The sequence below is a fragment of the Elaeis guineensis genome, chromosome 1 (genome assembly GCF_000442705.2).
Source record: "Elaeis guineensis isolate ETL-2024a chromosome 1, EG11, whole genome shotgun sequence".
Classification (NCBI taxonomy): domain Eukaryota; kingdom Viridiplantae; phylum Streptophyta; class Magnoliopsida; order Arecales; family Arecaceae; genus Elaeis; species Elaeis guineensis.
The window spans coordinates 144270981-144331928 of NC_025993.2; the positions used below are offsets into that span (position 1 = coordinate 144270981).

Consider the following 60948-nt stretch of genomic DNA (forward strand, 5'->3'; position numbering starts at 1 on the left):
TTCCAACCCACTCCTGAGAACAAGGCTTGTAGCATGTTGGACCACTGATTCATGTCAGGCTTGATATTTCAGAAAGTAATTGTTATTATAATAGGTGAAAAAAATTAATCAATAAAAGTAAACAAAAAGAATTGCAAGGGAAGAAGCCCGCATGGATTTCCTGTCGGATTTAGAAGGAAGCTTTTTGGAGCTTTGAAACCTAATGTTTCTTTCCATGAAAGTTCTCTATTGGAACTTCTCCATTCTCTACTGTGAAAGTCGTTCCTACTTTTTCCTCTCATCATTATATACAACCACCCAATACCTACCCCTCAATAAAGGGAGAGATTTTCCTTTTCTACAAACTTACAGCAGATTCCGAAGAAAATTTAGTACCAAGATCCAAGAATGATGCATGAGAAAGCTATGAAAATACTGCATCTCACAGAAGGGGTGAAATATCTTTAGTAATAGTTTCTCTATTACAAACGGCCCTTTTGTTCCTATCCATCTCTAGATTATTATATACTATTAAGCTAAGTGAATGCACGGATGCGAATTATTTTTCAACACTACAAAATATATAAACATTCAGCCTATCAAATTGGGTGTCAAGAGACATGCTACCTCACTATATTAAAAACGATATTTTTGATGCTCTGAAGACATGCCAACAAAAAGGCATGTCACCATCTTCTCAAACTAACATGCTTTAGGAATTTCAATTCACGATAAATAGTGAAATCCTAAGTAAGTAGTATTATGATATTTAGGTTTCTTTAAAAGCGTTTCCTATCTGCTCTTAAAAGGGTAATATTTTCCAAGTGTTTCTGAATAATAAGTCATATTCATATACAATTAATGTGCTCAGTTAAGTTAAAGTTCTATTATTTGCTGTTCTGTCATATACTAAATTGGTGTAGCAATTGGATTCTCTCTCGAAAGAATAAACTACAAGATGAACTTCTGTGGCTTAGAAATTCTATATTATTTTGATAGAGATGCTCCCTTAAGTTATTGGGAATTAACATATCTCTATTTTCATATTTGAATTAATTGGGCTCTAACAATTTCAAGGGTCTCGAACAAAATTAGTAAATAGTTATCTACATAAGACATGATCCACCCAGGTGAGCTAGTTGGTACCATAATTTATCCTATTGATACATATGTTTATTTCTGTTGGGATATACCGACCAACCCCTCTACGCCGACTTACCCTCGGATCTGTCCGACCGATGCCCGACTCTACCGATTGGACCGATCGACGGCTCTGACAATGACTGCCGGCAATGGCTTTCAACGATATCCGATCGAAGATATGTCGGCCGAACAGACTCATACTATTCCCGACCGGCCAAGCGGCCGAGCCCAAATCACCGACCCACCGTCGGAGGTGGCAGCCGATGCCCGACTTCTGCTAGGCACCAGACCAGCCGATGGTGTCCCTGGGTCACCCGACGTCTCGGCAGCCGAATACCGACATATGTCGGCCAGCCCACCCAAACGCCGTACGACCGCTATGGGCAGTTGTCCTGTCAAAGACATACGGCATGGCCGCCCTGGAGCGTTGTCCTGTCAAGGACATAGATTGATTCCAGTGACTTGACAGTCCATGACGATTTGACAGCCCGCGGTGATTTGACAGCCCCCGGCGATTTGACAACTCCTCAGTTGTCTGCACCATCAATGATGGGACCATACCGCATTCTACTATAAAACGGAGTAAGACAACAGTATTGATAGGTCCAAAAGTCTCAAGGACTGAGTCTCGAGAAGCGCCTCTTAGCTCTTGAGCTCTCTTTCCCTCTCTTTCGCTGAGCCCCTGATTTTTCGTCTGTTGCCTAATCTCCTCTCTGACTTGACTGTCGGAGGGTCCCCGCCGGAGGCATCTCCGGTCTGTGAGGATTTTTCTTGCAGGTGCGCGACACCGGCGATCGGATGATGGAGGGATTGGCCGCAACAGATTTTGGCACGCCAGGTAGGGGTACTCGACAGAGGTAAGCCAGCGGGCTCCGCAGGGCTTGAAAAACCTCTCGAAATGATGAAAATCAGAGCTCAGCGATCGAGAGCTATCGGGTCGGCGAGGCGCTCTTCCCGTCGGGAAGAGGCCCCTCCTTCACCGTCCATGGCGGAGCCCAGCTCTCCGCACCCGATGGTAACCACGGAGGCGAAGATCGTGGCGATCGTGCGGCAAATGACCGTTTTGACAGACGCGGTTAAAAATCTCCAACAGCAACTGACTCAGTTGCCGCAACCGTCGGTGGAACAACTGGTGGTGCACTCTATGCCGTCCAGAAGCAGCCGCCGACGTCCGCGTCAACTTTCATCTCCTCCTCAGGAGCAGCCGTCTCAGCACTCCCACCGAGAAGGGGCGAGGCGGCCACGGTGCGACACCCACCGGTCTCGGCATCCTTCTCCTTCCCAGCTGGAGCGGGCGAGGAAGGAGAAGCGACCGTGGACACCATCCGTCTCACTCTCAAGCTCGTCGGGAGGTTCGACCCCCAGGATTTTGCAACACCGACGGTTGGACGACTACGAACGTAGGTTCGAAGAAATCGACCGTCGGCTTGCCCAACTCCAGGTGGATGGTCAGAAATCCTCGAACGACGTCGACTTCCGCACCACCCAATCTCTCTTCCGATTTGTCCTCGACGAACCGATCCCTAATCGGTTCAAGATGCCTCACGTGGAGCCTTACGACGGCTCCACCGACCCAGTTGATTATCTGAAGAGCTACAAGGCTCTCATGACAATTCAAGGGGCAACCGATGCCCTCCTTTACATCGGCTTCCCCGCCACGCTCCGTAAAGCTGTCAGGGCCTGGTACTCCAGCCTCCGCTCAGGGAGTATCCATTCCTTCGGGTAGTTCGAGCATTCTTTCGTGGCCCACTTCAGCACCAGCCAGAAGTCGCCACGAACCTCGGATAGTCTTTTCTCCCTCGATCAGGGAGAAAACGAGACGCTCCGATATTTTGTGGTCCAATTCAATGCGGCCACACTTGAGATCCGGGACCTTAACGAAGACATGGCTATCTCGACCATGAAGAGGGGGCTAAGGGGGTCCCGATTCACATACTCCTTGGACAAGACCCTCCTCCAGACGTATGCCGAATTGCTGGAGCGCACATACAAATACATGCGCACGGACGAAGGAGCTTCCGACCGACGCCTGACCGAAGGCGCGGGCCAAAAGGAGAAGCGGAAGAAGAATCGGGCTGCTGCTGAACCCAGCAGGCCCTCGACTGATAAACAGATCTCGCCCCGACGATGGAGCCTGAGATCGCCCTGACACCGGAGTCCGAGACCGATGCATCACAGGTATGACTCCTACACTCCTCTCTTTGCTCCTCGTGTACAGATTCTGATGGAGATCGAAGGAGCGAAATACCTGTGACGGCCCCCGCCTCTGAAGGCAAAGGGCCTCGACCGGAGAAGATACTGTCGGTTCCATCGAGGCCACGATCACACCACCGAGCATTGCATCCAAGTTAAGGATGAAATAGAGGCCCTCATATGACGAGGGTATCTCGAGAAGTACCGAAGGGACCCGCTGGCTCGGTCCTTTCCGGACCGACAACCCCAACCGACTGAAGAGGCAGCGAATAATCAGCCTACGGCTGGGGTCATCAACATGATCTCCCGATGATCGAATCGGAGAACGACTGCTGAAGAGGAGTCGACGAAAAGGCCACGCCAGGATAATGTAATCATCTTCACAGATGAGGATGCTCAGAGAATCCAAACTCCCCATGATGACGCTGTTGTTGTCTCAGCGATGATAGCGAACTATGATGTAAAAAAGATTCTTGTAGATAATGGAAGCTCAACTAATGTTTTGTTTTACTCGATCTTTTTTCGAATGCGACTGTCGACCGACCAACTCAGGAGAGTCTCTACGCCCCTAGTGGGTTTTGCCGGAGAAGCCGTCGCGACGGAAGGAGAAATCACTCTTCCCGTGATAGCTGGGATCAAACCAAGACAAAGCACCATCCACATGACATTCACGGTCATCCAAATACCTTCGGCCTACAATGCCATACTTGGAAGATCCGGACTAAACGCCCTCAAGGCGATAGTCTCAACATACCACTTGCTGGTCCGGTTTCCGACTAAAAATGGAGCCAGAGAAATGCGCGGAGATCAACAACTTGCCCGACAGTGCTCCCAAATCTCTACTCAAAGCAATGAATCAAAGGACTCTCTGACAGTCGACAAGCTGGACCAGCGGGAAGAGGAGGAGCGGGGTGAACCGGCTGAACAACTGATTTCCATCTTGATGACAAAGAACCCTGAACAGGTCGTCTGGGTCGGGTCGCAGTTGTCCGACCCGGAGCGACGGTAGCTGATAGAGCTGTTGAAAGCTAACGCCGACGTATTCGTCTGGTCTGCAGCGGATATGTCCAGCATACCTCCAGAAATAATGATTCACCGACTCAACATCGCCCCTGGCGCGAAGCCGGTGAGATAGAAGAAACGGACTTTCGCCCCTGAAAGACAGAAGGCCATCGACAAGGAAGTGGACAAGCTACTCGAGGCAGGCTTCATCAGAGAAACCACGTATCCCGACTGCTTTGCAAATGTCGTCATGGTGAAGAAAGCCAACGGAAAGTGGAGGATCTGTATCGACTACACCGATTTGAATCGGGCCTGCTCGAAGGATAGCTTCTCCTTGCCGAAGATTGACTAACTGGTGGATGCGACGTCCGGTTATAGACTGCTCAGCTTCATGGATGCCTTCGCCGGGTATAACCAGATCCGGATGACGTCCGAGGATGAAGAGCATACGACCTTCGTGACCACCAAGGGCCTCTACTGCTACAAAATGATGCCCTTCGATCTGAAGAATACCGGGGCCACCTACCAACACCTCGTCAATAAGGTCTTCAAAGATCAAATCGCGTGAAACATGGAGGTGTACGTGGACGACATACTGGTGAAGAGCGCACAGGCTTCAGATCATGCCCAAGACTTGGAAGAAACCTTTCACACTCTTCGGCGACATTGGATGAAGCTAAATCCGACTAAGTGTGCCTTCGGGTAGCTTCAAAGAAATTCTTCGGGTTTTTCATTTCTCAACGTGGAATCAAGGCCAACCCCAAGAAGATAAAGACGATCATCGACATGCGGCATTCGAACATCAAAAAAGAGATGCAGCAGCTCAATGGAAAGATCATCACGCTCAGCCGATTCATCTTTCGGTCGGTTGAGAGATGTCTCCCGTTCTTCAAAACCCTGAGGCAGACAAAGGACTTCTCTTGGCCGAATGAGTGCCGGCAAGCCTTTGAGGATTTGAAGAAGTACCTGGCTTCTCCGCCCCTACTTGCAAAGTCAGAGGTCGGAGAAACATTGTGCCTTTATTTGGCCACCACCCCGGAGGCTGTTAGTTCGGTGCTCGTCCGGGAGAACGAGAGCCGAACTCACTAGCCCGTATATTATACCAGCAAAGTGCTCCGTGGGGCTGAAACTCGGTACTCGAGGGTGGAGAAGATGATATTTGCCTTAGTTACATCCGCGCAACGACTTCGTCCGTATTTTCAAGCACACGCCATCGTGATTTTCACCAACCAGCCCCTGAAGATGATCCTCCACCGCCCCGACACATCAGAACGACTGACGAAATGGGCGGTGAGGCTAAGTGAGTTTGACATCCAGTATCGACCACGACCAGCTTTGAAAGCCCAAGTCCTGATCGATTTTATTGCGAAATGCCCAACAGCCAACCAAATATCGGAAGACGGAAGCTCCAAAGAAGCTGCGACCTCTGAGTTTGACCCCGGGTCAACCTGAGTGTTACATATAGATAGAGCTTCCAATGCCCAAGGGAGCGGGGCCGGGTTCTTGCTCACCAACTCGGAGGGGGTGGTTACTGAGTACGCCCTCTGATTCAACTTCTAAGCTTCCAATAATCAAGTCGAGTATGAAGCGCTTCTCACTGGCTTGAGAGTGGTGAAGGAGCTCGGGATCGACAGCCTCAGAGTCTTCTCTGACTCCCAGCTGATTGTGGGGCAAGTCAAAGGCGAATTCGAAGCGCGGGACCTGACCATGGCGCAATATCTCCATAAGGTGAGAGATCTCATGGCACACCTCAAGTATTTCGAGATCTCCCACATTCTCAGGTCGGAGAATGCTTGGGCCGACGTACTCTCCAGGCTTGCGACATCTGCCTATGGTACTTTGGGCTAGACACTTGTAGAGAGTCTCGAGCAACCGAGCATCGATAGGGCTGAGGAGGTACTACAACTGACGACCGAGCCAAGCTGGATGGATCCGATAGTTCAGTATCTAACCGATGGAACCAGCCCCGAAGATCTCGCGGAAGCCAAGCGACTCCGGTGGGCGGCCTCTCAGTATGTAATGATGGACGGATGACTCTACAAAAGGTCGTTCTCTCTTCCCTTGCTATGGTACCTGGGACCGATGGATGCAGACTACGCACTCAGGGAGGTGCATGAAGAGATCTGTGGGAGTCACCCGAGGGACAAATCCTTGGCCTACAAAGTCTTACGGCAGGATTATTACTGGCCTACCATGAGGAAAGACGCGGCTGACTTGGTTCGGAGGTGTGAGTCGTGTCAGAAGTATGCCAACTTGCAACACTGGCCCGCCAACCAACTGACTTCCATTGTCGCCCCATGGCCCTTCGCCCAATGGGGGATCGATATATTCAGCCCTTTCCCTCCGACGTCTGGCCAAAGAAAGTTTATAGTTGTCGCGATCGACTACTTCACCAAGTGGGTGGAGGCCGAACCTCTGACGCAAATCACCGAGCGTAAGATGGAAGACTTTATCCAGAAGTCCATCATCTTTAGGTTCAGACTACCGCACACCATCATCACCGACAATGGGTGATAGTTCGACAACAATGATTTCAGGGAGTTTTGTGCGAGATTTCATATTACGCACAGGCTGACCTTGGTCGGCCACCCACAGTCCAACGGAGAAGTCGAAGTTACCAACCGAACCATTCTGCATGGGTTGAAGACTCGACTGAATGAAGCCAGAGGCTTCTGGGTCAAAAAATTACATTCGGTCCTGTGGGCACACCGAACAACACCCCGGGCCCCGATCGGAGAATCTCCTTTCAGCTTGGCCTATGGGACGGAGACAATGATCCCACTAGAGATCAGGCTACCATCGATTAAAGTTGAGCAATACTGTGAATCGGGCAACTCCGAGTGTCGGAGAGTTGACTTGGACCTCCTGCCCGAGCTCCGACGCGAGGCTCAACTCCGCATGGCTTCCTACCGATAAAGAGTGGCCCGATACTACAACGCCAAAGTTAGGCCAAAATCTTTCAGACCCGGAGACCTGGTTTTGAGGAAGATGGAAGTCTCGAAGCCTCAGGATCAAGAAAAACTATCCCCAAACTGGGAAGGACCCTACAAGATTACAGACATCTGCAGGCCGGGCGCCTACCGACTTGAAACCCTGGAAGGGACGGCCATTCCCCGGACTTGAAATGCTGACAACCTGAAATTGTATTACTAATGAATCCTGTATGCCCTTCTCGCTCAGAATACAATACAGTTTCAAAAACTCCAGAGTCTACAATGTTGGGCTCCTCGCTGAAGGTCGGCCCGTGTCAGAAATACGAGCCTCGATGTCCCGACTTGGTCCCAGCGTCTCGTTGGGAATCTACGATTTGATCATCGAATCTACAACTCGATCGCTGAATCTATGATCCGATCGCTGAATCTACGACTCGATCGTCGAATTTACGACTCGATCGCCAAATCTACGACTCGATCGCCGACTCTACGCCGAGTCTACATCTCGATCGTCGAATCTACGACTCGATCGCTGACGACACATGACTCTTATGAGAACCGTTCTGTCTACAGTAACGGAAGGCCAGCGCTGGCGATGAAACCTCTCTAAGTTGAAGCTGCACTCCTTCCACAGTCGACTCTCGAGCAATACGGCTGGCTAACTTGCCGACTTAGCTTCGACTAAGAAGGATAAAATGCTAAGACAACCGTGACGTACCCGTCCGACCAAGGTCCGGGCAATGGGTATTCGACTTACTTCATGTCGACTTGGTTACGACCGATCGAAGGATATTCGGTTTGCCACCGTTTATCATGCACCGTGATGTACCCACCCGACCAAGGTCCGAGCAACGGGTATTCGACTTACGACATGCCGACTTGGTTACGATCGGTCGAAGGATATTCGGCTTGCCACCGTTTATCATGCACCGTGACGTACCCACCCAATCAAGGTCCGGGCAATGGGTATTCGACTTACGACACACCGACTTAGTTACGACCGATCGAAAGATATTCGGCTTGCCATCGTTTATCATGCGTCTTGACGTGCATGCCCGACCAAGGGCCGGACAACGGATATTCGACTTGTCATCGTTATCCTATCCGAATACGTCGGACACTACTCGACTATCGGACTATACGAAATGATTGTATCGACGAGCTATGTTCGGTGATCGGCCAACACTCGGCCTGACGTACACGCCCGACCAAGGTCCGGGCGGCGGACACTCGACCTACAATCGGTACAGCTCTCGACCATCGGATCCTACGCTATCTGTATGACGGTTGGGATGCCAGCCTGCGATCGGGGCTTGCGCTGTCCTTGGCACGACGCACGCTACTGACTACCTTGATCGACTACGCTAGACCCTACCGAGCATCCTAGTGGAATATGTCGGAGCTACGACCTATGCACTCGGAAATGGCTCGGACGATCAAACACATTCAACCACATGCAAGAAAAGTGTGAAAAATCTTTGATTTTGTTAAGTCGAAATGACTTACAAAATTAGGCCGAAATTCGGTTACAAAATTGGGACGAACTCCGATTACAAATATCAAAGACAAAATAGATAATAAAAAATACAAAGATAATAGAGCAGGTACTCTGACTATTCATCGAAGTCGACTTCTTGCATCGGATGGAGTTTGGGAGCAACCGGCATGCCCGCTCGGGCCAGGGAGGGATCGGGAGTTGGAGCCGCCTCATCCTCGGCAACTCGTTTCGTCGGCAGTGGGTTGGCCTCCTCCTATGCGGCTTGGTCCTCCGACCTTGGAGGGACGATGCCGCTCAAGTCAAGCTCTGGGTGCAGACTCTGAATCGCATCCCAGGCATCCTCGTACCCCACCCGATAGGAGGCGAAGCCGCTCTCGAGGAGCTCCTCCTGATACTCGTCCGAGCCATGAAAGTCCTCCACCGCCCAACTCAGTGCCTCCTTGGCTGACTCTGCCTCCGCCTTCGCTATGTCGGCGTCGGCTTGGGCGGAGGACAAGTTCTCCTCGACCTTGGCCAGGTTCTCCAGGCTAACGTGAAGCTGTTCGCGCTTGGCCTCAAGCTCCCTGACGCAGTCATCCCGCTCCCGCCGCAGTCGATGAACGGAGCGGATCTTGCGCTGGATCTGCTCGCGAGCCGACTGAAGCTCGACCTCCGAGGTGGCTAGGCTGTTGGTGAGTCGGGAGATTTTCTCCTTGAGCCTAGCCTCACGGTCGACCGACAACTTCAGCTGGTCGACCAGCGTCGCCTTCTCAGCCTCGACGATCTCGACCCTTTTCTTCCAGGCCGTCCAAAAGTCGCCGAACCTCCGATACCCGGCCTCCAGCTCAGACATATTATAGATCAGCTACAGGTAGAAGGCCGGTTGTCAGAAAATTGAACTGATAGAAAACAATAATGAAGAGGAAAGAGGAAGAAGAGGAGCTCATCTGGATCATAGTCGGGTAAAAAGAAGAAAGCATGTCAGTCACCAGTCGACTCTTCATGATCTCTCGGTCGGCCGGGAGAATGGTCGTCTGGCACAACCTCCTGGCCAAATCATGGTTGGCCAGGGCCGACGCTCCTTCGGGAAGTTGAATGCCGGATGATGTGGTGCGGTCGGCCGACCTTGTGTCGTCGCTCGATGCCATTGGAGCCTTCCCTCATTCGGTCGTCCAGGCCCGAAAATCAGAGAGGGACGAGAAGCTCGAGCTCGACTGGGTCCCTCTCGAGGCCGTGACAGCCGCCGCCGCAGGTCGTTAGGGCTCACATGCTTCGGCCCGAACCTCTTCCATGGGTGGGGGAGCCGATGCTCCTTCGGCTGCCCCCTCAGTCGCCCCTTCCTCGGACGACGCTTCGGGTGGCACCGCCGGCACCGACAGGGTGATGATTGGCTCGTAGCCCGACGCACGTTCGGTGTCGGGCTGCGCTGCCGCTGTCGCAATGTCGGTCGGCGATGCTATCTGAGGCCTCTTGGGAGGCCGCGAAGGTCTGACCCCAAGTGTCGGTCTCTTCCTCGCCGCATGTTGTCGAATGTCGGCGTCGGTCAGCCTTACTCTCGACGGCATCCCTGTAATTTCAACAAAGGGTCAGCACAAGTCCAAAGGTGGATGGAAAAGGCAAAGGACGACCGACAGACCGAGATGTACCTAAATGAGAAATCAAACTTAGGCCGGCATCGTACAGAGCTTGCTCGGTGACGAGCTCCCTCTGCTTCGGTACTGACACATCCTTCAGTCGGTGAAAGTCCTCTCGGTCTCCATCCTCCACCTGACTGTTTTCATTTGGTTGAGTCTGAGGGTCACCCCAGCGAGAAAGAAACCCCCAAGGTAACGGAGAGGAAGTAAAGAAGAATTGATTCTTCCACCCGTGGATCGACGATGAAAGACCGATGATGAACGAAAGATCCTTCCAGAGATTGAAGAACCACCACCCTCGGGCTTTCGGGTGGGGTCGAAGGATGAAGAACGCCCGAAAGAGAGAGATATGAGGAAAGGTCGGCAAAAGCCGATACAACAATGCAAAACTGATTATCAACTGGACTGAATTCGACGCCAACTATGCCGGACAAAGCCTGTAGTAATCTAAGACGTTCCGGACGAACTCCGAAATTGAAAAATGAAGACCTGTCTGAAGGTCCTCAACATAAAAGGCCACCTGGCCCGGAGGCGGGTTGTTAACCCGACCCTCAGCCCCAGGGGCGAAGAGCTTGAACTGCTCCGGGATACCGTACTGCTCCCTGAGCCGTTCGACGTTTGCCTCCGAAAGTGAAGAAACCTCCACCTCCGGGATCGACTGAGAATCGTCGGTCGGGTTCCCCGACTGACTTTCTCGAGGAGAGGTCCTAGCCATGACGCTAGCCCCAGAAAAAAGAACAAAGAGAAAAATGGCAAAGGGGGAAGAGTGCAGGAAGACAAGAACAGGCAAAACTTCGAGCAGGGCTTTCAAAGGGAGAGCACGAAGATAACTACCTGGGACTGGAGGACAACTCGACAGAGCCTCAGCGCCAGGAGCAGATTTGCAGTAAAAGCGAAGTTTTGGATGTAAGTGGCCGCGTATATATAAGGCCCTTCAACGATCGGGATGAAAGCGCGTCGGACGAGGGCTTTCTGGATGCCGACACATGGCAGCGCCTGGGTCCTCCCTCGGTCCGATGGTTCGATGCATCTGCCCCCAGATCGAGCCACATCGCCTCTATCTGTGTGAACAGTTTCGGCCCAATAGCTCCCTGACACGTGGCAGAAAAGTCACGTCTCGGGATTCATTAACCGACGGCGGTTCATGTTCCCAAGGAGACGGCGGTTCATGTTCCCAAGGAGACGGTGGTTCGTATTCCCAAGGAGACGACGATCCGCATTCTCAAGGAGATGGCAGTTCATGTTTCCAATGGGACGTCTGACACTGGATCGCTCGTTGGTACGATCGTCAGAGTCGGAGCACGACGTGATGGATGATCACTCCTTTCGCCTGAAGCCGTCGCTCACATGGGAACGCTGGCCAACACGACATCCGACTCAAGAGTGGGGGGGGCAACTGTTGGGATATACCGACCGACCCCTCTACGCCGACTTACCCTCGGACCTGTCCGACCGACGCCCGACTCTACCGATCGGATCGACCGACGGCTCCGACAATGACTACCGACAATGACTTTCGACGATATCCGACCGAAGGTATGTCGGCTGAACAGACTCATACTGTTCCCGACTGGCCAAGCGGCCGAGCCCAAATCACCGACCCACCGTCGAGGGTGGCAGCCGACGTCCGACTTTCGCTAGGCACTAGACCAGCCGATGGTGTTCTTGGGTCATCACCCAACATCTCGGCAGCCGAATACTGACATATAGTCGGCCAACCCACCCAAACGTCGTACGATCGCTATGGGCAGTTGTCCTGTCAAGGACATGCGGCATGACCGTCCTGGGGCGTTGTCCTGTCAAGGACATAGATTGATCCCAGTGACTTGACAGCCCACGACGATTTGACAGCCCGCAGTGATTTGACAGTTCCCGGCGATTTGACAACTCCTCAGTTGTCTGCACCATCAATGATGGGACCATACCGCATTCTACTATAAAATGGGGTAAGGCAACAGTACTGGTAAGTCCAAAAGTCCCAAGGGCTAAGTCTCGAGAAGCGCCTCTAAGCTCTTGATCTCTCTTTCCCTCTCTTCCGTTGAGCTCCTGATTTTCCGTCTGTTGCCTAGTCTCCTCTCTGACTTGACCGTCGAAGGGTCTCCGTCGGAGGCATCTCCGGTCTGTGAGGATTTTTCTTGCAGGTGCGCGACACCGGTGATCGGACGATGGGGAGATTGGCCGCAATAATTTCAATGCCTCCTCACGCTTGTCAAATTTACTAGGGACAGTGCTGGAGGGGTAGTGAAAAAACGTGAGTAGGAATATGGTCTACAGAACTCTATTGTTGTTAGTCACATTTCTTTGCTTTTACCGTGCTGTTTCTTTCTTCTTCTCTTTTATCTTTAATTGTTTCAATGATGTTCCTTGCAACTTCTTACTTCCTCTGTTAAAAATTTATTGAGCAAACCCTACAAAATAAATTTATTGAAACCAATTCATAGACAAGTGCATACCAGCTAAAAAGTGCACTGGATTTTTAATTGGCCGACGTTTTAGATTAATCGAGCATACTCCAGCAACAAGCAAATTGCTTGTCATGGAGAAATTTGGGAGTGGGATTCTGGATTTTCTCATAGTTCATTTAATTCCATGAGCTATCTTATGTCTAATCTGCTGAGGTTGTCTGAAGGGCAGTGTTTTGGTCCGATGTTACGCTATACGAGGATAACAAGCCATGGGTAAACATTCTGAGAGAGAAGATGCTGGAGACATTATAACATCTAATAAATTGGAATCTTTAAGAAAGGAAGAAAGAAAAAGGATGGAATACCATGAAGGTGGTTTAAACTGGTCTAGTCATTCTATTTACGAATAAAGTTTAAGATTTCACACCAACCAAATTAGTAGAATATGATGTAATGATGGGATACTTTGGGATGTATTCCTCAAATGGCATCAGAAACTCTTTGATATAACTAGTTTTAAACCCGAGCATTGCATGCGGGTTCTAGAACTAATTTTTTTATAAAAAATTATTTATTATTTATAAATTAAAAGATATCAATCATCCAGAATGTTAGTTGATTGATATCCTCAACTGTACATGTGAATGGACTTTATGCTTTAATAATATAATATTGATATTTAATATTTTTTATTAAACATTAAAAATTGTTTGGAAGAAGAGTTTGGAAATATAAAATGTTAGTATTGATTGATATTCTCAACTATACATATGAATGAACTTCATGCTTTAATAATATAATGTTGGCATTTAATGTTTTTTCTTAAGTATTAAGAATTGCTTGGAAGAAGAGCTTGAAAACGTGGCCTATGGAATGTTAATTTATCTCCAGGTGGCATGTATAGATAAAAAATGGTTGCTTATATGGGTAGTTCCAATGATTCATAAATTTTATCTCACTTTCTGTTTATATATATATATATATATATATATATATATATATATATATATATATATATATATATATTAAATTTTGTCACCACCTCCCATCGTTGACTACTATTCCTATAGGCAGTTTTTGTTGTATTGCGGGGACTGTTCTGATTTTCCTACTATTAATTTTGGGGCTTTCATTTTATTCCTTTAGGATATTGGCATAGGTAGGAAATGGAGGATATCAGTCAAAACAATCTTGCATCCTTGGATACTTCCCACAAGGATGAGAACTGGCTGAGAAGAGGAAGTGGAGGAGGAATAACTAGGATCACACCTTCAAAAGCAAAGGATATAAATTATGAGCAAAATGGATTTCCATATGATAGATTTCTTTTTTATGAGTTAGAACCAGAAGAATACAAGGTGTATTTCTTCCAAAGGCCTGGCAAAGATGGACTTATTCAAATGGAAAAATCCTTCCAAAGGGCTAAACTAATGTTCACATAGGAGCTTAACTAAATGAAAAGAATGCATGACTTTTTGATGAGATGAAGATAGCAAAGTTGATCTTCTGCTAGAATTTTTTTCCACCTGTTGCTTAATTTTGTCCCTTTCCCCCCACCATGCTTTACTTTAATCATGTGTCCTAGTGATAGGAAAAAGCAGGCCTGGATGGTGATTCTCAACAAAAAGAAAAAAACTTTAACAATGAACTAATAAGGTCCTCCTAAAGCTTATTTTTTTCAATTAAGAGTCAATTTGCCTTTTCAGACCAAATTGCAGACTGCTGAACATGCGTACACCTCTTCATGTCCCACATTTGCGTTTGTCGCCCGCCATGTCGCCATCCATGATATAAAATCAAAAGCTGATGGTATTTGGTGGGCATTTTTCTGGTAGCAACAAACAGAGATCAGGGATGAAAGATTAGTCTGAAGACGCTTTATTCCAAGTTGATTGTGACTCCAGCTTGGTGGATTTAGTAGAGAGAGAAAAGTGGAAGATAAGAGCATTACAGCACGGAAAGGGGTGGCTGCAACCACCGCCTTTGGATTTTATTACCCAGCATTTTGTGATTGGAAGATACGAGGAGGGATGCAGGTGAAAGAGTGGTGTGGATGAGAATAAAGAATAATGGTGGCTTACCTCACACTTCTCTTACCCGAATATCTTAGTGGGATTCCTCTTTCAGCGAATGGATGCACCAAGATATAAGATATATAGCAACCATACAGAATCTTTATCCTATCATCAGATCCAAAATCTTAAGGATAATCATAAGGATCGATATCTATAATTATTATATAGATTTGCAGTGCATCAGAGCTAAATCCATCAAAAGATCAAATCATGAACAAGATCGATCCAAAGGGTGAAGCAGGTTTAGGTTCCTGAGGTATATATGTATGTAAAGTAAAAACCAGATACAGAATTCCGATCAAGTACATCGCAAGGTTGAGGCCTCCATGCACAGTATCCAAGCAGCCCACTGACTGTTCTTCAACCATTGTAAATTCTGGGCTCTTCAGCTATATAAGTCTGCTAGGTTATCGGGAAGCACTAATAGAAGCACAACATGGTAGGAGAACAAACAGGGTTGATCATGGTAGGGAAACCTTAAAAAAGTAAAGCTTCCTTTTTGATGAAATAAATCCCATGAGGTCAGAGCTTCTCAGTGACACTCTCACCTAGAGAATTATTGAAAATCTGGTACTTCTTCACTGAGTTGAATTCCAAACGAAAAGCACTCCAAATAATATTAAATGTATACAGAGACAGTTCCAGAAGATACAGTATCTTCTGGCTTTTGGATACCTGATAATCTTTAACTCAAAGTTTAAAAAAAAATGATAATCTTGGAATTTCTGAAGGATTATAATGCTATATTTTAACCTGCATGAAACTTACAAGCCACTCGAAGCTTAAGTATCAGATGCGTAAATTTGTGTATCTTACTGCTCGGGGTAGAAAAACACCTGACCAAGAGTTTGGCTCCATGCCGAGACGCTCTGAGGCAGTGATATCACATTAAAGCAATACCAATGAAGTCATAAAGAAACCCTGATGAAGATAATGCATTGTATAGTTCCAAAATTTATGCAGGAAATAAATCATGCAACACAATCACCGCCGGAATGCATTGCTTTCATGTGCTGCAGAGCCCCCTTGTGAGTAATAAGCACGGCGACGGACACTCTCTTCAATCGTAGAGCTTCCCCCTTCTTCTGTTCCATAAATGCTCTTTTGGGCAGCATCTAAGAAATTCTTGCCTTGGGAAGAACTTGCCCGCAATGCCTCCTGGGCATCAGACTCAGCTGCTCTCTTCAATCGTTTCCACCTTTGCTCTTCATGAAGCTCCGCATTGAGTTGCATTTCTTGCAGCCGAGCTGCTCTCTCTTCCTCAGACATCTTTGTAACACCCCGACGGTGGTTATAGCCAGGCTCCTCTTGTGGATTCTGGGTATCAGTTAGCTTCGGCTTGCTTTCTATCCCAAGCTCAGAACTACGATGAAGATGCTCAGATTTTGAAAGATCACCCTTTTTGCTCGCTCCCTCATTCTGGTATTTTGAATCTGAATGACCTCTGGATGAATGCTTCTCGTGCTTTAAGTAACTGTGTCGATGACGCTCTGATGTTGAACGATATCTCTTTCTTTTCTCTTCTTCACCGTCACTTGTGTTTTTCAAATCTAAATGAACTCTGTATGTATGTTTATCATGCTTTGAGTTAATATGTCGGTGATGCTCAGATGTTGATTGGTCCCTTTTTCTTCTCTCTACCTCACCTTTGCTACTGACTTCAGAATCAGCATGAATTCTAGATGATCGCTTTTCATGCTTTGACTTGCTGTGTTCTCGCCTTTCAGATGTTGCAGTGTCTCTCTTTCTCGTCTCTTCTTCTCCTTTGCTTGTGTTTTCTGAATCTGAATGAACTTTGGATGAATGCTTCTCCTTCTCAGACTTGCTATGGTGATGCTTGTGTTTTTTCTTTTCTGGTTTTTCCTTCTTTTCATGCTTCTGCTTTTTCTCAGATTCTACCTGCATAATCAAGGGTGAATTTAGTGACATACATGACACATCTATGTCCAAACATCGGGATATTGGCCTACAATATTGTAATCACTTTGACAGCCACTAGGAAGGCAATACATGATTCACACTACCAATTCTAATTCAAGGGTTGGTAGTTTGTTATGCTGTTTGGATTTGCTACCTCATGAAACATGCAATAGTATAACTTCATGTTCCAATTGGTAGATGAATACAAAAGTTCAAATACACCAAAACAATAAAATACACCATGAAAGTAAAGAGGAAGAATGATAATTTTTTATGTTCAACACCTCATTTTGCAGTCAGCCAAAAGAAAAACATAAACATCAGCATAACGATGGAGAGAGACGCATTAGCAAGAAAGCAATGTCTCAGAAAAAGAAAAGCACAAGCAATTGATGAAGATTTAAGCATGAGTAATCTACACCAGATTGTTAACAGTAACTATACAGTGACCATTTAATATTGTGAGAGTAATGGTCTTGTCACATAGGAAAATCCTAGGGTTGATATTATTGTTGAGAATGATGGCTTTTGTACAGATAACTGTCAACGTGCAGGGGCCAGGTGGGGTATTAGAAAAGCTGACAGCCAATCATGAAAACAAGCACATTTTATTACAACATATGCAGAGCACTGCAGACAGAGCTCATGGACATCCATTCAATGTACATGATGCATTAGATCTCCACATTACATCAGCTATTATATGGATGGACTATTCCATTTTGGTGGGAATCCTCAAATGCTTCAGTAGGGCACATATGGAAGTGAGAGTCAAAGCACAAACAACTTCCTGATTCCTGGGTTTAGTACTGAACCAGGTGGTTAAGGAACAACAGATGGTGTAGGCACATCAGCTAAGCAAAAGGGCAATGTAAGGCACAAGGATACCTTTGATGGTAGAGAAGTAACTGAACTAGGTCGTATTCTAGAGTAAATTAGTTGAATGAAACAAGCTGTAGAGCCCCTTTATTATGAAGAAGGCGCAGGATTGCATTATTGCTACTTAGAGAAACAATTTCTCAAAATGGATGAGTATTTTGAAAATTCTCTTTCATAATTGTTTTTATTTTTAAATCTATCATCTAATTGTTAAGCATGCACACATTTTAATGTATATCAAGGGTCTTAGTTTCATCTATTTACTCACATGTTCCTGACCATCTAGAAGAATTCATGTTGGATAAGTACCCATGAATTTGGTTATGTATGATTGTATCCACTAGTCAGACATGTCAATTTCTTAGGTGCTCATCAAATTCTTCAATTGCACTTTGAATAAATAGAGGGAGAATTGGCCTATCCAACAATCAGCTGGACCAGCCACAAAGACTGGCTTTCATAGTTTGAGCTTGGTTAAGTAACTATTAAAATAACTTTGTGAACTTATCATGTTTCCTACACCTCTGAGCTAATTTTATTTCAGATAAGAAACATGTGCAAATATTCTAAAAAAATGAATATACATTATATATATGTAGAGATAGAGATAGAAAGAGTTTAGTTAAAATTATTTTAATCATGCATCCCCATATCTCTTACTTTCACCTATCACTGCATCAGACATTAGATATGTGCCTGTGTCCATGCAAGATGCAATTTGAGTATCTGAGTTGGATTGGTAAGAGTAGTAATGTTTTGTGTTATTGTAAATGGTTCCATGGAAAGCCCCACACTACAGCATTTATAGAAACATGGAGTAAATGGACCAATGACGTACAGATTTCTTGATCATGGCCATCTTGATCGGATTATTCTTTATCCTGGCAAGTGCATCCTGCTCACGTTGTCGGATAAGAAGCAAGGGATCTGAATGGAGTTTTCTCCAAGCATCATTTGCAGACTGAGGCTTATCCTCAAATAAAGCACCAGGAACAGCTGCCTGGGATATTTTAGAAATAAAAGGATTAGAATATTGCAAAACTATTGGAAAAAATACACAAGCACTTGATAGCATTAAAATATCAAGCAGTTCAAAATTCAGGGCAAAAAAGAGTACCAATATAGACAATAAAAACCATACTTCATGCAAAATTAAAAAACAAGGGACCAATGATAATAGGCAGCTCCTCATACTTAAACTTGTGATTCTTAGACTCATGAGCCCATCTTAAAGAATCCATGCTGAACAGAAATATGTTGGACGCACCCACTCATAAAATTGTTTAAATGCAACTTTTACAGATTGGAGGAGAGTTGGACTCCAAATGAGTTTGACCTACCATAAAGATGTTAGAAGTGGGATACTGTTGCATTTACTTGTTAAAGCTTACTAAAGGTTGTAGGCATCAAAATAATTTAAAAAAGCATCATCTTCCCCATAACTTGAGCTAATTTTGGAGTTTGGAGGAGTCAAATGCATTTAGAAACACCTTAATAAATAATTCATTTAGGACAAAAGTTAAAATGTCATACATCAAACCTCTCTCTCCCTCTCACCCTCCCTTCCTCTCTCCCTCTCTTCCCCTTCCAGCCCTCCTCCTTACATCACCTCCTCCACTGCCTGCTTCTGTTGGCAGCAATGATCTTCCAGCAAATTCTCTCAGCCCCCACCTATAACTCCACCACCACACACTTGTCCATTGTAACCCAACCTTTCCTCCTTCCGATCGCCATTTCACTGCCCACCTCAACATCCTTCATACATCTCGACCACCCTGCCTCTTCCAACATCATCACTTCCGCTCCTTCTGTGGCTTCCTCCACCCAACAAAGTCCTCTTTGACTCCACTGCATACCCCAACAAACATGGAGGTATTAGAGAGACAAAGGGAGACAAAGGAGCCTGGGGTCATGGCCAATAACCATGGGATGGCAAAAGACAAATCCCCTCTCTCTTCACCTTGAGATATCAAACAGGGATTGATTTTTTGTTATTTACAAAAGTACCAATAGTTTTGGCCTACTCATGACCTATTCAGGTTTTTCTTTGCCCTCCAAAATCCTGGCAATTACCATACTTGCCATAGCACTTCGACTTGAATTAGCTACTCCGGGCATTCTTCGTGTATCGAGATTGTTCATAGTGAGATCGGCAGTCAATGTTAAAAGAGTAAACATAATATATGGTTTATGGAGTATCTGGCAAAACCCTGACCTTTTATGGTTTGGAAGTGGCAAAACTTCAACAACTAATTCAGCCATCATTTTCATCATCATTTTGAAAAATATGTTCCTTCCCATATTTTATGTAAACACTAGTACATTGGAACATGCGTTTTATTCAAAGAACTTAATTTAGCAGTTGTTTGGTTGCCTGCAATTGAGACACATTATTCAATTCAATTGACTGCAATTGGAATTGCAGTTGTAGAAAGTGGCCTTGTTTGTTTGCCCATAATTGAAAACTGCAAATGTAACTGCAGTTGTTTGCTTATTTGAAGTGAATAGAGATGTGGTTACCATGTAATTGAGCTGGTACAGCTAACCTTGAAAAACAGTTATTTGTTCACTTTTTCTAATAGTATATTAGTCATCAAATTATTTTTGATAATTATAATGGAAAAAACTTTTGCTATTAAATTATCACTGGATTACTGTAAGAATAGTTACTATAGAAAATTAAAAATTACATAGATATAAAACAATTTGATATGCAAATATATTATTAATATAATAATATTTTAGAAAAATAACATAATATTATAATAATATAATAATACAAAAGAGAAAAATATTACAATAATATTAGTATTGTCAAAATATTATAATAATATTCTAATAATATGAAATATAATATATTCTACTACTAGGGTTTTTCTATGGTGCTCTTTTCTTATTTTTTAGAAAGATAGGAAAAACCCTAACCATCCATTAGTAAGGGTAGTTAGGGTAATTTCTTTTAGCAAGTTAAGAAACCGGTTGCCATTCTTTTTTATTTGTTTTGTAAAAATATCCCCTCCCCGCCACCAGCAGCCGCCCGCCTCCCAATCACCACCCACTGCATGGCCTTGTCCGACTCAGCCGCCCGCTTTCCTCCTCCATCTTCAACCCACCACTCGTCCTCCTCTTCTCCTCCTATATCTTCAAGCTGCCCTTCATCCTCTTCTCCATCTTCAACCCACCCCTCCTCTCCTCCATCTTCAACCCAGCCCTCCTCTTCCTTTTCCTCCTCCAAGTTCCATGGTAAGGGTCTAGGGATTGGGTTGAAGGAGAGAAGGTTGTTCGAAAAAGCCCCTTGACTTTGACAAAATTATGCTCCTCCGCCATTCAGCTCACTATGAAAATAATCCTGAATTTTAAGTAAATTACTGCACCAACCATCCACATGACTGGCTATAGGCACTTATTGGTGGATTAATCTTGACCATCCACATTGGATCAAATAGCTAGAATTTTGACTTTGTTAAAAGGTGATTATATCCTTTGAAGCACCATAGAAAAACCCTCTACTACTATTGCAATAATAAGGCAATTTCATTGTAATAATAATATTATAATATAGTGATATAATATTATGATAATACTACAATAATATTATAATACAATACAATAATTATAAATAGTTATAATAATATAATATAGTATAATAATTATTATAGTATAAAAGCAATATATTACAAAATTATAAGATAATAATCTTATGATTATATAATACAAAATATTACTAAAGTAGTGATAGTGTTATAATAATAATATTAAGATTATATTACTATTATAATAATAAAATATTACTATTATTAATACTATATTAACTAAGTGATATTATAATATTAGTTTAGTAATAATATTACCAAAGGACTTTTTCAATTGCAAAATTCTTTGTAGTTGGGACTGCAACCAACCATGGTTGCAATTCCAATTAGAAGTTTTGCAGCTTCTTTTGCCGCCGAAAATAGCATGCAGTTGCATATTGCAAGCAATTAAACAGCTCTTTATTTTTTTTATTTAATAGGAATGTAGTCATTTTTCCTTTTTTTCTTTAATCGGGATGGAGTAGGAGGGTCACACTAGAGTAGATAAAATAAGAAAAAAAATCCCAGGAGGAAAGCCAGGAAAAGCAAGGGGTTAAGTAAGATTTTTCCAAGAAAAGAATAGTGATTGAATTAGGATATGAATCTTATTTATAAAAATTGAGTTTGTTATTCCAAAAACAATCATGTAAAAAATTCAATAAATAATGAAATCTTGGCAAAGCTATCTAATTAACTTTCCACCATCATGCGCAAAAGACAACCGCATAGATCATGCTCTTAAAATATTATAGATATAAAGATAGTTATTAATCCTAAGAAGATTATTAAGTAAAAATACTACATTAAAGATAAAAGACAAGGCAGCAGCTAGCATGGGGTTCAAAAGGGGTGATCAAAGTAAATGAAAACCTAATTCAAAGGGAAAGATCTACTTAATGCTAGAAACGAACAAAATAAGGGCTTCAATTTTAAGAAGCATGTCAAATAGATGCTGCATAGTAGTCATAGTGTATCACACTAATTCTAGTATCTTATCCAACTCTCACACCTTTTTCTTGATGTCTCACCTCCTTTTATCAAGAAACTTTCGTTATCCCTCCATCTGGTTTAAGTCAACAACAATCATGTCATTAATTAATTAGCGTGAGACCAAACATGTAATCCTTGTATTACTATTATGTGAAAAGTGACAGCAAAGTGATTAGAATTCTATAGATTTTTTTTTTTTTTGGAAAAACCTACTTTCCTGCCGCCTCTCTAGAATAAACATAAAAGTGATACAACCATTCTCAACTCAAGCACCAGTTCAAGTAGCCCCATACATGTCAATTTTCATATCTATACAGAGTCATGTAAAGTTTATGAGAGTTCAGAATGTTTGAAATCCTAAAGTTGGTAGAAATATCCTTTGAACTAGGCAAATTTTGGACATGATAGATAGGTAATTATTAGTATTTTCTTACATATTTTTGAGATATTACTTACAGCATTTTATACTACCTTGAGTTTTCAGGCAAAGATATCAACTCCCACTACCTGTCTACCTAATCAGTAAATATTTTTCCTAATACCTATCATATGCTCAGATACAAGTAATTCAAAATCAATACCATGTGACGAAGATCCACCGTCTCCATTTCTTTTGCTTATGCAATTAAAGAGTGACTAATTATTCAAAGATATAGATAAACAGCTAAGGGAATGCTGTTACATAGAAAATTGTTGTTTTCAAGAATTGGATATGATCGAAAATCCACGTACCCACCAAGGACTCATCCATCATCACCAGCCAGCATTAATAAAGGCACTTTATTTTAAAATTCCAGAATGATAACATTTTGGACAAAGTAAACACTCCTTGCCACACAAAAAATGGATTGTCTTGGTTGTGTCAGCAGGAAGCATGGGCACTTGATATGGCTTAGCAGCATTTTGATGCAAGTGAGCAACTTAGCTTACAATTTCTGGGCACTTTGAGTGCCACTAATTTTTTTGTTCTGTCATTAATGTGATACAATATGAAAGACATTTTGTGATAATAACATTGATTATTAAGAATATTTTTGATGCTCTTATATTTCCACGCTTCTAGAGTGTATGGAAATGTCATCATGGCAGATTTTATGGTGACTGAAGTCTGAAGCAGTAGACACTTCATATAATACCTGAAATTTTCTTTTTTTTTTTTGCGATTTGCACTTACACCCCAAAACTTCTATTTTTTTTTTTTTAATTAGGCCCCAATACTTAGTGTTTTGTTTCAATGTGGCCCAGCCATTCATCTAAGCTCTAACACCATTAATGGTATATGCGAAATGACTAAAGTACCCTGAAGGAGATTCTAAGTTATTAAATATTTTCCCAATTTATAATTAGATTTTCACTGACTCAGTTCTCTCTCTTCTCCATTATTTTGCTCTTTCTCTCTCTTTTCTCTCTATCCCTCTTAATCTCTGGAAGCCATAGTTGAGGTCCCATCGAATCGATCAAAGTGCACTAGCTTCTTTCAGAGTTTTGTGACGATTGGTCTGGATATGGAGAAAAGGTTTTGATCCTTCGTGGGCCCTTGATCCCTTGTTGCTAATGTGGTAAAACTATTAGGAGGTGCAAAGGTGCCATCTTTTTACCTCTTTATCCCCATTTGATACCTTTTTGTGAGGCTTTTTTCTACTGGGTTTCAATAGTTTCAGCTAAGGTTTGCCGTATTGTACCATACCAATTCAATACCGGAATGTGGCACGGGAGGCATACCAACACTCAGTGCACCGAACCAACCCCGTACCAACACAGTAATAAGTTAACACCAATACGGAGCGTAATACCAAGACGACGAACTTTAGTTCAAGTTGACGGTCTCTTTTGAGTTAGCAAAGTTGGTTGCTTGATATTTTGACTAGCTTTAAACAAGCAATATTTTTAAGCAGACAATTTCTATATGGAAACAAATTCATTCTAGAGGAAATGCAAGACATGAAGCTCATGATTCAAAACAACTTATACAAATATCTCAATACATTGCTTGAGGGTCAAGAGTGATTTGAGGATGTCTTTAGAGGAGAACAAAATCTCTTTCTCTGCATGCCGAGAAGTCCATCCAAGGGGAAAGAAGAGTTGAGGAAAATAATAAATGCATATAGTCGATCAATCAAAGATCGAAACATTTTCTGACTGGCTGCAGGAAATTATGGCTATGGGAGATCTATATGCCATTTCCCCTACTACACTGTGTGAGCGTGCCCCTGTAGTGGAGGAGGTTTGGAAAGATCCTACTATTGAAGAGATATGCAAAAGAAGAAGCAAATTACATTCTCTTCCTGATGTTGCAAGTTACTTCTCAAGCCAGGCTATTGAAATATCTAGCAATGAGTATGAACCTATCGAGAAGGACATCCTATGTGCTGGAGTCACCCAGTGCAATAGCCTTGCTTTTGTTGAGTTCTCTTTGGATGACCGGAGTCCAATATTTGAGCTGTACACTGCGAAGTTTGATTGTCCTCCTCCCTTAACGAAGTAGGATTGTCTCTCTGAAATTGGATGATTTGAAGCATGATAATGTTTTTGGAATCCTTGATAAGTCATTTTACAGCATTAATGCAAGCTCTTCTCCATACCATAGGGAAGTATGATATGCTTCATTCTTTCTATGGGTGGAGTTACTTCAACAGCCTAATGATTCAGGAGCTGCCCTATAATATCTCAGAAGCCCAGATTTGTAACAAGGGTTTAACCTTTTTACGTCTAACATGGAATGAGAACCATGTAATGGTGGGGTGATGTATGGTAATAGGGAAATGTTATAATCTATCAAATGAGGGTGTATATTGGCTGATTAGGTGCTATATATTAGTGCATGATTTACAGTGAGGTACAATTACAGCGTTTGCATTGCTTCAAAAAAGATATCCGAACTTGCTTTTTTTTGGTTGCAAACTAAAACTTTCCTGTTTAAGTTATTGATAACTGGTCTTTTTTTCTTTTCTTATTCTCATAGAAACCATTCCAAGATTGGATTTTTAGAATAGGGTTTATTTCATGATGATTTTGGCCTTTTTTGGGATGTGGGAAAGATATGGGGTGACTTTTTCTCCAAGAATCTATGGCTTGTGACATGATGGCATTCGAAAACTTGGATTAGGCTTCTGCATCCTTTTGACCATAACTCTTCTACATGTTTGTGGTTCGTTCCTCTTTGAAGACAACTACCTGATTAATTGTTGGTCTCCAAATAGAATGACCATCGTTGACAGAACTTTTGTCACTGACACATCCCCTTCTTCGACCTTGATAGCCTCAAATACCATCTTAGCCGGCACCTTGTCAAACTCGATATCAGCTCTCTACCAAATTGCTCAGATCTTTACCAAGCCCTCCTACTCTTTCTCAATCCAGAAGCATGCTAGCACTTCATTGACCTCCAGTTCTTTCCATTTGTGTACCAAAATACAACCTTACAACTTCATCCACCTCCATTTCTTCTTCTTCTTCTTCTTCTTCTTCTTCTTCAAGAAGAAGAGGAACCACTCGATGGAGCACAGGATCCTTCACCTCCCATGGGATGACTCCCAGCCAGCAAAAAGAAAGAGGAATGGGGAGTAGTCACATCATGGCCACATGATCTCCTCCCTACCCTCCAAAAAAATTTAACCCCTCTCATAATCCATGAAGGGTTTTATGGAATATAGTATATGAAGTTGTCATGTGATAAGCATGTGCTCATAGATTTTGACGGAGATGGACAGCTAGGGTACATTGCAACAAAATCTTAAGTTTTGAGGTCTAATTTAAAAAAAAAAAAATAGAAGTTATAGGGTGTAACTGTAAATTGCGAAAAGTTGAAGGGGTGTCGCTATAATTTTCCCTATAATATAATACCTAAAGACAGTCACTGTAACAGCAGCAATCTAGATGAGAAAGAAAGCACAACATGCAGGTTATCAAGTTGAAAAGCATGGTCGAAATCTTCAAAGGCGTGCTACATCATATAGTCTACTATTGTCAGCTCAGGCCAGCAACACATCATATCCAAGTGTCTAGTAGGTCTTGCCACCAAGATACTAGCCCTACAGTAAATGGAAAGGGAACCAAAAGAAAATAAAAAAGTGTTGTGAATGGTCATGCCATCTAATCCATTTTGCTTGCACGATATTACTAACAATACTGCCTAGAAGAGAAGTATATTGAGTGGAATGGAAGTCTCCTTCAAGCTTGTATAGTATGCAGTGGAAGATTTCTGACATTGTGAAACTATGGTAAGAGTATGATATCAACTCTAGCTTATAAGAAAGCATAACTCAGTAATAGTGCACAGCAAGAAGTCCTAATGGTTGGATTAGCTAACAGTTTGACCAGTTTCACAAACTTTTCAGGATCACTAGTTTAGGGCCTGTTTTGTTTGCTGCAAATGGTCTGAGGAGGAGCCCATTTCCCGGAAGTGGCTTGGACTCCACAGAGGCTGAAGCCACTTTGGGCCTATTTCTCCCAAAAATGGCCGACGTGGGAACTTCAGCTCTACTTCTGGTCAACCAAATGCCTGAAGTGAGTTTCTATTGGCCCAAACTGAGTTCAGATTCCCACCTACGGTCAACCAAACAGGCCCTTAGATCACCCTCCACCCCCCGATAGAAGTTTTCCAAGAAATCAAGATACACATCTCATAAAGGTCACCTCGATTGTAAAGTAACATCCCTAATCCTTTAACTGATCCAAGGTAAAGTCTTCTCACAAGATAACTCCCAGAAAAGAAGTGCACTCAAGGCAGCACCTTCAGATTGGTAATCCGACCAGAACTGAACCAGACATTCGTACTGGTTATTATTATCACCAAAAATGAAATCATCTACCTTTAAAGTAGAATTAATTGAGGGTGCTAATGCTACTATCTGCTTCCAATAACTGTACAAGGGCAATAAGGAGCTTATCGGAAGAAGGGGGACCAAAAAATCGTACCTTGGAGGAACTAGCCTCTGCTGTTGGTGCAGCGGCCGGGGGTTGGGGCTGGAGCGCCTTGAATCCCTCCGAACTCCCCTTCCCCACCGCCAGCCCTGACTCGTAGAGAAAATCCAACCGCTCTTGCCTCCTGAATGCATCAAAAAACCAAGAAAATCCACGACGAAACGTCAGAAGATTAAAAACCCCAAACCCTAACCCTAAATCCAGCCCTAAAAGAGAGAGAAAGAGAGAGATTAATGTCATACGGGACAAGGCCGGCTTGTTCTTGGAGGAGGCGGAACTCGGAGCGCTCGCGCTCTTCTTGGATCTGCTTGCGAAGCTCCTCGAGCTTGCGCTGCTCGGCCTCGTGCTTCTGCTCGGCCTTCCACACGTTCTCGATGTTGCGGAGACTCCCCGTGTGCCATCCTTTCTTGTTCAAAAACTTCAACGCCATACCCGCCTACCTCTAATTCCAATCCAAACCCTGCCTCCCTTCTTTTCGTCTTCTTGACGACCTCTCTCTCTTTCTCTCTCTTCTTCCCTCTTGTGCTCTTCGCGGTGGGAGTAGAAAAAAGAACTAGGGGACGGGGAGAGGGAGAGGGGGAAGCAGGATAGAAAGATCCGGTTATGGTCACCGCCCCAGGTAGGACACGGCTTTGGGCCGCCGACGTCAAATTCGTGTCAGACTTCAGTTTTGCATATGGATCCCTATAAAAACAAACTTTATGTTACGGTAAAGCGGACCAAGATCTAATCAAATATCGAAGGAGGGGGTCATTTAGATAAATCCATTTTTCTGACAAGCATGTGCAATGCACGTGCTGGATGCCCGTCCGCCTCTCCATAAATATCCGAGGACCCTGAGATGGTCTCCTCTAACGGTGACGGATCACATAGAGGATGCTCCGTCGTTCACCACGTCAGCTCGTTTTCGAATCTCAGAGCGGACAGTCCAATAGACCAAAACGGAAAGTAACGGCGCTCCCGTTAGATCCAAGTATTTTACAGAGATCCTTTTTTTTTTTTGTGTGCGCGGGGTGGGGGGGAGCTGGGGTGCCCATACAAGGAGCAGTTGCTCCATTAACGGTGGAGTGTAGCGGTAACAAAACAACAAAATACAATATCCTGCTGGCATACAAACAAAATCGCAGCAGTGGACAGAATGATGCTGTAAGAGGAAATAAAGAAGTAGAAGACAAACTTAAAAGAATAACGGCCTAAAAAAGCTGATCAACCCTGGAAAGTTTATCAAGAGAATCAAAAATAACTGTACATGGTAAATAAGGAGGTTCAATATCGCTTTGCGTATAAAAATTTTATTGACACTCACCAGATTGAGTCTAGGATAGGTATGATGGCAGGCATAGATCTACCATTGGATGCAAAACATGTGTGTAAGCTTTGTGCCACAAAGATTGGCGGAAGAAATCAATTAGTACCTGTTTAAGAAATCCAATAGGATTTGGTTGGATTTTCTGTTGGATCATGGATTCAACAAAGTAAGACACATACCAACTCATATTTCCAGCCTAAAGTACGTGATTAGCGTAGACTGTTGAATGCAAAATACATCTGGAAGATTTGCACGGTAAAGATTGATGAAAGAAACTAATGAGTCAGATCAAGGAATTGTAACAAATTACAAAACCCAATAGACCCAAAAGAGATGAAACCCAAAGGACATTTAGCAATTTTCAAGTATCAAATGATCTCTAAAACCAAGTAATGAATTATCAAAACAAAGCTGACAAGCATTACCAACTCCTTATCACATGTAATTAGATGTCACCACATCATCCATGGTCATCAATGGATGTCTTCAACATTACTTGCAAAACTAGATAGTGCCACAAGATGAATAAAGTTTGGGATTTAGAAAAAAATTAAAAAAAGAGCAGTAAAAAAAGAGATCTAAATACGCAAATGTTTTAAGTATTCAAAGTTATATGAATAAACAGAACACGAAAGAATGGAATAAGGATTGCCTTGATGAGATTTCTCAGAATCTGTTTTATTCACCACCATTCACAAGAATTTTGAGCCACATAGTAGTGCATTGCATCATCCCCATTGATGCATGCCAAGGAAAAATCCAGAAGATAGAACAGTTTTTGAGTAACACATTAAGTCCCTCATATCCTCGAAAAGGATACATATAGAGAACCATACAACCACAAACCAAGCCCCTGATAACACAATACTTATATTCACAAACATAATGAGAGAGAAACACTAACCAGAACAAACAGTAGCAGCCTAAGCCAGACTAGCACAAGAGGTATCGGAAAGGATGATGCTTGGCAATACAAGATTAAACATACAATAAAAAAAATGTCTATATTAAAAGATGTGTTTCATCCAGGCAGGAGGCAAGACATAATTCACAGGTTTCTTCCAAAAAAGGAAAAAAAAATTACAGGAATAAAGAAACCTGTGAAGTGCGACCCTCCAACAACAGCACAATAAAATAACAGAACACAGGTTTTGACATGCTACATTAAGAACTTAACATAAACTTGACTTCAAACAAACAATAAAACAAATCCTGCTACCTACTTTTCATGAAAGCGTATTCAAAACTGAGCCATTGGCTTCATGAAGGCCGGTGGAGCTAAGTATCATGTGATATAATTCTCTTATAATCTTAGCTCCAAATTTCTAGAGGCTTTTCTCCCTGATCGACGGCTTGTTGTATTTGTTGATGGAAAGAATGACCAATTTGGATTTCTCAATTCCTTGTAGGAGAAGCTTGTCACTTCTTACAACCATTTTCTCCAACTGGTGGACCTTTTATCACCAGACAAGAATCTGGGAAGATTTAGAAGGGAGTTTACCCTGGTAATACCTTCGAGGGCAGACCATTCCTCCTCCTCTGATGTGGATATGCAATCAGCAAGGCTTCTTGTGGATTGACATATTTCTGACACCTTTTCTACCTCATTTTCCTCAGATATCGGTACAATCTCATCAGCATTGCAAAATGTATATGAATGTTCTAACGTAGAAACAGAAGTATGAGCTTCAACAGTTATTGATCCATGCCTTTCTTCCTTGTCTTCTTCATCTTTTGAACCCAGGACCTTTATCTCTTCTTGCTCTGCAGGCATCTCCCGGGGGTCACTTTCCTCAGATGGATCAGATGGGGATGGCGCCTCAAAAAATAGACAAACAACAGCACAATCATCAATTTTTGATGTGGGGAATTTAAGTCGCCAAGCTCGGACTGCACAATCAACAAGAGCTCTAGCTGCAGTTGCATGAGTTGGTGCTGATGCCACTATATCAACAACCTCCTTGTTGGAGAGAACATCCCAAACCTACAAATAGTTAGCCACATGTTCTCAGTTACAAAAGTTTTTGCCTCACGCCAGACATTCATCATCAATATATCAGTCAACAATGTTTTGAATATACAAGTGGTGGGCAACTTCCCTGCCACTTCTTTGTCTAGAAATAATGAAATCTCATGTGGGCAAAACTCTAAACAATGCAAACATGATCAATACAAGCATGACATGCATTAGCAGTTAGCACACAAAAGAACAACAATATCTTTGCTGAATCAGCAATCAAAGAGAAAAAGTCTCTAATAATCTTGTCATCATGAATTTGTTAAATGGATATATTGAGAACTTGTTAAAAAAGGATAAATCAGAGAATGGCAAAGATAAATTGATTCCTCATTCGAATGCTGTGCCAGTGTTACACATAGTAGTTCGAATATTCCAGATAGGAAGAATAAATACTAAAAAAAACATATTAGCACTCTGATATAATGCAAACGGAGTGGACTTCCTCCCTAAATTCCATGGAAGACTGTGATCACATCATGGAGGCAATCCAGTGATAAACATCTATCCTGAAACATTTACTCTTCAACGTACTCAAGTTTAGGCCCAGAGTTTCATTATGTGCCCTAGAATATGCTCTGTCTGGCCAGGTAAAATGCACAGCTACTTCAAACAGATAAAAGCATAACTCAGTGAAGAATATAAAAGAGAATGAAAAAGGCACAGTTCTGCTAGTTAAGGCAAAATCTATAAGGAATTACCCACATGTCGTGCAGAAAGATAATATGATGAAAGGTAATGAAAAAGGTAAACTTTCAGATTTTTTTTATTTTCATCAAAGGTTGTGAAAAGGAGGTCCATGAGCCTGAAGTCTGGGCAATGGGATACCCAAGCTCACCTGGTCAATATAGCATGCTCAGTAGTCACTAGTCATGAGCCAGATCTGTCACTGTGAACATATCATTAGGTAAAATATGAATTATACTTCTAAACAATATCATTCAATATTATTCTGTATGAATGTGCTATATACAGAAATATTTGAGCCTAAAATAAGCCCAATTGTTAATGTGTGGGTCACTGTGGGGAAAGAAGGCCAACTGGACTACATATACCAGAAAATTAGCTGCTCATTATTTCCAGGTAGCCAGATATTATAGCAAAAGATCTTAATCTTCTTCTCCATTTTTTTTTTTCCTAAATCGACAATGATTTAGTTATGCCATTCCAAGTCCAGGAACTGAAGTTTCAGCAATGTATGAAACATCAGCTTCTAAAAGGAGTAAAAAAGATACCCCATCAGTGGCAAGAACAATAAACTCATCTTTCTCAGTGAGATGACGATAGGAGATATCTGGGACAGAAATTAATCCATAATCCTTCAGGCAGAAGTCTCCAAAAGCTCTGGCCATAGCCAGGCCGGGTGAGTCATTGTTTGGCAACCATACACGAGCAACTTCTGGTTCATCCTGCAAAGCAAAAACTCTCCCCCTGCATTGCTGGATTCTGGCAGCTTCTCCTGAGACAATGTACGAAAAGGTTAAAATCTTGTGCACAAATTAAATTGTAGTGATTGTCAACCTCAACAACGAGGGGTTAGAGCTATCAGGTCACCCATTGGAAAGGGTTTCTCCAAATTGACTAGTGGAAAGTGGTAGATGTGACGATGGTGTCATATCAGAACCTTGGAGGAAATTCTTAGATAATTTTTTGGCATTCAACTGGGCATGATGCCAGAGACAAAAGAATTCTTAGAATGTCTTTGAAGCCCTACCTGGCTTATCAGAAAAGCAAAATCAGCTACTAACCAAAAGCTTGCCTATATTCTACCAAACTCTTCTGCTACACAAGATATAGTTTACAGAACAGGGAGGGAAGCCATACTAGGAAGATTAGGCTTCAAGTCGACAGTCAATTGTACAGCAACCAAATTATTGTCTTTATCACGTGTGCCCAGTATTGCTCTAGAGTCGCCAACATTTCCAATTATAAGATCCTGTCCCTGGAGAAGAGCAAGTTGCACAAACTATAACAGCCTGCAAATTGATGGAGGCACAGCCAATGTTCAAAAACTTGCCAACTGACTTGGAGCTCAGCCAAGTTGACTTGGTTTGGAACTTCTATAACTACACAATTACTTCCAGAAGAAAAAAATGAACATCTCATATATTATAAATTGGTGAGTATGGAATCATTCCACCAAGTCCAACTTGGAGATTGAGAAGTTTTTGAACACTGGTAAAAGCAACAAATCATTAAAATTATTGCAACTTATTACCTGTTTTACCACAGTAACAGCTGTAGTTCCACTGCAGAAACAATCAATTATTGGATGAAGTTTTAATTCTTTATCCATCAACTTGAAAGCCTTCAAGAAAGACTGTTTAAGCGGAATATAATTCTCAGGTATCTTTTCATCCTCATCAATGGACTCGCCCCAGTCATCATCAATGCTGATGGATGCTGTTTCTTCAGAATTCATACTCCCGGACAAGCTACCATTTTGACGAGGGCTATCATGTCCACTAACATTAGCTCTCCATTCAGTGCACAACTTAAGAGGAAGAGAATCTCTGACTTTTCTGGCAACCATATGACCAAATGGCCCATGACCATCAAATACTCCACAGAAGATGGTGTCACTTCTCAAAGTGAAATTCTACAATCATAAAAACAATATCAGCTAGAGAGAGAGAGAGAGAGAGAGAGAGAGAGAGAGAGAGAGAGAGAGAGAGAGAGATGAATTTAAATTGCTTTTAGAAGGCATAAGAATAGGCATACTGATCAAGGTTAAAGACATGTATGATAGAGCAGTATTAGATGAATGAATTACTTATGGAGGCCAGGGAATTTCTGTGGTAATGTTAACTAAAGCTCATCTCGTTTCTACATGTGTTATTGAACTCTGCCACGGACGAGCCATTCTCTACCCTCCCTCTAGATCATCCCACCATTACTCCCCCATCAAGTCCCCAAATCTTCAACTTTATGATGGAGATGATTGTGGGTCATGCAAAAGGGTCAATAACTTAGATGCAAAGTTAGGGACAAGAAGAGATAATACAACTAGTATTGAATGCAATCATGCAAAAGAGTCAATAGAACTTCTCCCATGCAGCCAAACCATAAGTTTCAAAAATTTTTGAAGTATTATTTTTCTTCCTCGGAATCATTTGCAACATCATTCCATTACCATAATTCTTCTATTCTTGATTAACCTCTGCCCAAACATCCAAACAGGCCCTAATTGGTTCTGAATATATGTCCATACACAAGCCTCTGACTAGGATCAAATGAAGGGATGCTTAAAATGATTTTTTTTTTTTAATGCATCTTTTCATTGTTTTCCAAAATTATATGTCTGAGCACACAAATACACAGGATATGCATATAATGTCCAAAATTAGGACCTGACATTTTGCACCATTCATGGGACATGCTCCAAAAGACATGTTCAAATAATTTTAGAATACTTAGAGATATTCAGTTAGTTAGATGTAATATCCTACTCTTCATTACCCACATATCTACATAAACTAGATTTAGTATAATCTTCAAGCATACAACTCATCCCTCTGAGAGCATATGATGTGAATTCAAGAAATGATACATTTATGCTCTTATATATATGAAAAATTCAATATACAGTACAACATTGTTTTAGAGGCCATGTCGTACTAGATACCGCAAATTTCCTTGAAAATTAGAACCTAGGAACAGAAAAGGCAAAATGTAACTAATATGTAACCACTATGAAATGGTGACATGGTCCAAATAACATGAATGACACATTGAAAAGAGTAGCTCTTAGTAGCATCCATGCATCATAAGTTAAAGTGGAAATGGCCACAAATTTTGATGCTGAATAGCAGACGGAAATGTCCAATACTCATAATTATACATGAAAGACTCCAAATAATGCAAACAGTGCTAAGAGTAGGGATTGGAGATTTTGCTGCAACTTTTCAAACAAAAAGGGATGGTTAATCTTATATTATAACTAAAAAAAAATTAATTTTGTCAGTGGTTTTACTTTTTCTGTTCGTGTTTCATGCATTTCTAATTTTTCTGGGTATGCTGAAAATTTATTTAAACAGTTTCGAACAAAAAACAATATCTGAAGGAGATTAAGAATTAAATAAAAAATTACATGATATTATTTTAATACGGAATTTAATACTAATATTACCATCCGAAAGATTAGTCTCAAATGGTAATTACGAACTACGAAGGACCTGTAATTGATAACTTGATATCCTAAGATAATTAATACAAAAAAAAAGAGAAAAATCCTTCTAAAAATATCAATAGTAGAGGTTTATAAGGAAAATTGAAGAAAAAAAGAGTATTGAAAGCTTCCCAGTTCCCACCATATCAATCATCCAGAAAAATGAATCCAAAAATGCAAGAAACGAAAAAAAGAAAAAGAAGAAACATCTCTTTTCAGAAAAATAACAAATTCAAATGTTCCTATCTCAATTGGAAACACCATTTCCTTTAATGGGTTATCTGGATTCTGGGTTTTGATAGCACCATCAAAACACCATCAAAACACATCCCACCAAAAGCAGAATTAAAATTTTAACATCAAATCCACCAATCCCTTCTCCTCCCACGAAATCATCACCGATAAAAAATCCTCTCTTGCAACGAAAACCACAAATAGATGCCCAAAAAACATCACACAAAAACTAGAAAAAAGCTTAAAAAACCAATACCTCCCACACGATCATTGCGTCCTGGTTAGTACCCTTCTTTCCTTGCTGAGTATGCAGACAAGCAACCTCGCTGGCCCCGTTCAGGATCATCCGGCCGGGCACGCCGTGGAGCTTGTCCTCCGCCAGCTCCCCGCCGCCGGCACCAGACAACCGCCGATCAAACACCCCTCCCTCACCCCCACCTCTGCCCTTCTTCTCCTCCCTCCTCAGCTTCTTCCTCTCCTTCCAGCTCTTGACGCTGATCTGAGACCGGAACAAAGAGAAGGAAGCGCTGCGGTCAGCCGTCAGGGTTCCGCCCACCACCGCCGATCTCGCCGGAGACCGGGACGACATGCACGAGCCCATCTGAGAGGAACGCGCCGGCGGCCGGCAGTGGAGCTCAGCGCATGAGAGAGAGAGAGAGAGAGAGAGAGAGAGACTAAGAGTTGATGTCAAGCGGTTGTGGGCCTGCCTCGTAGGGTTTATGAGTTGGAAAATGGTGGATTTTGTTAATGACTTATAATCTTTAATGCTTTTCAAACTTTTTTCATCATTTTAAGCACATTTTTGGCCACCTTTCTCAAATCCAAGTGCGGGATATAAAGGAGGAGTTGGTTGCTTCCTTTTCCTAATAGTAATAAGAACTAGGGGGGCAGACTGCTCACCATGAGGATTTTTCTCCTTTTTTTTTTTTTTCCCCCGAAGGGAACCATTCCTCAAATTTGAAAAGCAATATAGGAGAAGTTTTGCTTATACCCCAGCGGCACGTGGCCTGAACGCAGCCAATAAACACCACCGATTTCTATGCCCCTGGTTATCAAGCAAGCATCCCAATGCTTCATTATTAAATCGGTTACCGTAAATAGCTGCATGTACAACCATGTTGGTGTATAGAGTATAGATAATAATTTTTTATAACGTAAGTCAATAACTAGTGGATCAGATTTTCTTTACAAACAACTAGTGAATCAACCATGCTAAATCGTAGGATGTTATTAGACATGCCTTGTTTGGATTGATTTCGGCCTAATCAATGCTCGGGAAACTTCTCCTGGCACAAAGCTTAGCAGAAAAGTAGCCATTGCATATTGGTAATTCTAGTCTAAAATAGAATGGGTTGACTCACAAAGATTTGGTTCATCTTTTCAAATACATGCCATCTTTTTCATAAAGTTTTTGATGATTGTTTGACGAAGGCATTGTAAACCACCTGACCAAAACTTGACCTACTTAGTAATTGGGCAGCACATGTATAAGCATGATATAATGTACACAAGGCGTGAATGTTCTACATCATGACCAGCATACTGACATTTTTTGTCAATGCTTGGAATTATTCAATAAGCAGTTGGCTCAAAATGGAAATCATTATGTCTTGAAAAGGATGGATAAAGGCAGTGATAGGCAAATTAAATTATGCCCAGCTGTGAAAAGGTTTAAGGAGCCTTCTTTTTAACCATGGGTGATTGATCCAAGCCCCTTAAAAATCCAAGTATGCACATACTAAACTTGCACCACTCTCACTACAAATGACCTCATCTTGGGTTCTTGTTGCCTGCTTGTGGACCTGAAAATACTATGATCATCCTAAATGATTGGTTCTCGATTTATTTTATAAAAACATTGAAACAAAAATCATTGGGTTATCTAAAAGTCCTCATGTCATTGCAGCCATGATCCATTATTCTGGATCGTGCATTGAGAAAAAGAATTATATATCCAACATGGCGAGACGCAAATGTGAGATTATTCATCAACCAGTGTGGTTTAGATAAATACTATTACGAAAACTACATTTTCCATTCTAGACATGGTAAATCTACTATTCATGTGGGGTTCTAGTACAATTTGTAGATAAAAATACTAGAGATGATACATGAACATTGATCACAACATGGTACATGAATCTCAAAATTCAATGTGCATCTTCCGGATTATGCATTTGGGAAAAGAAAAAAAAATCCAAATGGTTAGATGCATATGTAAGATTATTCACCAATCCACATAAATCCTATTATGAAAACTTCATTTCCATTCTAGATATAACATGTATAATATTCATGCAAGATTCTAGTATAATATGTAGTTGAAAAACTAGAGATGATACATAAAAATTGATCATGAAATAGCACATGAATTTAAAATTCAATGTATATCTTTTGGAATATATATTGGGGAAAAAAAAATTATATATCCAAAACGGTCAGATGCATATGTGAGGTCATTTGCCAACCGATGTAAGTTTGGCAAATCCTGTTATGAAAACTTCATTTCCATTCTAGACATAGTAGAATCTAATTATTCATGCAGGGTTCCACTACAATAAGTAAATAAAAAATAAAAGATGATTTTATGAAAATTAATCATGAAAAAACACATGAATCTGAAAATTCAATATGTGTCTTCTAAAATACGCATTGGGAAAAAAATTATATATATCCAAAATGGCCAGATGCATATGCGAGGTTATTTGCCAACCAATGTGGGCTAGGTAAATCCTATCATGAAAACTTCACTTCCATGCTAGATAAAGTAAATCTAATATTCATGCAGGGTTCCACTATAATTAGTGGATAAAAAATTAGAGATGATCTATGAAAATTGATCACGAAATAAGATATGAATGTCAAAATTCGATGTGTATCTAGACACAAGCTTAAGGTGAAAATGAAGTCTTGCATAGTGAAGTCGCAGCAAAGAGCAACTATCATGCTTGGATTCTATTTCAAGTATAGAAATTCTTCAATTATAACTAAAAAGGTTAACTATCGCTAAAATAAAAGTGATATTTTGGTATGATATTTTGAAGGTCTCTTGAAAGGCCGGTAGATTAAAGATGGATGCCATCTGCTTTCTATTTGACGAGGACCAAACCAACATGATCAGGAAGTACGTCCACCATATTGATTGTTTAGTCAAGTTTTTTTTGTTAAAATCCTGGTGTACATCCAGTATAATAACTTTGCCATGAATAAGCACAACTGTCAATTATTGGGTCCATTGTACCAACCCAATATATATAGAGTAGGACCCCCGCATGATTCATATCTTCCTGAAGCACTCACGGGAAAGGGTGCCAGCTTGTGTTTTGGTAAAATTATTTAGGTTGGGCACTAATTACATGTGTTTGCAGCCAAAAATTCATAATTTGATATATAAAATATTACCTATTTTGATCTACGATCTATTGTTCAAAAGTTATATAGATCATTTTTAGGCCTCATGATTTTATCTTTTAAAAAATACTTCACGTGAGAAAGATGATTCTTTTCTATATAAGCTAGATTTCTCTTTGATTCTAACTAATGTGAGACTAATGATATCATTTTTTTTATACCATAACATAGCTCTCCCAATCAAAGAGGAATCTATGAAGTCTAGACTACAATATATTAGTGCGACAGAGTGGTATTTAGGTGAAAAGCTAGCATCAATGTTGCAGTCGAGAGCTTATGGCTCAACACGTGAGGTATTGTCCATTTTGGCCTATGACCCATAGTCCGACTATATGGATCATTTTGAACCTCACGGTTTTACACCTTAAAAGATGCCTCACGTGAGAAGGATGGTCATTTCCTATATAAATTAAATTTTTTTTTTGACTCTAATCAATGTGAAACTAATGATATCCTTCCTTTTACGTCACAACAACATGGATTCAAATCTTACCTCACTTTGATTTTAGTAGGATTCATGTTTTCACATAGTTTGTCAATAATTTTTTAATTTTGTTATCTTGATAGTTTTTTAAAAAGTTACTGCAGAGTTAATCAGCTGCAAGTTTTAAAAAATTCATTTATTTCAAGAACATTTGTACATCTTTCGTAATTTATTTACAAAATAATCATATGTTACTGGACAATTGGTATTATTTGATTTTGTTAATTTCTCTCAGAAAATTTAGTTTTTATTTGCACACATGAATCAGCTATAGTTTTATTAACAATCTCCTTTCATCTTCTTCATTTTTTAAACATTTTTTTTTAAGCATGTCGAATAAATTATTCAATCCTTACATTAATACATCCTTGAAAATTAACATGCAAAATATTCAAGAGCAAGATGGGGCCACAGATATATAATTCCGTGAAATAGTCTCTGTGTAATTGACTACATAAGCCACAATCCAATCAACTATATTGTTTTTTTCATGAAAGATATATATCACCTCAAAGGATTGAAGGGCTGAAATCACTTGTCAGCAATTCTATAGTACGGTATGCGAATCAAAACTTGGAGATGTAGAAGCTGAAAACCATTTCACAACTATGAAGAAATCTTCTTCCAAAATGATCTACGAGGCTTTCACAATTTTTGTAATATTATCCAACCTTTTCAAGCTACATGCAGTTCTACTATAGGAAATGTAGTATAAGGATCCTGATTCCACTTGCAGCTATAAGAAGATTTGTGGAACTTTTAACGACAAAATCTGAGCCACCATAAGCATTTCCATCGTTAACGTTGCCGTCGAAATTTATATTTAGAAAATAAGATGGATGGTAGCTGCCAAACGAAACACGTCACCTAAATGAGTAAAGAGCCGGCAGAAAAGAAGCAACAAATTTTCTATGCTGTTAATATTAATATCTTTTCAAAGTTTTTTTTTTTTTTTTTTTTTTTTTTTTTTTTTTTTTTTTGAGTAGTTTCTCGTATTAGACATGTGATTAGGTGTTAATTATACCAATACTACCCTTCTCCCTTGGCACTATCAAAATGTCGTTGGGCATGCGGAAACAATATTTTGATTATTGGGGTTTGATCATATAGTTTACTACCAGCCCCAATAATTTTCACAACTAGGTCAAAGTCTTATTTCCCAAACTTATCATTATTTCATATTATTATGTGTGGTTAGCGGTCGGAACGCATGCATCGACTCGGCCGACAGAAGAATAATAGCTGGGGAGGCCCAAAACATACCACATGTATGGTCAACCAAGCTCGCATATTATACTTGTTTCCAAACGGGCTTAGGAATTGCAATGACTTCCTAGGGTATAACTAACCCTGAGGCTAGTCCTAGGCTCAGGGTCGCCTCTCATTTTATGAATAAATGATACAAATTATATATTAATCAACAACAGAATCCATAACCACATCTCATACATCTTGTTTAATTAGTGGAATCAAACTTAAAATAATGAGCAGACTTGGAGTTTATTTGGCATTTACTTCATCATTTTATATGTATAAACGCTGTTTGAGCTGTCATTAGTTTGCGCTACATCAACTTGTCAATAGTTTAGAATAGTTTCGCAATCTAAGATAAATTATAGATCAATAAGATTAGGCTAAACAACAAAGGGGAATGGGGCAAGATGACATGCTTGCAAGCAAGCAATTGCTTTCGTGTGCGGTGAGAAGATCTAGTGAACTTTGTTGACATCAGAGGTTTCAATTTTTTTTTTTCCTATTGTATTTTAAAATTTGAAGCACAACTATTCCTTTGGCAGAATTCTTTGTCATATTTATAGATGAAACAAGGAACAGATGAAGAATCTTTGCAAGGACAATAATTTAGTAAGCTCATTAATACTTTAGAACGAGACATGGCAATGCCAGAACTGAAACAAAAGTAGGAGGACCACAGCTTCTGTGAGGAAATTGGGAACAACTGGAAAAAAAAAATACTGGAAAAAAATTGCATAGAAAATACGACAAAATTATCATCAATTTTGTTATTACTAATTGTATATTGTTGGTCAAAAAATATTTTGCTGCAATTAGGGACTTGATTACAATGGGTTAACCATTTTAGGATAAAATGTTATTTTATCTAGTCTATGGATATGTTTAGTTGGGATGCGTTAGATTTTAAAATAAGAATAGAAATGAGTGGTCCCACCTGAGTTGTTGGGTTGGGCGGGAAATCACATTCCCATTCTCATTTCAAAAGGGAATTGGAATGTGCTACAATCCTCCAAACTTAGTTCTGACTCTTCTCATAGTATTTATATCCCATTCCACTATATGTAATTTTTTGAAAAATTAATTGTTCAAAAATATTTTTTTATTTAATTAATTTTTCAAAAATACTTCTTTATTTAATTGATTTTTCTAATTCTAATTTTGCTTCCAATTTTAGTCATGAATTAAGGAAAATATAATTGTTCTGATTCTGATTCCAATCCATATTGATTCCGATTTCGATTATGAAGCAAATGCACTCTAGAGTTTTTTTGATCCATTTAAACCCAATCATTTCCAAGCATAAGATAAAAATATTAGATATTCATGAGTACATCGAACAATATCCTATCTAACCAAGTTTTGCTTTTATATCAATATTTCAATATATTTTCAAATATTAATTTCCAAGAGCAAGTCCTTGCACCATCTTAAATCAATAGAGTAGCAATCTTATTTAACAATCGACTATATATATATATATATATATATATATATATATATATATATATATATATATATATATATATATCACCAGCTCCTTCCAATCACTTCTTCTTTCATTTTTTCATTGATAAGCTTTTTGGTTGTCATTTATTCTCTCAGGACTCGTTTGGTTCGTTTGAAAGAGTTTTTTTCTCAAAAAATAATTTTTCAAAAAATAATTTTTTAAAAATTTATTATCTGAGAATAGGATTTTGACATATTTGATTGACGGTAGGAAAATAACTTATTGCAGAGTAGCTTATGTTTAGTTGAGTACTCATTTTTTTAGAAAAACTATATAAAATACATATTATACCCTTAGCAGATATAAAACTATATAAAATATATTTTTCTGATATCACAAGCAGAAGATTGGTGGCTTAGTGAAGATTATGGTTCTTGTGATATCAATTACTTAGGTAATACATACCATCAAAATCATTATCTTGATCACTTCAAAGAATCATATTTATTGACACATTATTAATATTTTGGGACTCATCACCCTGAAGGTGGCTGGACCTGGATGACGCTCAAAATTGGATGCAGCCCAAGACCAGAATTCCAGACACACAGGTCAAGTATGAAATGTTAATTTGAATCACTAGATTGAGCAATATGGCCAAACAAAATTGGACTGTATCTGAGACAATTACAGCATTAAACCTAATAGTAAATATTCCAACTTCAAAAGGTTGGGATATGAACTGAGGCTTACCTTGGTGGTCTTATTTTCTGCTTAGAAACTGGAGGTTTGGTGGTGGATCGCTTAGAAATTGGACATATGTAATTATATTAGAGTTGGTGGATCTCCTTCTTCCTGCCTCCGAAGTTAAGGAAGACTAATGAAACCCTTATCTAAATTCAAACCAAACTAAAAATTATTTAATTCAAGCCAATTAGTGAATTTTTTGGAGTCTAGTCTACATCGTTCAGCAAAAGTTGATTTGGAAGGTGCCAACTGATGTAGTCGGTGAAGTCTAGGCATTCCCACCCCCACCTGGATCTCAGCCAGAATTTCTCCTGTACCAGTACTTAAATCTTAACGAATAAAAAAAAGGTTGATTAAGGTTAGATTTGGTCACGACGAATTTAGCCTCTTTTCCCCCTCCTATTAGTAGATACTAGATGGAAATCATTTCTACGCCTTTGCTATTTGAATTGCAAAATATTGTGACGGCAATATATCTAGCACAATACACTGCAACTGTAACGTATCTTCATATGACAGATGGAGTTAGAAAAGATTCAATGACCTTTAGGGCACGCTACGTTTGTGATCGGAATTAAAATCGAAATATATTAGAATGAGGATTGGCATGACTACATTCCCCAATGCATTCACTTCCTAATCGGAATCGAAATTAGAAGAAAAATTAAAATTGCCAATTGGTGCATTTTTGGAAGATCAATTAAGCAGAGTGGTATTAAAAAATCAGTTTGTTTAAATAAATCTGGTGGAATAGAATTTGGATACTAAGGAGGTTATGATTGGATTTTGTGGGATTAGAGCATTCCTATTCCCCTTTGACGTGGGGATAGGGATGTAGCTCCCTCAACCGAATGGCTGAAGAGGGGGCCATTCATTTCCCATTCGAAAGCGCAACTTCCTCCAAACCAAACACGTGAGTATCACAACATCAGTACCTGAATCATAATTGAGCACCAATGGTCCAACCAATCAGGATAAGTTACAATCCAAACCATTGCTAATTACCTGAAAAAATATATATATATATATCTGACAAGCATTCTGAATGCCTAACCTGCATGTCATACAAGTTGTTTCCAAGAGCCTTCCAGATTTTTAACCACACAGCTAACACGTAAGAATGATGAGGTCTCACTCTCACATCAACTTCAGCATATCTCTTTGCTTAAACCACCAAACTCACCCCCGCAACATGTCACAGATTGCATGGTCTTAATCACTCTACACAACTATATGTTAACTAACTCCATAAATGTTCCAAAGAAAGAAAAATATGAGTTTTATTTGGCCACAAATCTCAATGAGAGCACGACCTTCCAAATTTCTTTTTACTATTTTTCAGATAATGCACATGGAATTCAGAGGGAGGGAGAGGTGGTGCAGCAACGCACCAGCCAAGAATTCCATTCAAGTGGATCTCGAACTTTTACAAAGCAGATGGTGACAGTACTTTCTAGGTTGCTTTCATAATGCCTACTGTGATGCAGATGGGCAGGGAACATCATTATCCTCTCCACCCATTTCACCATTCTTCTGCCGGCTTTTAAATATTGGTTTGGATTAGTTTAAAGCAAGTGCTGAACATGCACAAGATGTAGGTTTTCACCATCACCATCCACACTTTGGCATGAGTAGGACATGCCCTCACTCTTAAGGAGGCCCAGCTTATAGTTTAGATGTGGTCCGTATGAAGGTAGGAGGATGTTGGGGTTCATGATATAAATTGGGCTGATGTCGTCTTGCGTGTGTGCACATCATGCATGATGATCTAGTGCTATGCATTAATAAAAGAGTCAAGGATATCTCTTTCATTCATAAAGCATGATATAAGCATTAAGGGCATTTTGATCTATACAAAATTCCATTGTTCCCTTGATGAAAGGGAGGATACATCCACCCAGACTATTAAGAGGAGCCAAACATATGTAACCAATCTCATGGAGACTATTTTGTGGACTGTTATGACAGAGATTTCTTCTGAATTTTCAGATATTATATTTTTTTGATTCCCATGAATATATTTGTAATAGACTGATATAATTAATCTGTGTTTAAGCAAACCAAAAGAATAGCAGAGTATGCAAGGAAGATGAACTCCAGAAAGGAAGCGAAACGGGAAATTAACAAGAATGACAAAAAGAGACTAGCATAAGCAAATCTAGTGACACAAAAAAGTAACAAAAGCAATAGAAATTATATTCTATATGGTGTGCATCATGTGGCCAGAAATGCAGCCAATCACTGTCGTCCGTTCCTGTAGGGCCCTTATTTGGTAAGCACTCATCTTGATGTACTGCTATAGAAAAGAGCGGCGGTGATTGGCATCATGCACAGCCACGTGGTGCACACTGTGTGGCAAATATAAAGGATGTATAACAGGGATGAAAGCATGGCATAGGCCTTCTACAGCAGCATCGGAGTGACCTTGATTCTACTCCAAATGCTGCAATAGTCCGGTAAAGCCTTCTGTCTACAGAGGATGGACCAGCCCCTCATCAAGCTCAAGCCTCTTCTTGCTACAGCAGCATTTGAGGAAGACTTGCACAGTAATAGCCTGGCGTTACAATCAAATGCCAGTCTTATATTTTTTGATATTTCTGATCGTCTTCAAGAGGTCTGGATAGTCGTGAAGGAAGAAGGGCAAGAGTGATACCAAGCTGGCCCAGCTACACATTCCAAATAAATCTAACAAAGCTGCAATGCAACCAGAGGTGGTCTGATAGTTCATTGGGATCGTTACAGAGAAGGCAACGCCCCAGCTCCTTCCCAGCTTCCTGTTGAGGATGGCTCTGTTGGAGGCCGGATCCTAGTGGAGGCAGATGGACGCAACCCATGAGGCATGATGAATCTGTAAAGCGAAGAAGTGACAAAGGATCCAGAAGTATTGTCCTTCCACATTAATTGCTACTGTTGCCAATGGATGGGTTAAGGATTCCATAGGATCCAAAAGGACCTTATGGACCAATTTGGGATAAAAGACCAAACTGTGATGGGCCTTTGTTTTGGGCCCACAAGGACACTGTTTTTCCAAATTTAATTCTGGATTCATATATGGTTGGGACAAATCATACTCCACACTGCCTGCACCATGTGACTGTGTACCAAGCACCTCATCTCTTTTCTATGGACGTCATTTATCATGTACTCGTCTCAGTGATTGGCCCACAAGAAAGAGACACACTGATTGGTGTGGTGCATGGCTACATCGGTGCATGTGGTTTAGGATATAATTTGCCCTAATATAGGGTGCTTATTGCTAAGTGGATCCCCAGATTTGGAAGGTATAGGCAGGATCTTGGGTCAACGAGAATGGTTGGTTATGGTCAAGCTACGTTATAGTTTAACCTACATAGCAACATCATGCTACCATCCCGGTGTTTTGTAGCTGTGCAAACTTGTGTCAGTCGATGACCTGCGTATCAAACCAAGTTCAACCTGACCAATAAAGCATTGTCCTAGTTATTTTGAATCAAGAACGAAATTGACCACCCAAACCTAAAGTTTATCTAATTCCAAAGTTTTCAAACCCAAAACGCAAGTTGAATTGGGTTAATGTCAGTTTGAGTTCAATTGTTGTGTCACAGGATTTTCTTACTTGTTTCGGCTAATTGGGGCTCGGTTTGGATTCAGTTGGGTCCCATCATTTTAACCTTTAGCTAGAGGCTTTAGTATTGATTTAGGGATAGGGATGCAAATGGATTAGATTAGGTTTGGTTGTGGTTGACCAGAGTCCACTTGAGCACATATGGTACAGCAACTCCAGGTAAATGTACGAGTTTTTGACTAGGGACTATCAGGACTGAGCAGCTAATACTATTCCTCTCTACTGGAGCCTTGTGACTCCCGGTAAATGGACAGCAGTTAAAAGTGGCAACTGAAGTTCTTGTACGCACAGCTAACCTTGCGACGCACTAGACCGACAGGCAAATGTAGTTTAAAGTAGCAGTGGACTCAGTGATTATCTTCAGGAGAAACACCTGAGCACTTTTATCGTGGAGTGTTTGTTAGGTAAAGGAATGGAATCTATCCACAGGGACGTACACATACAAATGAAAGCAACTTCCACATTGTTGTTTTACCCAGAACTGTGGCCATCATAATTTTATCGTCTGGACTAGAGGCTTGTGCCTATGAGAGTTGAATGAACTCTAAAAGAATATATCATCAAAAAAAAAAAAAAAAAAAAAGGAACTCCAGACAAACAAGTCCTGCAACATCAACAGCTATAACTTCAAACCGTTCCTGTTCTCTTTTACCTGGCATATTCATCTACATAATTTATGTGATGTTTAAGCCCCAAAAACAAGTCTATAAGATCTATATTAATCAGTTTATACTTAACATATGGGTAACAGATTTGGCCAGTATCCTATAGGTGGTACTTTTGCATGCCATACGTATAGGGTTGGCAATCTGGATGGGTCAGATATAAGATAGATCAAAAATCTGCCAGTCCACATCCAATTTATTTATTACATGGGGAAAATTGTAGATCCGAACTGGACTATTTTGTTAAACAGATGACCTAATATGATGTATAATGGATTGAATCGAATTAAATGGATTAAATGGTTAATCATTGCTATTTCTATTGATCGACTTGGGTGGCATTTATTAGTCTCCATATATTTCTCCCCTTAGATCAATTGGTTTTACAAGTGTGGAGTCCATGGATGGTGGGTTTGGCAAATAAGGCCCAAGCGTACCAAAAAGTTTTGCAGCTTAATGCAATCTCAAGCTGTATGTGCATCCAATTTTGCAGGACCAGCATTTCCAATTTGTGCTGCAACGAGACTGCTATGAATTAGAATCGGACAAATGATGCATGTGATTGATTGCATGTAAAGAGCACTCATCAATGTCATGAAATAAATAGGAGAGAGAAGAATGGTCTCAAGACATGGCTTATTGTGATTTGCTGTTTTTAAGTTTTCCAAACTAGGCTGATACATTAGGCCAACTTATCTCATCATATCTACAATGTTTGAGCGCCATCATAGTCATGTGAGACAATCGAATATAGTAGTATATTATAAAGTTTCAAAATAAAAAAAATCAATATAAAAAATAAATTTTATTCTACACCCTTGATGGATGGTGCATATTAGAGAGTGAATCCATGAATATAGACAATAAATTTTATCAAGTAGTGCAATGTCACTTGCCCATGATAGAGTATTGGAATGATGTGTATGATATCTTAAATAATTTTTACGATAAATTGGATATGTCAAGAAGATTAATTATTCATATATAAAAAATTAAATTTTAAAAATAATATGAATGATCGAACATGATAACCAGTGCCTAAAAGAAAACCAGCAATGTCATTCAACGCACCCACAAGTCACATATATTTCTTTATATTGTAAATGAATAATATCATTTTTCATACTACGACACCGATCAAAGAAACAACTAATATTAAAGTGAATTATATGCATCATGGTAAATATTTAAAATTTTTAATTATTTATGTTCAAATCCGTAAAATTTAACAGCAGTTCAAGGTACGTTCCATTGATCGCCGCTAATGCAAACAAAATCTTTTTACCACTCCATCATGATGAGGTCAAAATTCACCTCCATGACTTACCCTAGCATCAATACCAATAAGCAAATCAAATGGATAATTTTTACCCATTGAGCAGATCTTATTAGCAAAATAGCAAAATTTTTCCATCATTGTGCGACCAAGACGTAATTAGCACGCCAACTTTTACTTGCTAACGACGTGGTTGTGCGCTGTTACAGTTATACTCTTCTGTTTGTAGTAACTCCCAAGCTGTACGCAGAAAAGAAAAGAAAAGAAAGAAAGGGTGACAGGAACAGTGGTGTGGAAAATGGGTAGAACAGAGAGCTCTGTGGCGACTGTGGATTCCTTCTCTCTCCAATTTCTTCTTCAAGCCCTAGCCATCCGTCTCTCCTCATTGCAAGGTATCTTCTATCCCATCCCATCCCAAGCCCTCTCTGTCTAACAACGGAAAGGGAAAATTGTCGAGGAATTGCTTCTCTTATTGGATCTCTGGGGAGCTTCTTGAGGTTCTCTGATGTGGTGTATCGATCTAAATTGGGTTTCGTTTTGATTGTTGGATCTGCTGATATCTGGAAAATTGAGGTAGAGGGGAGTTTTGGCGAAGTGGATTCCTTTTTTCCCTCTATTTATTTTAATTTTTCTATGATGTCGTGTTTTTTAGGGTGGGATTCCTTGTTCCAGGATGATGATGCTGTCTTTTTTTTTTTAATATCTCCTTTGGTTCGTTATAATTAGTTCAAGTTGGTGAGTTTTGGGCCCCTTTTCTCTTCTGATTAGATTATTTTCTTGAATATTTTTTGGGTAATTTCTCTTTCAATTCCTTTATCTTGTCAGGCTTGAAATTTGCTTCTTGTTGCCCTCTTAGTTTGTTATATTTATTTGATTTGGGTAGAAATTCATTCAGTTTTTGAGTTCTGATTGCAAGTATTCTGAATGACCTGAGACATTTGCCTTTGTGCTTCTTTATGATTGTGTGGATGGTCACAGTGAACTGCAATGATTTGAAGAGCCTATAATTGCATATGACAAGCTATAGTAAGTAGTTTGTTTAGTGTTAATGGTTGCGTGAGTTCAGACCAAGTAGTTATCTTGCATTGCCTGCTGATAGGCCCTTTTTTCCTAGGCGAGCCCCTTTCTAGCTCAAACTTTCCTTGGCCAGGGCTATGGTTCCAGTTCATGGAGGGTTGACATCAAGTTGGAATCTATTCATGTAATGATCTCATACATCAACAGTTCAAATTTCAATCTATGAATTTGATCCCATATAGACATGATAAGGCCAATAGGCTGAGGTTGATTTCTATGTTATATGGGTGCATCACTAGACACAGTTTTGTGTTTGCATCAAATGGTTTGAAGAGACTTCTAGATGTGAGCAATTCCATAATTTTATCCATCGATCCTTGTTCCAGGTAGTTAGAGTCAACTATTTGGATCCTTATGTGCTAATGCTTCCTATTAAGGTTATTAGCATAGAATTAAAATTTCAATGTTGTTTTCCTTTGATGATCTCTTTGATTAAAGTGACTTTGTTACCAGGTTGAAGCTCATGTGATTGGGTGGTTCAGATTCCAAACAACCTGATTACTTTCTACTCGTGTTGTAATTTGAACCTTTATTAAAGAAACTAGTTTTTCTTCATATGAGCCATCACATTCTGCTTTGAGCCCATGTTGTAACTGCTTCTCTTTCTACTATATTTATTGCTTTAATGGGCGTTGATGTATCCCTTTCTGGATTGGTTGATTTCAGGCATTTTCTTGTTGGAATCTAAGATTTTGTGCTGGAAGTTCCAATCTCTCATATGATTGCTTCACATTTGGCCCCCTTGTGCCAATGGGCATTGTAAAGATTAGGCCTCGGGGGCCTGGAAATGATGATTCTGCAAGACAAAGTTTTCGTACCTTTCCACTCAAGGAGCTTGCTCAAGAGGAAGGATTGCTCTTGGAAAAGAACGCTGATGATGTTTTTTATGACTCTGAAGTTGCAGAGGTGGGTTGTGAGTCTGTCATGGTTGAAGACCAGATATGCAGTGTTCCATATGAGCTTTACGATTTGCTAGATTTAAAGGAAATTCTCTCTTTAGAGACCTGGAATTCTTGTTTAACAGAAGAAGAAAGATTTTCTCTAGCAGCTTACCTTCCAGATATGGACCAAGAGACATTCTGTATTACGATAAAAGAGTTGCTCAATGGAGATAATATATTCTTTGGAAGTCCATTGGAAAAATTTTTCGATAGATTGAAAGGCGGAATTTGTTCTCCACAAGTTTCTCATCTAAGGGTAGCTCTGCAGTTCTTACAAAGACGGGGCTATTATCATTCTCTCAGATCATATCATCAGAATATGGCTCAGAAGTTTATGGACCTCAAAAGGGCATGGAGCAATTGTCATCCAAACGTGAGTGTTGAGGAAAGGATTCGCATTTGGAGCAGTAGGAAAGATCGCAATCCTGTATGTTTGGTCGATCTCAACGCGTTTCCTGCAGAAGAGGAGATCTTAAACAAGGGCGAAAAGAATGTGGCGACCATTCCATTGTTAAAGAAGACCAAATATATGAATGAAGGCATAAATATTCATGATCCAATAGTTGTTTTGAATGATATGGCAGTAAACAAAAAGACAAAAGCAAAAGGGGTTCTGAAAATAAAACCAATTGAAATGAACACAATGCAAAATCAACCTCTGCAACCATTTCCAAGTGAGCCATGGGAGCTAAGTAGGCGGCCACCCAAAGGTGTGTTAAAAATAAAGCCTAAATGTGATCCTTTTGGTCAGCAAGAGCAATCCAGAATGATCCAAAGTCCAGCAGAACAAAGTACAGCTGATCTATTGGGTGCTCATACCTCTAGATTCTCCACTTCACAGTTTGCTTTTCCATGGGACAAAAGGACTTTTGATGAGAGATTACGATTTGTACATCAGAGAAGCAGAGATGGAAATACTTATAGAAGTCCTGGACCTATAGAAAATCAGAAAAGGGAGGAATTTCCAAGCATGGGTTCTGGACAGAGCTTCCAAAGAAGGATAAAGATGGTAAAGGACATGAGGTCAGATAATGCCATAGAGATAAATGAAGAAGTTTTTCCACTGACAGATCACCAGAAATTGAGGATTCATTCTCATGAAAGTAGTGGGTTTGGAGAGTGCCACAACGGAGAGAACCTTTGGAACTCAGGTCAACGAAGTAGACTGCTTCATTCTGGTTCTGCTGACTCATACCCTTTTGCTCCTGAGAATCAAGGAAGAAGGCAGATGACCTCAGTGCGTTTCTCGCTTTCTGAAGCAGTTTCAGGGGTCCCAATTGTTCCCACTGATGAGCACCAGGCTTTTTCAAAGCCTTCTGATCATTCGAAGCATAAGCTTAGAGATAATAATGATGGAGAATTGAAAGTGCCAAGTGTCCAAATGGCTACTTTAGGGGTTGAAAGAGAAGGTCCAATGTTTCCTATAACATATAAGCGGAAAAAAGCATACAGAAAGCTTAACTCGGTCGACACTCTCAAGCAGCCACCCTTGGTAGCCGATGTGGAACCAGTAGAGCCAACTGGAACAGTAAACATGAAAGCAAAGGCTATCAAGATAAAGTTTAAAGGTTGGAAGGATAAAAATGCTGAGCACAAACAAGAAAAGCTGAACGGGATGCAGCATGGGTCTATGTCAAGTTGACCCTATGTGATGTAATCGACGAGCATTTTGTTGGATCCTGCCACAAATTAATTAGGTTTTCAATGATTCTGTTGGTGGGATGCTGCATTGGTTGCTAAACAAGCTGCTAATAGTTATACCTGATTGTGAAAAGCAACCAAGCACCTGCTTCAATGAGGTATCTGGGAAAGATTTGCTGGAAAATTCATCAAATGTAAATTCAGAGCTGATCATGGTCACAAAGGAATGAAGCCGCATAATTTGTGGTTCTTATATGCATATAGTTATATACATATATCTTAGGCATTTCATTCCTTTCTCTGGGATGATCTGTATTTTGTTCTGTATCCTACTATTAGTGATAGGCAGAAGCAAAGCTAGTTTCTTCTTTTTCTCATTACAAATTAACTCCTTCTCATTGTATGAGCTGATCCTGGCAAAACCATGCTGAGATGTATATGTAAATTGATGTGTGTCGATTTTAGTGTCCAATAGATATTCTTGACTCTCAGCCTTAATGACATCAGCAAATTTAACTTAAGCACATCTCAAATCGTTTCTCTATTCATGGATAACTTTATACTACATCAAACTGGATCAGTTTTTGGTTGCAGGGTTGATGTAAGCTTTCCTTCATTTATCTTAAAGCTTCCAATTACATAGTAATTGGCTCTTTGATGTGTTCTGCTCATCTTAGCCTAAAGGTTTCTGAATAGTCTGGAAATACAGGTATGAGAAAACATGTTTGATTTCTTAATTACCATTTGGGTCTTCTGAAAATTCTAAATGTGTTTTGATTTACTTATGGTTCTTGATCTCCACTGTTTCGCTTATGAACTGTATACGTTTCTGTCTCCTTTGGTCTTTTGGCTCTCTTTATAACAAGCTTTATTTTTATTAGCACTGTTCATAAGACCCTCGTTGAGTCTTATGTTATAACATATTTGTGACATTTTTGGTGAAGTACATAGTTTCTGACCTTTGGAGAACTTGTACCACTTAAGTGGTAGAAATATCTTGTTTAGGAAAACCTCATTTCAAAAAGCATCAGTATTTTAGAATCATTACTGTTGTTGAATCTAGGTTGAAGAAATTATTTTCTTTCCTTTGAAGCTTAGGGCTTTTTGGACACATTAAAGAAGTGTTGAGAGTTATATCAATTTAGGACAAAGTGCTGAAGAACCAATTTAGGTGGTAGGGGCATGTGGAATGAAGATTAGGGACCCTGCAGTAAGGAGATGTGCTTCAATTTCTGTTGAAGAGTACAGTAATGACTGGGGAATGAGGATTCACAATGCCAAACCTGAAAAGTTGTGATTAGGCTTGTTGATTATGATTATGGGGTATTGATGTGTGAAACAACCATGCTGCTATGTGTGAGTGGGCTTGATGATTATGATTATGAAATATTGATGTGTGAGATAACCATGCTGCTAAGGATCAACGAAAACGGTTTCTTATTCATGGAATGCATTTCTAGGGCAGCTTTGGTAGAGACTTGAGAGGTTTAATATCAATATAATCTCTACTCCTTTGAAGATAAATGTTACACCTAAACTCTCACTGGCAATTTCATCGACTATATAAAGGGGCCTTATTCATTGATTGCTTTTCTTTTTATTATTTATTTATTTTGTAGTAACAGTCTTATGGAGACAACCTTAATCTCAACATTTCTCTATGCCTTAAAAGTAAATGTTTTACTATATTTTCACCAGCATGGCATGACACTTCTTTGGGTTTCCTTGCTATTTTTGTTTTACTGCATTGTTTTGGGCCAAGGGTTTTCTAGAGCCTCTCATCATTAGCTTTCTTCCGCTGCTCTGTTGCTACCCTAGCCACCTCTTCTAGAAGCCTTTGTCTGTGCTGTATCCTTTTCCAGCAGGTGATAAATTGCCATTGATGCTCTTGTTCCTCGATACTTTCATAATATACAGTCATTTAATGATGTTGGTTTTTATTCTTCACCTTATCCTTCTCAAGTGATACAAGATCAGCTGCATCTTGTTCCATGTGCATTTGCCGATTTGCTCTTTCCTCTTTTTTTGTTCTCAGTGCTCTGAAAGCTGAACCTTCTTCCTCCATTGTCTTCTGTAATATATTCACCAGTTCTTCTGAAGTAACTACTCCTTCCACTTGAACAGATGTAGAAAATAGAAGCTTTACTTTATTATAAAATGCCTATTTTCCAAAAGTTGTTATTGAGAAATACATTTTCGGTTCCTGTTGACACACTGCAATGCAAAGAAGGCACACCACAGCACAATGGTAAGGTTGCTCCTTTATGACTTAGGTGTCGTGGATTTGACATACAGAAATAGCTTCTCATATGTGGAGATAAGACCGCATATATTTGAATCTTCCTGAACTCTATAGTGATGGAAGCCTCTTGCAATGGGATGTTTCTTTTTTTTTTCTTTTTTTTTTTTCCCATTATCTTTGTAGATCCGCAATGCTGTCGTCGGAGACACATCTAGAACAGCCTCAGAATGGGAAACTGGCTGCTTTTAGTGTGACAGCCATATCTGTTCCTTCTCTTTTTGCAGCTGCTCCACATGAGACCAAGTTTGTCTGAGCAAACTCTACCGCCGGCTGTGAACAAGGTGTATGTTGGGGTTGTCGGGAGCATGGAGGCACACAAAAACAAGCTTCAACTCATCCTTTGTGATCTTTAGAGCTTAAAGCAACTGACATGCATGGAAGAATGGATGGAACCTGCCATCTTGTCACTCCAAGAGGGCTACAAAAAACCATCTTGCTGTCTCTGGGATTGCAGATTCTGAGGACCACTTCTTGCAGCTCCATTCCTTATAGCTTTTGATATCCCTCCTATTATGCTGAGAGGAAGCCATCCGGCAAAGTTATTGATGTGGTTAGCTTTATAATTTTAATGTACATTTGAAGTTATTGATGCTCAAGAAATCATTGCACTTGCTTAGAGGGAAAAGAGGATAAAATAAATCAATATCTGACTTAGTATATTCAGACAAAGTGACAAACCCTTTGCATTTTAAACAACTCAATTAGAACAACTGCACGCGAGGCTGTGCATCTCAATTTTCTCCCGTAAATACACTATACTTTTGTGAATATACCACTCCATATTCACTCTAGTAAATGAGCAAGAAATGCATCCACTATAACTTTAGGTATCTTTAAATTTACTCAAGACAATCATGATTGATGAGACCATGGCCATCCAATAATTATTTAGACCTTGTTTGGCAAAGATTTTGGAGTGTTATAAAGCATTTTCTGACTCTCCAAAGGTATTTTTGGAAAGTATGATGGTGTTGGGCAAAAAAATCAAGAAACTATTTTGATTTAAATAAATTTTTTCTGATGAACAAAATATTCACCAACAATCTCATAATTACATCTAATATCATACTATTTATATTATTATAATATAATATAATAAATTAATATTATGTTATATGATCTTATTACATTATAAAAATATAATGTATCATATAATTATACATAATTATAAGATAATATATTCTTATAATTCTATTATTAGTATAATATAACATATTATTACAATCATAATGCTATGTTATTATTATAATAATAACATAGTAGAATATTGTGTCATATTATATTATATTGTATTGTATTAATAAAATAACAAGATAATATATTGATCATATTACATTATATTATATTCTATTATATGATTATATTATTATAATAATATAATTGATTATATTATAATTTAGTAATATATAATCTAATATTATTATATTATAATCTATTATTAGATTAGATTATAGTCCATTATATTATACTATATTATAATAATATAATATAATATTATACAATAGAGTAGCATTTTAATATATATATATAATAATATATAATATTACATTGTCTTATACTCCATTATATAATACTATGTATTATTTTTTACTGTCATTTTATCATACTAAAAGTACTTTCGTATTTTACCTATCAAACATATTAAAGTTTTACAACACTTTATAAATATAGTTACCAAATAACAAATAGCTTTTTGTAAAAACTCTACTTCCAAAAATATTATTTTTCGAGCTCTATTTTTAAAAATTTTAAAAACTCTACTATCAATAGCAATCTCAAATAGATCCTTATTCATTAGAAGCAAATTGTAAGCACTACAAGTTTGCAGCAATATTAACAAATAGTCTCCCCTGAAAAATCTATATACCAAAGAGATGCAAAGAACCCCTAATTGGCTGAGAAGTGGCGATGAGCACGGCCACATATGATAGACCCCAACAATCTGGTTTCCATCAAGACACATATTTTCGGATTGTTTTGCTGCATAAATCTTCTAAAGGTGCAGCGAAAGGATGGCTTCCTACTCCCTTCACGTTCTATATGAAAATCTTTATGGGTGAGTGTGGTGGGAAGGCGAACCCGACGTAGACTCCTTCAGTGTTGCACCACCATATCCACATCCCCACAATCATCCTTGCTGCCCATCTGAGTAGGGCTAGTAATTTGTGTTCGCAGATCGTAAATGGACCATATCGATCTGGAGATATAACACAGATTAGCTCAACCTAAACATAATCCTTTTAATTAAACGGATTGACCTATGGAATATGAACACGATACGAATATATACGGATTGATATGATACGATCCATCTGACACCATTATTATGTTGGTGGGTTAAACGGATACACGATCAGTCTAATGATCCGTTTAACTATTTGACTTATTTATAAAATTTAATTAATAAAAATTTGACTAAAAAATTAAAATAATATAAAAATGATTTACTTACCTGCTATGCTAATTCACAACTCTAAAACAAAGTTAAACAACTTTAAAAAATTAATCTTATTTATAAACACTCCTCATTTGCCTCCAGATAATCTTAATTAAATATGTTTAAGTGTATCGTGTAATTCGCTAACCTATTTTAATCCTTTTAGTCAAACGGGTCAAAATGGGTTACGCAGGTCAACCCGCTTAATATGCGAATTTGTCGTATCATAAATGGATAAATCTGTTTATGATTAGAATCCGTTTATTCTAAATCCAAACTCACCTAAGTACGTGTCGTGTCCGTGTCAACGGATCATATCGAAAATTACCAGCCCTACATCTAAGACTCTATGATCAATAGGGCCATTTTGAGCCGGCCCATAGTTTCTTTGTGGCCCGCAGGCACTCCCGCTACCAACTCCCCCATTCCGTCGGTCCCTTCCATCTGGTGCATCCACTTCATAGCTACCATGGAAGGATCATTGATGGCCAATGGTGACTCCAATTCCCCTGCCACTCCACCCCACTTCTCGTCCCCAGATCTCGCCACCCACCCACCAGCTGGCGGAGACCCCCTTGTGAGGAGAGATAGTAGCCACCACCTTGCTTTCGGCCCCACCGCCACCGAAAGCATCCTCCCTGGCTAGTGAAGTCCATTGGTGGTGACGACCTGGCTAGCCTCCATCTGACGAAGAAGCTTTAGGCATCGGAGATGCTGCAACCTTCATAGTTGTGCCCTTTGCACCGATCATCAGTCCAAGGGCTTGAGACACACTGAGTGGGCCAACTTGCTAATCCACCACCAGGCTCACCTCACCTCCCCAGGCTGAGGTCAGCATCTTGGGCTGAGCTCCTGGTCCATTTTAGGGAAAGTCCAGCTGTCTCAATCATACACTGATTTTTTGGGCCTGGACTTTCTGCTAGGCCCACCTCCACAGCATCCAGACCTAGGCCCAAATTAGTCAGTGCCTTGAACCTAGATCTGAACTCACCCGCCTCAACTCGGTCAGCACCTGAGTCAACCCTAACTTTCACCAGCGACCGCCATCAGGCAACCTTGGTCGGCTTTTGCCAACCATCGGAGTTCGTGATGACCTCAGCGAGCTCTCCATTTGTCGAGGAGAACTAGGATGAGACAGAGAGGAGCTCGAGGTCGAGGAGTCGGGGTTGGAGTTTGCTGCTCCCTTGGACTTCACTAGAACCCTCACCAACCATGGTAGATGGATTTGAGAAGTTGCCATCCACGGACCCATCTACGGTTAGGTGATGGTGGTTGGCTTATCGCTTGTCGTCGCTCCCCCTCCACAACCATTGAGGAAACCAAGAAGTTCTCCTACTGCAACGACCAACCACCTTTCGTCTTCTTCTCCAATGGGAAACTACAATCCTCATCAACATATCCCATCCGACCACAGCGATAGCAAATGGCCAGAATATTTTCATAGACAAAAGCCTGCTAGAAAATCCCTTGAGTCCTCCAAATCAGGACTCCTGGCCTTAAGGGCTTCATCGTGTCAGGCTCAACATGAAACTACGTGAACCTAATCTTTCGATAGTGATCTGTGAGCTTGTCCGCCACCACTGGTTTACCATCCTCTGCCATGATCCCCCTCCGCATTTTTGAGCCCCCAAAACTCCATAGACAAGCCGGATAGCTGAACCCACACCACCATTGGTTAGACTCGCTTCACCCTTGGAATGAAGTCCGACATCCATGGCTCGACCACTAGTAGCTGTCTGACGACAAACCATGGGCCACCATGGAGAACCCTCTTGCAGTCTGCTGCCGCTTGAAACCAGATCAGGTGGTGGTCCTCCACTAGGGCGAAGGCCTCTGGATCATATGTAAGCTTGCCTCGGTCCTTAAACTCCTTTGCTATCCACTCTGATGGCACCCGCCAGCTGATGCTGCACACCAAAATGGAGATATCCTCCCATTATTTTCGTGCACCGCCATGTCCTCCTTCGAAAACTCGTGGACCTTCATGAAATACCACCGAAGCTCCTCCAACTCTACCAACGAGATCTTCTGATCTATCCATCGAGACTGCCACGGTGACTCCTACACTACTCGAGCCCACATCTTCGCCTCCTCACTCAGCTCCAGTGAGGAATGGTCGCTGTCACTACGGCCTTTTCCCTTATCAGCCAAAGCAAACAATCCACTGATAGCCCAACTTCCATTTGAACAAAAGCTCCAAAGATCACATGATTCTCAACAAAATCGCCCAACTTTTGTTCCCAAGGTCTGTCGAGGGGTCTAATTGTTGTTTGGCAAATTGGTGCTATTTCGGTAGAGGTATTCCACCATTGTAGTTAGTAAGTTAGTGTTGTTATTACTAAAATAAATAAGTTTATTTGGCTCCTGTCCAGTGTGTATACTAGTACTGAGTATAGAGAAAGGAAGATGGTGTGGCAGGAGGTGGCCAATCTAATTGATCAAGGGATTCCTACAATTATGGCTAGTGACTTTAATTGCACTACTAGCCTGAGGATAAAAGAGGGGGTAGGCTCTTTTTGGAGGATGTAGGCTCTAGGGAGTTCATCCAATCTACGGGCCTTGTGGACCTTGGCTTTGTGGTATTGAGATTTACTTGATGCAACAATAACTTTGGTACTGCTAGGGTATGGGAGAGGATTGATAGAATTTTTGCTACGACTGGTTGGATCTAGCATTATCTCACCCATCTTGTGCACCACCTATCGAGGATTGCCTGGGATCATTGTCCATTGTTGTTGGTCTCTGATATCTCCTTTTCTCACTAAAGTCCATTTCGATTTGAGAAATTTTGGCTCTCTTGCCTCAGATCTTAGGAGGTTGTTTGGGAGGTTTGAAGATTGCCTGTCCAGGATGATGTCAGGTACCATGTGACCAGAAGGCTAGAGCTGATGAGGAAGCATCTGTTGATGGAACAGGATGTATTTAGGAGGCTTGAAGTTGTTGAGGCCTCTATCTCAAAGCTCCTGAAGTAGGAGGATCATGAGGGAGGGCTTGCAGAAGCAGAGTTGGCTGACCTTAGGGGCTTCCTCTCCACCTATCATGCTCTATTGCAGCAATAGAAAACTCTCTAGAGGCAAAAGTTTAGGATACAATGGATTAGGGAGGGAGATCAAAATATGAGGTTCTTTCATCAGTCCACCATCATCCGATGACATAGAAACTGGATCAGGGCAATTAAGGATATGCAGGGTAGTAGCTGACTATAGATGAGGAGATCAGATAGCAGGTTGTCTAGTTCTTCAGATCCCACCAGATGATGTCATCGAAAGGGGGCCAGACTGCTTTTCCCCCTCCCAGGGTGACAGTCACAGTAGAGGAGAGGAGGGTTCTAGTGGAGGTTATGTTTGGAGAGGTGCGGAGAGCACTTTGGACTATGGATGAGGACAAAGTCCCAAGTCTTGATGGTTTTCTCTCACTCTTCTTCAGGAGATACTGGCCACTCATCCAGTTCGAGGTTGTTATGGTAGTGTAGGAGTTCTTTGCCATCGATCAGATATCGGGGGTGTGAAAGCAGACGTTCATTGCTGTGGATCTAAAGAGACAAGATGCTTCGGAGCTTGGCCATTTCAGATCGATCAGCTTATGCACTATCCTCTATAAGATTTATGCGAAGTTGATGGGATGCAAGATGAAGCCCATTCTCCCACTTTTGATCTATCCGGAGTAAGGAGCATTGGTTGGAGGGTACAATATTTTTGATAATATTCCTATTGCATAGGAGTTCATGCACAATCTTTGATGAGCCTTCTAATATTTCAATCTCATAGAGATCAAGCTTGACATGGAGTGAGCTTATAATCGCATAAGCTGAAGCTTCCTCAAGAGAGTCTTGTCGGACTTCGGCTTGCACCTGACATGGATTCGTTGGATCTTGACGTGTGTTCGCGATTCTTCCTTTGCCATCTTGATCAATTGGATGTCTTCAGATTTTTTTTTACTCCAGGGTTGGGCTATGGCAAGGTTGTCCCCCTGTTCTCATATCTCTTCATTATTTGTGCTGATGCCTTTTCACGAGTTATTTGTGCTATGGCCCAGGGCTGGCCTTAGACTTCTATATGTCGGCATTGGATGCCTAGCCGATCTTGCATCTCCTCTTTGCAGATGACTGCCTGCTGGTGTGCTAAATTTTTATCCGAAATACGATTGGCTTTCGAAGGATTTTGAAGGAGTACTATACAATGTTGGGTCAGAAAATTAGCCTCCTCAAATCAGTGATTATGTTTAGTCCAAGGATGCTAGTCCAGTTGTGGCTCGCAATTAGGGATATTCTCAGGATTGGAGAGCATAATGGAACTTTACTGTATTTGGGTGTTTCTATCACTGGGCGTAGGTTGAGGAGGGTCGAGTGTGTAGATATCGAGTAGACAATCCAGAAGCAGCTGGAGGGTTGGCGGCCCATGCACTACCCATGATGGGGTAGGTCACCTTCGTGAGATTTGTTCCTAGCTCCATTCCTATTTACCTACTTTAACACATGATTCTTCTTAGAGCTTTGGTGGTGAGATTGGAATTGCTTTTTCAAAGTTTTCTGTGGGGGTCCCATCCAAAAGGAGGGAAGGTGTCCATCTGCTTGCTTAAGACATGGTGTGCCAGCCTTTGAGGGAGGGTGGCCTGGGCATCTAGTCCTTAGCTACGAAGAGGGAGGCTCTGATTATGAGGCATGCTGTCCAGCTTTTGCTTAGTCCGGATTCTCTATGGAGCTCAATCATGATGGCTCGGTATGGCTCATGGTCTGCTAATGGTGAAGTCCATCCCAAGCATAGTGCCTCCTTCTTATGGAGAGAGATCTGTGCATGCGCTCCCGATGTC

The 60948-nt window shown here is 40.7% G+C and overlaps 4 protein-coding genes across 5 annotated transcripts in view; 1 reads left to right on the top strand and 3 right to left on the bottom strand.

The window, feature by feature from the left end:
* Positions 1–114, bottom strand: part of LOC105038987 (scarecrow-like protein 18) — a 3908-nt gene extending 3794 nt beyond the window's left edge. Inside the window, exon 1 of the mRNA XM_010914940.4 lies at positions 1–114. This exon is cut by the window's left edge and continues 449 nt beyond it. The gene's annotated coding sequence lies outside the window, so the exon portion shown is untranslated.
* Positions 115–15397: 15283 nt separating this feature from the next.
* Positions 15398–27752, bottom strand: LOC105038986 (uncharacterized). The gene is made up of 4 exons (XM_010914939.3): positions 27368–27752; positions 27120–27249; positions 18479–18640; positions 15398–16740 (listed from the first exon to the last, which is right to left on the bottom strand). The coding sequence occupies exons 1-4, from the start codon at positions 27553–27555 to the stop codon at positions 15826–15828; spliced, it is 1395 nt and encodes a 464-aa protein (XP_010913241.1). The 5' UTR covers positions 27556–27752; the 3' UTR covers positions 15398–15825.
* Positions 27753–29412: 1660 nt separating this feature from the next.
* Positions 29413–35776, bottom strand: LOC105038985 (probable protein phosphatase 2C 66). Its single transcript, XM_010914938.4, has 5 exons — positions 35110–35776; positions 32670–33050; positions 32276–32393; positions 31687–31910; positions 29413–30418 (listed from the first exon to the last, which is right to left on the bottom strand). The coding sequence occupies exons 1-5, from the start codon at positions 35452–35454 to the stop codon at positions 29861–29863; spliced, it is 1626 nt and encodes a 541-aa protein (XP_010913240.1). The 5' UTR covers positions 35455–35776; the 3' UTR covers positions 29413–29860.
* A 12200-nt stretch (positions 35777–47976) lies between these two features.
* LOC105038984 (uncharacterized) lies at positions 47977–51921 on the top strand. Of its 2 annotated transcripts, none has more exons than XM_010914937.3 (2): positions 47977–48133; positions 49485–51921. In XM_010914937.3, exon 2 carries the CDS (start codon positions 49569–49571, stop codon positions 51399–51401), a length of 1833 nt encoding a protein of 610 aa, XP_010913239.1. In that variant the 5' UTR covers positions 47977–48133; positions 49485–49568; the 3' UTR covers positions 51402–51921. The 2 variants fall into 2 exon arrangements, with proteins under 2 accessions (XP_010913239.1, XP_019703265.1); XM_019847706.2 differs by lacking the exon at positions 47977–48133 and adding an exon at positions 48142–48314.
* The last annotated feature ends 9027 nt before the right edge of the window (positions 51922–60948 follow it).

Excerpts from the sequence above, each read along its gene's own strand:
- LOC105038986 (XM_010914939.3), bottom strand. The coding sequence starts at position 27,555 with ATGGCGTTGAAGTTTTTGAACAAGAAAGGATGGCACACGGGGAGTCTC. Across the intron at positions 18,641-27,119 it reads CAGAGGCTAGTTCCTCCAAG|GCAGCTGTTCCTGGTGCTTT; the intron begins GTACGATTTTTT and ends AAAATATCCCAG. Across the intron at positions 16,741-18,478 it reads TGGCCATGATCAAGAAATCT|GTAGAATCTGAGAAAAAGCA; the intron begins GTACGTCATTGG and ends TTGATTATGCAG.
- LOC105038984 (XM_010914937.3), top strand. The coding sequence starts at position 49,569 with ATGGGCATTGTAAAGATTAGGCCTCGGGGGCCTGGAAATGATGATTCT.
- LOC105038985 (XM_010914938.4), bottom strand. The coding sequence starts at position 35,454 with ATGGGCTCGTGCATGTCGTCCCGGTCTCCGGCGAGATCGGCGGTGGTG. Across the intron at positions 33,051-35,109 it reads ACGCAATGATCGTGTGGGAG|AATTTCACTTTGAGAAGTGA; the intron begins GTATTGGTTTTT and ends TTATGATTGTAG. Across the intron at positions 31,911-32,275 it reads CTTGAAGCCTAATCTTCCTA|GAGAAGCTGCCAGAATCCAG; the intron begins GTATGGCTTCCC and ends ACATTGTCTCAG.